This window comes from Tripterygium wilfordii, chromosome 20, assembly GCF_013401445.1.
Source record: "Tripterygium wilfordii isolate XIE 37 chromosome 20, ASM1340144v1, whole genome shotgun sequence".
NCBI lineage: Eukaryota > Viridiplantae > Streptophyta > Magnoliopsida > Celastrales > Celastraceae > Tripterygium > Tripterygium wilfordii.
Window position 1 is genome coordinate 7905453 of NC_052251.1, and position 71861 is coordinate 7977313.

General features: G+C 36.8%; 5 protein-coding genes across 8 annotated transcripts in view; 3 read left to right on the forward strand and 2 right to left on the reverse strand.

Moving 5' to 3' along the window:
- Positions 1-12809: 12809 nt before the first annotated feature.
- LOC119987110 (thioredoxin reductase 1, mitochondrial-like) lies at positions 12810-17058 on the forward strand. Of its 3 annotated transcripts, XM_038831860.1 has the most exons (4): positions 12830-12962; positions 13259-13385; positions 13896-14932; positions 16666-17058. In XM_038831860.1, the coding sequence occupies exons 2-4, from the start codon at positions 13357-13359 to the stop codon at positions 16734-16736; spliced, it is 1137 nt and encodes a 378-aa protein (XP_038687788.1). In that variant the 5' UTR covers positions 12830-12962; positions 13259-13356; the 3' UTR covers positions 16737-17058. The 3 variants fall into 3 exon arrangements, with proteins under 3 accessions (XP_038687789.1, XP_038687788.1, XP_038687790.1); XM_038831861.1 differs by lacking the exon at positions 13259-13385 and having other exon boundaries at positions 12810-12962; XM_038831862.1 differs by lacking the exon at positions 12830-12962 and having other exon boundaries at positions 13385-13409.
- A 333-nt stretch (positions 17059-17391) lies between these two features.
- LOC119987109 (probable polygalacturonase) lies at positions 17392-22138 on the reverse strand. Of its 2 annotated transcripts, XM_038831858.1 has the most exons (6): positions 21948-22138; positions 21353-21867; positions 19570-19690; positions 19044-19218; positions 18781-18851; positions 17392-18192 (listed from the first exon to the last, which is right to left on the reverse strand). In XM_038831858.1, the coding sequence occupies exons 2-6, from the start codon at positions 21686-21688 to the stop codon at positions 17552-17554; spliced, it is 1344 nt and encodes a 447-aa protein (XP_038687786.1). In that variant the 5' UTR covers positions 21689-21867; positions 21948-22138; the 3' UTR covers positions 17392-17551. The 2 variants fall into 2 exon arrangements, with proteins under 2 accessions (XP_038687786.1, XP_038687787.1); XM_038831859.1 differs by having other exon boundaries at positions 21353-22138.
- A 6541-nt stretch (positions 22139-28679) lies between these two features.
- LOC119986520 (DNA primase small subunit-like) lies at positions 28680-36017 on the forward strand. The gene is made up of 17 exons (XM_038831107.1): positions 28680-28822; positions 28987-29122; positions 29499-29549; positions 29661-29836; positions 30160-30237; positions 30347-30458; positions 31082-31166; positions 31252-31303; positions 31398-31456; positions 31538-31653; positions 31752-31873; positions 32343-32411; positions 32574-32631; positions 33902-33975; positions 34876-34924; positions 35283-35362; positions 35740-36017. Exons 2-17 carry the CDS (start codon positions 29002-29004, stop codon positions 35800-35802), a joined length of 1365 nt encoding a protein of 454 aa, XP_038687035.1. The 5' UTR covers positions 28680-28822; positions 28987-29001; the 3' UTR covers positions 35803-36017.
- A 432-nt stretch (positions 36018-36449) lies between these two features.
- On the reverse strand, positions 36450-37905 carry LOC119986521 (ethylene-responsive transcription factor ERF061). Its single transcript, XM_038831108.1, has one exon. It carries the CDS (start codon positions 37716-37718, stop codon positions 36783-36785), a length of 936 nt encoding a protein of 311 aa, XP_038687036.1. The 5' UTR covers positions 37719-37905; the 3' UTR covers positions 36450-36782.
- Positions 37906-71576: 33671 nt separating this feature from the next.
- The window catches only part of LOC119987421 (endoglucanase 6-like), a 3837-nt gene continuing 3552 nt past the window's right edge, over positions 71577-71861 (forward strand). The window contains exon 1 of the mRNA XM_038832334.1: positions 71577-71861. This exon is cut by the window's right edge and continues 77 nt beyond it. Within this exon, the coding sequence (XP_038688262.1) occupies positions 71735-71861 (127 nt within the window). The 5' untranslated portion in view covers positions 71577-71734.

Below are 71861 nucleotides of genomic sequence, written 5' to 3' on the forward strand. Positions count from 1 at the left end.
CAACAAAGCTGAAATTATTCCTGAATGTAGAATCGACGAAACGGTACAGCGAGAAGCACTCAACAAATGGGCGATGCGCTACTTGAGGGAGCATTCCTTGCTGTTTCTAGTAGACCCAGATCCAGAAAATGACTTACTGGTGTATCCTCAGATCGTTCGCTCCTTCTATCACACTCTCATCGAGCTACCACGAAGTGAGCGGACTAGGAATCAACTGGTTTATCAGGTCATTCTAGGTGGTATAAAAGTTCAATTCACGACAGCAGATCTGTGTTGCTGCTTGGGATATCCACCAGTAGATGATAAGCCCACTGGATCTCGACAACCGATCTGTGCGTCAAAGCAGAAAATTGTTGATGATATGTGTGGAGGAAAAAAGAATAGGCACAGCAACGCTACACGTCGTGCTTACTTGCCTTCAAAGATGTGGTTGCTGGATGATGCTGTCAGGAAAAATCTGTGCCCTATTAGCCATGAGCAAGAACGACGAGGAACATTCTTGTCAGTCTTATACTCTATGTATAAAGGGCAGTGGTTTGATATTGGGAAGATCTATCTGGCCATTATCTTCAAAGCCAAGGATTTTGTCGAGACGAAGCCAACAAAGGCGGGGAAGTTATTTTTCCCACGGCTTATCACAAGGTTGCTTTTGTTCAAAAGCATTCGACCTCCTCGGCCTCAAGCATCTTTGGGATATCAGGTCACCATGCTAGAAAGAAGGACATGGCTTCAGAGCATCAACCATTTGAAAACAACTTCTGCTGGAAAGAAGCAGACCCAAGAGGGTCCCTCAGCATCACCACCTGGTGATTCCTCATCAGTAATTGCAGCATCTCCACAATCAGATCGCATGCGTGCAGCGATAGCCCGGCTAGAGATGGGGCTACAAACACTAGAAGATGGACAGCACAGGCTGGAGCACATGTTGGTAGCAGTCATGGATATGATACGGAAGTGAAAACATAGCAATCCAACAGTCAGAAATTTTGGGGAGTTATGTGAGCAGTTTGAGGAATTCCATGTTGCTATTTTGGGGAATGATCAAAACTTTGCTGTTAAGCCTTGCCATGTCCTTCAGGTTTTAAGCTCAACAACTGGACCAGTTTTGAATTGCCAGTCTCTATCAACAGCCTTCAAGAGTAATATCCATGTGCACTATGATCTGTGACCCAGCTCATGGCCACTGATTGGGTTTTTGTAATGAGCATGTCTTTACTTTATCTTTTGATGAATTCGCATAGTAAGGCCTTTGCATGTTCTCATGTTTCTGATGATTCTGATATGCTTATCATACACAAAAATCGTTGCTCATAATTCTCACATCTATTCATTTCATTTCACACATCACTTCTAAAAAATCCAAATCTCACACATTCCATTTTAGCAGGACAGAAATTGATGATAATAAAAAAGATGAACCGAATGAACCAGATTTTGGGGCACCCATTAACAATGTTGAATCTGATTCCGACACTGAAGATGAATTTGAGATATCGCCAGAAATGTTGAGACAAGTTAATCAAGAAGAAAAGATAATTCAGCCACACCAAGAAATTACTGAGGTTGTTAACTTGGGAACTGAAGATCAGAAAAAGGAGGTTAGGATTGGTGCAGCTTTGGAAGGAGGAGATAGAGACAAATTGATAGGTTTGCTACATGAATATCAGGGTGTTTTTGCATGGTCATATCAGGATATGCCAGGACTTGATACAAACATAGTGGTCCATAAATTGCCATTAAAACCCGATTGTCTGCCAGTGAAGCAAAAGTTGAGAAGATTGAAGCCGGAGATGCTTTTGAAGATTAGAGATGAAGTAAAAAAGCAGTTTGATGCAGGATTCCTTGCTGTAGCAAAATACCCCAAATGGGTCGCAAATATCGTACCAGTCCCGAAAAAGGATGGTAAAGTTCGGATGTGTGTGGATTACAGGGATCTTAATCGGGCGAGCCCGAAAGATAACTTTCCTTTACCCCAAATTGATATACTAGTAGACAACACTGCTAGACATTTTGCGTTCTCCTTCATGGATGGATTCTCAGGATATAACCAGATCAAGATGGCACCGGAAGATCAGGAGAAAACTACTTTCATCACTTTATGGGGTACCTTTTGTTACAAAGTCATGCCATTTGGTCTCAAAAATGCGGGAGCTACTTATCAGCGAGCAATGGTTACTCTGTTTCATGATATGATGCATAAAGAGATTGAGGTGTATGTGGATGACATGATTGCTAAGTCAAAGGAGGATGAAGATCACGTGACTAACCTGGAGAAGCTGTTCAAGAGGTTGAGAAGGCACCAATTGAAGTTGAACCCCTCGAAATGCACATTTGGTGCAACCTCGGGGAAGTTGTTGGGTTTCATTGTCAGTAGAAGAGGTATTGAAGTGGATCTTGAGAAAGTGAAGGCGATCATGGAAATGCCTCATCCTCGCACTGAGAAAGAAGTCAGAGGTTTCTTGGGCAGACTCAATTATATTGCAAGGTTCATTTCACAGTTGACAACTACGTGTGAGCCAATTTTTAAGTTACTTCGAAAGAATAACCCATCAGAATGGAATGATGAATGTCAAAGTGCCTTTGAGAGAATTAAACAGTATTTACAAAATCCACCGGTCTTGATGCCTCCGATTGCTGGGAGCCCGCTTATTCTCTACTTGACTGTGTCGGACAATTCGATGGGGTGTATGTTAGGGCAACATGATTCATCCGGGAGGATAGAGCATGCAATCTACTACTTGAGCAAGAAATTCACTAGTTGTGAGACAAACTACTCCATGTTGGAGAAGACTTGTTGTTCATTGGCATGGGTTGCGCATAGGCTCAGGCAATATATGTTGTATCACACTACTTGGTTGATCTCGAGGATGGATCCGATCAAGTATATTTTTGAAAAACCATCTCTTTCAGGGAGGATTGCAAAATGACAGATGTTGTTGTCAGAATATGATATTTTGTATGTTGCCCAGAAGGCAGTGAAGGGAAGTGCAATAGTAGATTACTTAGCAGAGCAGGCGATTGATGACTCTCAGCCTATGAATCCAAGGTTCCCAGATGGAGAAATCTTGTCCTTAGAAATGGAGAGTCGGAAAGATATGGACGGATGGGTTATGTTGTTTGATGGCGCTTCTAATATCGTTGGTAATGGGATTGGGGCTGTGCTTATTTCTCCAGAGGGAAAAGTTACCCCGTTTACTGCTAAGCTTTATTTCAACGGTACCAATAATGTGTCTGAGTATGAGGCCTGTGACATGGGAATTCAAGCTGCTATTGATGTTGGGATTAAAAAGCTTCAGGTTTATGGTGACTCTCAATTGGTGATCAGGCAATTGTGTGACAAATGGGAAACCAGGGATGCCAAGTTAGTCCCGTATTATCAACACATCAAAAAGTTAATCAAATTTTTTTGACTGTGTGGAATTTGATCATATTCCAAGAGAAGAAAACCAGATGGTAGATGCTTTGGCCACTTTGGCAGCCATGTTTGGTTTGGACCCTCGAGGAGAAGTGGAGGTTATCAAGATTGAGAAACGTGAAATTCAGGCGCACTGTTTGAATGTAGTAGCAGAACCTGATGGCAAACCCTGGTATTATGATGTAAAACAGTATTTGGAGAAAGGAGAATACCCTCCAGAGGCCTCAGATAATGACAAACGCACCATCCGAAGACTCTCAAGCTCTTTTTTCTTGGATAAAAATGTATTGTATAAGAGAAGCTCGGGATTTGTGCTTCTTCGATGCGTGGATATTGATGAAGCCAAATAGATTATGGAAGAGATTCATGAAGGAATATGTGGTACTCATTCGAGTGGATATTCAATGGCAAGGAAGATATTGCGAGCCGGTTACTATTGGCTTACCATGGAAAGAGATTGTATTAGATATGCAATCAGATGCCATAAGTGCCAGATTTATGCTGATAAAACTCATGTCCCAGTGAACCCTCTGCGGGTATGAGCAGCACCTTGGCCTTTTTCAATGTGGGGTATCGATGTTATTGGCCCTATCGAGCCCAAAGCTTCCAACGGACATCGTTTCATCCTGGTTGCAATTGATTATTTTACAAAGTGGGTGGAAGCAAATTCTTATGCTAAAGTAACAAGTAACGTTATCGCCCGATTCTTGAGAAAAGATATTGTATGTCGCTATGGGGTTCCCGAAAGGATCATTACTGACAATGGCACGAATTTCAACAGCAAGATAGTAAATGATTTATGCGAGCAGTTCAAGATCAAGCATCATAATTCATCTCCTTATCGTCCCAAGATGAACGGGGCTGTTGAGGCGGCTAACAAAAATATCAAGAAAATCATCCAGAAGATGACAGAGAATTACAAAGATTGGCATGAAAAGCTTCCTTTCGCTTTATATGGGTACCGAACTTCGGTGCGTACATCCACTGGTGAAAGTCCTTTTGCTTTAGTATATGGGACAGAGGCGGTCCTTCCCATTGAAGTAGAAATCCCTTCGCTAAGAGTAGTGATGGAGGCCAACTTGGAGGAGACGGAGTGGGTCCGAGCCCGGTACGAACATCTAAATTTTATTGAGGGAAGAAGATTGGGAGCACTTTGTAGAGGACAACTTTATCAAAGACGAATGATAAGAGCACATCACAAGAGAGTGCGTCCTCGTTGTTTCAGAGGAGGGGATTTAGTACTAAAGATGATTCAGCCACCTCAAAGAGATCACCGTGGAAAATGGACTCCTACCTACGAGGGACCATATATGGTGAAGAAAGCATTCTCCGGTGGAGCGGTAATTTTGACAAAGATGGACGGAGATAATTTGCCTCACCCAGTAAATGCCGATGTTCTCAGGCGGTATTATGCGTAAAAAAAAATCCCGCTAGAGTGAAAACCCGAAAAGGCGCTCTAGGCAAAAATTAGGGACAAAAAAAAAAAAAAAAAAAAAAAAAAAAAAAAAAAAGCTAGAGTGAAAACCCGAAAAGGGCGCTCTAGGCAAAAAAATCCCGCTAGAGTGAAAACTTGAAAGGGCGCTCTAGGCAAAAATTAGGGACAATAAGAAATTTTATTGAAGTGAAAACCCTTACGGGTACTTTAATTATGGCTGCAAATTTCGGTTGAAGATTGTTTGAAGAAAGGAGGTTGAGACATGAGTCTGTTGGTTGTTAACTTGTCTTGCATTGACATTGGTGCGGAGTACAAAATCGGCTTCGTAGTTGCCTGATCAGATGACAGTTATTTGAGCACGCACCCAAAACTGGGGCAGTTTTTGGGATGCTCTTTATGCTATCATTGGTTTGTTCATTAAACAGAATGAGAAGTTTGTTGGCAGAAATGGAGGACTCAGAGACAATCTCAGACGAGTCAGATTTGATCATTGTTAATTGGGTGCACACCAAAACTGGGGCAGTTTTGGTGGAATCTTTGAATTATTACATATTTCATCTTGGCATTTACATGGTTTGTCCTCTCTTCCTTTGATTTCACTACATTCTTGTACATATCTTTGTCAATTGGCACCCATCCTTTTCAATAAAAATGGTGAAGAAACTCATTTCTGTAGCCTGGCCACTTGTGACATCTTTTTCCATACCCAATTCCATTCTCAATCCATATTCCAAAAGGTTTATCATTTGCATTCAGTAATTGACATGCATGGCTATACTATTGAATTTATCACTGACAAAGTTTTGACAGAAAATATGAAGAATGCATTAGGACATTACTTTTGACAGGAATTTGATTAGATTTTGGCATCCTAAGCTGGAAAGGGTTTGAATAAAAGACTTGAAGCCGAGGTAAGCATTAGCAGGAAAGGGAAGATCATAATCATATGATGCGCACAACCAAATGAAAAAATAAACCCAGATGAAATGGCAACATTGAACTCAAAAGTGGGCACACGTGCAAATAAGCAAAGAAAAGGAAGAAAGATAGCTGAAGAGTTGGGTTTGGGAATGAGCGAAGGCTTTTGCTAATCAGTATAGAGAAGATGCATCGAAAATCCAGAATCAGAAGGTCAAACCCTACAAAGAAGCAGATTTGTTCTAGCAATTCGCAACTGTACGCGTGACTAAGGACGGCAAAGCCTTGAGAGAGCATGCATTCACTCATTAATGAGACATTCATATTTGAGCAAAATAGGTCATTACATGCATCATTTTTGCATATGGTTTGTCCTCTTTGTATTATGGCAGGTTTATGCAGAAGGTACAGCTTGGACGTAGTCATTCTCCTCAAATCAAAGCATATCATCTGCTCGAAACATCTTTCTGTCAAGGTGAGATTACAAAAACTCCCAAATACCTTTTCTCAAAAAAAAAAAAAAAAAAAAAAACAAAAATAGAAGATCCTTTTTCAGCCAAGCCGGGAATGGCTACAGTGATCCCGAGCACTTTTTCTCAAACAAAAAGAAAATTTTTGGCCAAGCCGGGAATGGCCCCAATGATCCCGTGCACACTGTTTTTTCAATTTACAAAACCCACTCCAAGTGGGATTTCATTCAAGCATTGGCCAAGCCGGGAATGGCCCCAATGATCCCGAGCACACTGTTTTTTCAATTTACAACACCCACTCCAAGTGGGATTTCATTCAAGCATTGGCCAAGCCGGGAATGGCCCCAATGATCCCGAGCACACTGTTTTTTCAATTTACAAAACCCACTCCAAGTGGGATTTCATTCAAGCATTGGCCAAGCCGGGAATGGCCCCAATGATCCCGAGCACACTGTTTTTTCAATTTACAAAACCCACTCCAAGTGGGATTTCATTCAAGCATTGGCCAAGCCGGGAATGGCCCCAATGATCCCGAGCACATTGTTTTTTCAATTTACAACACCCACTCCAAGTGGGATTTCATTCAAGCATCGGCCAAGCCGGGAATGGCCCCAATGATCCCGAGCACACTGTTTTTTCAATTTACAAAACCCACTCCAAGTGGGATTTCATTCAAGCATTGGCCAAGCCGGGGATGGCCCTATGATCCCGTGCACACTGTTTTTTTCAATTTACAAAACCCACTCCAAGTGGGATTTCATTCAAGCATCGGCCAAGCCGGGAATGGCCCCAATGATCCCGAGCACTTTTTCAGTCAAGCCGGGAATGGCTACAGTGATCCCGAGCATCTTTCCTTATCCTTTCCGTACGAAATTCGGTTAACTACACCTTTGTCTGCCTTTTATTTCATAAAAGACATACAAAGGGGGGCAGCTGTAGTAACCGGTTTTCGTCCGGCCAAAAAAAAAATACAAAAATAAAAAAAAATAAAAAATATATAAAATATATTAAAAAATAACAAAAAAAATAACAAAAAAAATAATAATAAAAAAAGAAAAGTGGCCGAAAGTGGAAAAGAAAAAGGAGAAGAAAGGAGAGAAAAGGTAGGGGAGAAAGAGAGAAAAAGTAGGGGGAAATTGGGTAAATAAAAAAGAAAAAAAGAAGAAAAGGAGGAGGAGGAGAGAAAAAGGTAGGGGAGAAAGAGAGAAAAAGTAGGGGGAAATTGGGTAAATAAAAAAGAAAAAAGAAGAAAAGGAGGAGGAGGAGAGAAAAGGTAGGGGAGAAAGAGAGAAAAAGTAGGGGGAAATTGGGTAAATAAAAAAGAGAAAAAGAAGAAAAGGAGGAGGAGGAGAGAAAAGGGGGGGAGATCGGGAGAGAAGAAGGGGAAGGAGGAGGAAAAAAAAAGGAAGAAGAGGGAAGCAGCCGAGGGGAAAAAAAAGGAAAAAAAAAGACTGGAAGGGGAACTGAACTTAAAGAAGAAGGGACCGTTGGGAGAAGGGGGGGACGAAAGGAGCTAAGACGTAAATCGGGATTCATCCTCCTAAGAAGGTAGTTATCCATCCCTCTGAATCTGATTTCATTTTTTTTGTAGGTGCCTTGATTCTAGTTTATATTGGTTGGCTTCCATGACTGTGACAGTAAAAAAGCTTGCCCATATGTTCATCCTTCCTCAAACTCTATGTTTCTGATGATACCGTTTCTGAAGATACTTGTGAATCCATTTCTGCAAGTTTTTGAAAATATGTTTGTTATGCCCATGTGTGTGTAGTTCTATGTCATTATGCTTAGTTCAGGTTCATAGTGTGAGTACGTGCGTATGTGTTTATCATCTGGTGATGATGAATGATCGAAACTCTGTCTCCTGTATGTGATATACTAATTTGAGTTTGATTTTAACTTGTCCGTGCGTTGCTAGAACATCTATGGTTGATCTTGAATGAAATATGGCCTTTGTTATTTTTTGATCTGAGCATGTATCTGTGAATGTATATATATATATGGGTTTGTGTCCGTGTGTATGTATATATATATATATGGTGGGGGATGTATGAATTTGTTTGTTTGTGTATATATTATATGCCGTGTGTGGTGTATATATATATATTGTGTTTGAGTGTATATATTATATTTATGGTGTCTGTGTGTGTATATATATGTTGTATGTGTATATATGCATTTGTCAGTGTATGTATATGTGTAGATACCGTGGGTCTGTGTGTGCATATTAAATGTGTTATATATGTATGTATGAGCGTGTATGTATATACTGTATATATGTTTATATGTATATAAATCTTCAAAAAGAGCTTGGTTTGATATTATATTTGGATACTTATTGACCCATTTTTGTGTTTACTTGTTGGGCTTGGATCGGGCTTGTGACCGCATGGGCCGAAGGGCAACTTAGAGGATTTGGGCCGGATTTGAGCAATGGGTCTCGTGGGCAACATCCCAATTGTTGTATAATATTTTATATTTGTCTTGTGTACATAATTGTAAAGAGTAAGCCTTGTAATTGGATAAAAAATAGTAGATGTAAAAATAGAAATGCATACATAAATATGTTAGGGTGTTAGAAGCATATAGATATTAGGAGATGATTGTGTGAATGATGATTGCATTAGAATGCATGCTTAGGATTTTGATTTTTCACGCCATGCCATGATGTTTAGACGTATGCTAGGATTATTTGAATGTCATGAAAATAAATGCAACACGTTAGTCATTGGATTAATCCAAGCCGTCTCACATTAATAAAACACATCAAGATTAAATTATGGAATCCTTATGTTTTGATTAAATACCAAAGAGCCTTCAAGATATTGGGGTTCCATGGGCATTCATTGAAAACATTTGGATTTCGTGGATCCGGAAAGCAAATGTGTTTTTAGGGATTAGGAGAATTTATTTACGGACTCAACGGTGGGTTTAAAGATATTTGACCCATTCAATGAGCCATAAATGGATTCTTTCTTTTCTCATGAAGAACATAATTGTGAGTAAGACTTAAATTAAATATTTCTTGATTGTGGGCCCTTTTGGTACATCAACCAAGTCCTCAAAAAATCCTTCTTCAAAAATATCCAAACCCACTCCAAGTGGTGCTTTATCCAATCTTTGGCCAAGCCGGGAATGGCCCCAATGATCCCGTGCAGCCCTTTTTTCCAAATATCCAAACCCACTCCAAGTGGTGTTTTCTCCAATCCTTGGCCAAGCCGGGAATGGCCCCAATGATCCCGTGCACCTTGTCCTCTAAACCACTCCAAGTGGATTTTTCATTTACATTCCAATAAGACCCATCAAAATGGGATTTTCAAAAACAAATTAGAGCCAAATAGGAAAACATTTAAAGGTAACCGATTTCGGGAGTTGTGGGGTGCCTAACACCTTCCCCATGCTCAATAGACCCCCTTGCCCATTTTTCTCGTAGACCAGAATGGATGTCCAATTGCATCCTAAAAATCAATTGGTGGCGACTTCATTGTTTTTCAAGCCGGTTGCTTCACTTACTCATACTTATCCATATAGAAAGAGTGGGTTACCTGGTGGTTTACTAGCAAGCCTAGTAAAGAACATTGGTTTGCCATTAAGCGTGTTATGAGATATTTGTCTGGCACAAAAGATTATGGCTTGTTGTATAAAAAAATATCCTGCTGTGCTTGAAGGTTTTTATGATGCTGATTGGAATATCTTTTCTGGTGATTCTCTCTACCACTGGTTATGTTTTTACCTTAGGTGGTGGTGTTGTATGTTGGAAATCTGAAAAACAAACCATTATAGCTAACTCTACTATGGAAGCTGAGCTTATAGCTTTAAGCTCTGCTAGTGAGGAAGCTAGCTAGTTGGTTAAGGGATTTCTTACAAGAAATTCCTATGTGGGAGAAACTGGTTCCACCGATTCTTATACATTGTGATAGCACAGCTGCTATTGGGAGAGTATAGAGTCGTTATTACAACGGAAAGTCCATACCTATTAGAAGAAAACACAATACTGTAAGATCTTATATATGTGATGGTGTTATAAATGGGGATTATGTGAAATCATGCAATAACCTTGCAAATCCACTAACAAAGGCCTTGACAAGAGATAGGGTCTCGAGTACATCGAGGGGGATGGGTTTAAAGCCAATTGAGTGATGAGCCTCATATGAGGATACCCAACCCAGGGACCAAAGATCTTGTAATTGGGTTCAATGGGGAGAACGAATCATAAGGTGGTTGACAATGCACTATTATTTCTTTCATCCCTATGATGTGTGTGAATTGTCCTGTACTGTTTGGAGGTTGAGTTTTCTAAAACTCTTAATGAATATTTGTAGCTCGTATGAGTGGGGTGTATGATGTGCAGGAACACTCTTGACAGAATTCACCTATATAAGTGGAGGAGTGGGGCTCCTAAGGAGAATTTGGGCAAAATTCTCAAATAGCACTTATGAATACTGGGATCTGTACATGGTCGTACCGTGTTGACTATGGAAGCCTATGTCTACACCTGGACTGTCATGTGTGGTCAGTGACACTCTATTTTCCCAAAGCAGTCATAGTTCAAGTTCGAGACTACTATTGACTCTGGAGTAAAGGTTGTTGGCTCACCAAGTGGAGATTCAATGCATAACACACCTTCATGATGCATTATGGTCCTCTCTGCTCAGGTATATTTCTTTTTTCTCTTCTTTTAAAATAGGTGGGGGAATGTTGGTGTATTTTAAAAGATAAATAATAATAAATCATATTTTTAATTTGGATTGACCCGTTGTGTGTTCCTGTGGATCTGGGTCGTGCGTATGCGTTATGCACGCAAGTGGGTAGTTAATGACATGACCCGTTATGACTGTTTCTTACTAGTCATTAAGTGTAATTGTCTGTTACATGTAACTTATGTATATTTATTGGGCGTAATTAATGTGCATTTATTGGGACGTTACAACTGTTAAAGTCCGTAATTGCTAATTCCATTAAATGTCATTAAATGCAGCCCAGCTAATATAAAGTCATCTACCTCAACTCTTTCAAAACACACACTTCTCACTAGCTCTCTTCTCTCTAAGAAAATACTTTCTCTAATATTCTCTGGGCAGAGATCAAAAGGTGTTCTTGTGGGGCTTCGAGCTAACCAACTGAGTGCAGGTCCGAGTTAGCCATACGATGGAGTCGGGCTATTGTATCCCAGAGGAGTCGAGTCAAGAGAATTCTGGTACACCTGTTCTAAATCAAAGAACTGTAGAGGGCTCGAATCTCCTTCAAGAGAGCGAGATACCCGTGCCTTAGTCCACTACGATTGAAGTTATATTTGTGTATTTTTTCTATTATTTTGTACTCCACATTGTTATGTTAAATATGTACCAAAAAATTTAATGCAATAGGATTACCATTATCATCGCAATACAATGCAAACCAAATGGTCCCTAAGTGAATAAGAAGGCTTTATTATTTGTGGGTTTAATATGCGTGGGTCAATTTAGGGAAAACTTTAGTCACACCCATTGTTAAGTATAACCCATGAAATTTAATTTTTTTATAATACACCTAAAGCACCAAAAAACTAAGACATTTTAGAAATGCACCCCAAGATTAAAAACAGAGCAAAAACAAGGGTTAGATCAGTCAATTTTGTTTGCAAATTATGTAAGCCAATCAGATGTAGTGGTGTTTTCTTCCTAGTGAATTCCCACTCAGATGCAGCTCTCTCAATCTGGGCATCTAGGATAAGAACAGAGGAACTTCATAATTGTCAAAATGGTTATAACTTAAGTCTAGGAACTCCATGTTTTGCAGATTTACCAATCCATTAGGGATTTCACCAGAAAATGCATTTGAACACAAATCCAGCTTGAACAGTCATGTTAGATTACCTATTGAACCAGGGACATTTCCATTGAACTCATTTTGACTCAAATTAAGAATCCATACCTTCTCCACTTTTGAAAAACTCATCAAAACGGCACTGAATAGAGCACCAAACCCAGTATAAGTAGTCGTACAAACCGAGTAAATTTTATTCTTCGCCTCTTCCTCACTGACACACTCACAGGATCAAAGGAAATCAAAATCGCCCAAATAAAATGCGACTTACGAAAACAAAATTGAAACCAGCACGTCAAGGCCCAAGGGTACCTGCTCAAGAAGGATCGTCTCCATCGTCTCCCTGGGAGGCCGGTTGCTCCAATTCAGAGAAGGGTCATTGAGGGGCGAGTATCCAGACCAGGAAGTCTTGGGTCGAACGGGGTTTGGGAGGAGGTGGGGCAGTGGGTTTTGTCGATGACAGCAAAAGCGAAACGAGAAGGGGAGGAAACAGAAGTTGGATTCGGTAAAGAAGTCGCAAATCACTTTCTGACTTTCATCATTTGGGTGGAAGAATGAAAGAAGTCACGACTCTGTTTTTGAAAGAAATGGGGGTGGGGTGTTATGAGTTATAAAAAAAAAAGTCACAGAAAAGTAAATGAGAGTCAGGGTGTCCTTAAAAAATAATTGGGTGTGATTAAAGTTTTCTTAATTTTAGTGGGTTTTGTTATATTGGGCCAATTTCAGCCTCTTTTGGTTTTAGGGCTTAGATAAAAAAAACAAAATTTAACCTCGGAATCAACCCATTGCCGTGTTACGTGTAGATAGTGAAGATCATCTTCCGTGAACACCGAAGATCCCTTCTCTCCTCCCCTTGTCTCTTCCTTCTCTCCCTCCCCTTTGCCTTCCCTGTCTCTCCCAGCGCCGTGAAGGATTTAACTAGGTACAGTTTAAATGTTATTTAATTTGGAATTATTTTTATTTTTTAATTTTGCGCCTTGTTTCGCTGTTGCGCTTTAAGTGCCTTGCGCATAGGTGATAGAAGATCCTTTGCGTCTCAGACGTGCGCTTTTATGCCTTGCGCCTAGGATTATCACTTTGGTTGTCATGGGATATTGCTGGAATTTGTGTTTAAGACTGAGTTGTAGCTGTGAACCTTGCATTTATGTATTGCATTCGCCTTGAACAATATTGCACGAAAGGTGTTTGTTTATTTGCCTCACTTTGTATAAGATGCAGGCCAGTAGACCTTGAATCCAAGGATCCTGCAGGCTTAAGGCTTTAGTAGTCGGCATTCAGCGACACAAAGTTATTACAGCACAGTGAATCTTGCAACCATGTCTGGACTTGCTTGGCATTCAACCATGTATGTCTGCACCCTTGGTGATTGGTGCACTGGTGCTTAAACAAAGTCTCTTTACAATTAAAAAATCGTAGATCATATAGAAGTTTGTTTTTTGCTGTTAATTTTTATATGGTAAACTTTTTTACAATTCTGGTCCTTCCACTGTTAAGTGCTGAGAGAAAGCGTATCTTTAATAATACTAATTTGGTACATCATAATCATAGTATTATAATCTTTCTTTTACCAATGAGAGGTGGTTTGATTAATAATCGATTAGGTCAAACATATATATGTCCAACTCTCGTTATTTTGGTTGACAATCGGTTCGGTTAAATGTATGTATGCCAAGGACTCTTATTGGTTCAATTGACAATCAATTAGGTTATGCATATAAATGATCAAGATTCGATTTCAACTACAAACCTATTTTTATGTGGTATTTAAAATATATATATAATCTTGTTTATCATGTTATGATTTAACGTATAATGCCTCATAACTAATTCTAATTTGTGAGTGTTGGATGTGTAGGCTCAAATTTATGCTTAGGAAAGTTCGCAGCTTTTTTGGAATCCTCACCACCTCCTCCGTTGCTGTTGCGTCTCTCTCTACCACCTCTTCTACTCCCAAAGTTGCTGCTTCTGCCATGGAAGACCTCAGGACCAAAGTCTGCATCATCGGCAGTGGCCCCGCAGCTCATACTGCTGCCATTTACGCAGCCCGTGCCGAGCTGAAGCCAATTCTTTTTGAGGGATGGATGGCTAATGACATCGCCCCTGGAGGCCAGCTCACCACTACCTCTGATGTTGAAAACTTCCCTGGATTTCCTAATGGGATCCTCGGGATAGAGCTCACGGACCTCTTCCGCAAGCAGTCTCTCAATTTTGGCACGCAGATCCTCACCGAGACAGTCGACAAGGTTGACTTCTCCACCACACCGTTCAAGGTATTTACTGACTCCAAGATCGTTCTTGCTGATGCTGTTGTCGTTGCCACAGGCGCTGTTGCCAAGCGCCTCCAATTCCCTGGCTCCGGTGAAGGTTCAGAAGGGTTTTGGAACCGTGGGATCTCAGCCTGTGCCGTATGCGATGGCGCTGCCCCCATTTTTAGGGGCAAGCCGCTGGCAGTGATTGGTGGAGGGGATTCTGCCATGGAAGAGGCAACTTTTCTGACCAAATATGGATCCAAGGTGTACCTCATCCACAGGAGGGATACATTTAGGGCATCAAAGATCATGCAGAACAGAGTGCTCTCTAACCCTAAGATTGAGGTTGTATGGAACTCTGTGGTGGATGAAGCTTATGGGGATGGGCAGAAGGGGGTACTTGGTGGATTGAAGGTAAAGAATGTGGTGAGTGGAGAGGTTTCTAATTTGGAGGTGTCAGGGCTCTTCTTTGCCATAGGGCATGAGCCTGCCACCAAGTTCTTGGATGGGCAGCTGAAATTGGACTCTGATGGTTACGTTGTCACCAAACCTGGCACAACCCAGACCAGTATCCATGGCGTTTTTGCTGCTGGAGATGTTCAGGACAAGAAGTACAGGCAAGCTGTCACCGCTGCTGGCACTGGTTAGTCTATCTACTTATCTTATTGAGCAATTCCTTCTAAATGATGTTATGAGGCCTTGTTAATTATCTCCCTTAGGCTAAAAAAGAGGTAACCACACTGGTTAGATAGTTTGGAATTACTTAATTTAGGAGTTTAGTGTAATGGAAGTTCAAATGCTTATATGAGCTACGTTTCTGCATATTTTGACTAGTGAGAGAGGGAATCCTCAGCAATAGGTGTGCGTATGTTATCCTCTTCTTTTCATACATGTGCAGTATATTCTTTGTTTTCTTCTTATTATAAAGCAAAATAGAGGATGCTTATTTCAAATTTATTTCATCTACGGAGAAATAAACTCCCTCTCTCTTTAGTCTACATTTTGTTCTTAGTGAGGGTTGCTTTTAATGATCAACTTATCTGGCCAACAGGCAACGACAGTTGGTCTTTCGACTGTTTGTTGGGGATTCTTTGGTTTGTGCCTCTAAGTACCCAACTCTTTTGATGTTTTTTTTCTAATCCCCTCTAAGTACCCCAACTCTTGGGGTGTTTTTTTTCCAAAGTACTTGCACATACATTTGTCTTTTGCATGTGTGTGGATTGGATACAAACACTATTCTGTTTCTTCATCTATCAAGACTATTTTCATTGGCATTTCCTTTTTTTGTCACATGTAGTGTTCTGTCTATTGTAATTTTTTTCCTTCAAAGTTAGACCTCCTGATGCACCACAAGCTTCTGGTTGAACAGAAGCTGCCCAGGACACCTGGGTTTAGGCTAAATTTAGGGGTTTTTTTCCCCCAAAGAACTTGCACATGCATTCCACGTTTGTGTGGATTGGATACAAATACTACTCCGTTTCTTCATCTATCAAGACAATTTTCATGGGCCTTTCCTTTTTTGTCACATGTAGTGTTCTGTCTATTATAATATTTTTCTTCAAAGTTAGACCTCCTGATGCAGCACAAGCTTCTGGTTCAACAAAAGCTGTTGAGGAAACCTGGGTTTAGGCTAAATTATGGTTTAAGATGGATTGAAGAGTGTCAGAATGATGGAGTGAGGGTGTGGGCCTGTGGGGGGAGTCCGCCTCCTTGGACAGACCTGGAAATCAGAGTCTGGTCCTAAACTGAGAAGGGATTACCTTCAAAGTTAAAGAAAACAAGGAACTTTCACAAGCAAACACTTTTATTGGTTCTTTCCTGTCATCACCGGTATTCACATTTCACAGGACATGTCCGTTTCAGTTTTCTTCAGGACTTTTTTAAAAGTATTTGCATCCCATGCCTTGCCAATTAATCATCTTACCATTTTTAACAATAAGACGTAGCTCCACTTTGGATGACAACATGCTTACTGAAATAATCTATTAGGAGGTTCTGCCTGTTTAGTACACATATCATGATTGACATTGTTCTTCGAAAATGGTTGAGAGTGAATTATGCCGCAAAGCGGGGGAATCCTTACGGTTCAAACTTGTCTAATCACTCAAAGGCCAGGTAGCTGTCAAATGTGGTCTACTTGTTTTCTTTTCTTGGGTTCGTCTAATTGTAGACCAGAGCATCTACTTTCATTGCAATTTTCTTGCTCTTTTGAACCATAACTCATGCTGATATGACTGGAGACAACCTTTTTCTGAATTGGCAAAACCATGTTCCAAATGAAAAGCATAGAATGCATTCTGCTGTAATTGTTTGTTTCCCATGGTTATACTTTGATCATTGTGGTTGTCTCATTTTCTTTGTTTTGTGCTGATGCAGGTTGCATGGCAGCCTTGGACGCTGAACATTACTTGCAGGAGATTGGTTCCCAGGAGGGTAAGAGTGATTGACTATCTGGGATTCCCCAAGCATTGAAAAGCCATTTATAATCAGCACAAGGAAAAAAGAACTCTCAGGAGATTCATTTAATGTTCTCTATGATTATCGTTGTCGAATGCAAACACGCTCAGAGTGCAGAATTTAGTATTACTTGGAATTTGCCCCTTTATTGATACACATTAGATTACAATTACTTATTGCTGTCGATTTTTATGCTTCAACTGAATGTTACTACATTTTTATCGTATCGAATGTTTTAGAGTCTATAATTGTCTTGGATTTGAGTTTAATCTTGAAAATGAGTATGAATGAGAAAACTTGTTTTGGGCCTCATCTGTGGTGGTGACCTATACATGTGAGTCTTCTTGTCTTTGTTTCACGGAGAGTGAAAGAAAAACATTCAACCAGTGCCATGACCAGAGAAGTGGAACCAGAAGTTCAGTGCAAGACTCTGTCCTCTGCACTGGAGGAAGTTCATCAGAAAGGCATGCTAATGGATCGATTAGCCATGCCTGAGAAGCGAGTATTTGAGGTTACTTAACCGATCCTTGAGAACAATTTATAAACCATTCGTCTTCTATTATGAAATTCCAGTCACCATATTTGGTAGTTATGCATGTTGTTTTACTCATTAAGTTGAGCCTTGAGATCAATGGAGGCAATACATCAAGGTCAAGCTCTTACACATTAAATTCCTTACTAAGGGGAAAAAAAAGTGGGACTGACTTAGTTGCCCTTGATTGAGGACAAGTTCACTGCGCAAATTGAAAACTCAAGCTTTAATAGTATATCATAAATAAATATAAAGTTACATGAATCTCAGAATTTATGAGAATTGGGAACATACACTCTCCTGAGAGGCGGACGTTAATTCTGAGCATGGCCACGGACTCACTTGGAGCGCAGCTCCACTGACGGCTGAGCACTGCCATGGAGTATATTTTGATCCGGATACACCATGAAGGTGGATGTTAGAGAGGCATATCCCAATAAAAGGGGAATCCTTCAGACCTTGTATTGAACCCGGCTGTTGAATGTTCAATCCCCAAATACTCTTCAATGTAATGTCTTTAACAACAGGGAGAGCATTTGGGTTGAAGTTGTCGTCGGCGTGGTCACCGACATCACCTGCAATTTTGATCCCCTTCCCCACATTTTCCATATACACATTAGAGAAAGTGATGTTTCTTATGAATCCTCCTCTACCAATGTTTGTCTTAACATGAATGCCAATACCCATGTTGTAAAGGTTGATATTTTCTGCCAAGATATTCTGTACCCCACCAGAAGTTTCACTTCCAATTGCAATTCCAGCATATGGGGATGAACCTGTTATTCGCCGGATGGTGATGCTGGAGCTAGGGAGACCATAAGCAATCCCATATTCGTCCCATCCACTCTTCACTGCTACCAGATCATCTCCCGTAGAAATATATGAGTCCTCTATGCAGACATTCGAGCTTGAATCTGCATAAAGAGTAGCATGCCATATGTCATTAGAATCTCTCGCCAAACAAATGTCCTGTGATACTTACAAGTGAGTGGCATGTATCTGAATATCTCCAAGAACTTTTTTTTCCAACCAAGGTCATAAACCATCAGAAAGGTGAAAGTTTATTGTGTCATATCAAGCAAAACACCAACCTAACTGAATTTACCATAACCTGTTTGTAAAAGCTGACAGGTCTAACCTTCCGTACATCTCTATCCTATATACATTAACCATTGTATTCATTTAATCACTTTAGCCAAAACGGGAAGAAAAACATAATTGGAGTGCCAGTGTGTGCTGAAATCATGGTGAAATTCCAAGATTACTTTCTCTTCATTGCACAGTTTGTAGTCATTGCTAGGAAGGGTTGTTAACCAACGTTAATAGCTCATATTGGATTTAAATGTCAAAGCGTGAGAACAAATATCTCATCAGCCTTAACAAGAATGTCCAAGATGGCTTTCACAAATATACAAGTGGATGCACATATGTCAAAAGTCGAAACTTAAATACCAAGGGAGAGAAAAAATTAACTGTACTGTTGATTGACTACTAATATATACCTGGATCAATTCCATCGGTATTGGGAGAGTCCGCAGGGGCCAAAATGGTTACGTATCGGATAACAACGTTGCTGTTAAGAAGGAAAAAAAAAGATTAAATCCATTGATGTTGGTGCACTTGCAATTCCTACACAGATTGAATGAGATCAGTAGTGAGCATCCACATTTGCGACTCATCGAGAAACATGATGTGGGCCAGAAAATATTGAATCACATATGAAAAAGCCAAGTGTGTTAGATGTGAAATATATGTTAAATAATACCTGCAGTAAACAGGGTGAATGTTCCAGAAAGGAGAATTTTGGAAAATGACATTGTTGATTATTATGCTCTTTGAATTCTTCAATTCAATGAGATTTGGCCTTGTATATAGGAGAGTTCTCTGTTTCCACATGTTCCACCATACATCTCCTTGGCCATCAATTGTCCCATTCTCACCTGTGAAAGTCAATCGTTCTAGTGATCGCATAAACAGAAAGCAGGCTTATAATATTTGCTGATATCATATTCATTAAGGTTAAATTTAAAAATAAAAAAAAAAAAAAAAAACCACAACCTACTCCCTTGCCATATATACCAGTGCAGACCTAGTATTGTATATCTACAATGCAGTACCTTCACCAAACACCGTAGAGCAGATATTACGCTGCTATATTTTTCTAGTATACAGTACGTTGTAACTAGAAACCGGTTCTTGTCATGTGTAGTGATAGTACGTGCTTAAGGTGAACAGAAGACATCAACTAAGATATATAGCACGAGAAGAACATGTTATTGGTAGAAACTCACCGGTGATGATGACATCACGAAGTCCATCTCCATGAATAAAGCTCATGTACCTTCCGCCTGGGCGCTCTCTACCCCTCCCATAAGATGGTAATGGGGCAATTAGAGGCCAAGTTTGAGTGTCCTAAAGCATCAAGAGGAATGGTAAGAAATTAGTTAATGCAGAGGGCACAGAGTAAACACAAATTTGTCTAAGGCTTTCAATTTATCAATTCCCCGCGTAAGACTGGTAAATATTGATTTTTTATGACATTTTCAGCATTTATAACAAATCAGTTTATATCCAAGCACACACTAGTGAGACAACACCTAGAGAAAAATTTATACAAGCGGGAGTCCAAATGGACACTTTAGAAGTTTAGATCACTAAACCCCGAGTTCAGAAGAGAATAACTTTAGAAGAAAGCTGAAAATTTTAATGTAAATCTTATTTTCCAGAGGTCAACATCATACAAAATCGGAGTTGTCCAGAGAGAAGCTCATTCATAACCCTAATATGATATGGCCTAAAAGGGTGAAAATATATGCAGTGATTTTAATATAACATAAAGCTTTGTCTTATTCTCTTAGGATCCAATGCTTGAATCCCATGACAAATCTGTTGCAATTGCACCGGAGCAACTAAAAAACCAAGTTTCTAGCGCACCCAGCAGACCAAAGTCTAGTTAAATACAACTATTGTGATGATCTCTTGTCAATTCTAAAAAACCAATAGATATCCAATGTGCAGGTAGTATGTTATGGCATCATAAATCATCAGAAACAAGGACCATCCAGTGAACTAGAATGTATCCACGGTACACCTCATTTAATTAGATTCCTGTGCATAAGACATATGACAATATGAGTGACTAGGATCCCCAGCTAGAGTTATATGAGGTTAGCTGCCACAAGTTCTTAAACTTGAGGGTTGAATTGTTTCTCAGATATAAAAAAAGGGGGGGTAATTTAGAATAATTAATTTTCGCAATACTTTATTCTGTTGTGCAGTACTTGCAATATAAAAGAAGTATTTCCTCATCAGTCTGTCTGTAAAGTAACATTATTAATAGAAAGGAGTATGGTTTTATTAATTCAAGTTCTTGTTTTTTTTACAGCAAACAATGAATTGCCACATTCCAAACACATTCAATGGTAATGGAGTCAGCATTATATCTAATGGGACAGCCTCAAAGACTGCCCCACCACTAACCATAGATCCAGCTGTTCAACAATCTTATTAGATAAATTCTTCACATGTCATGCACATGCAACCATTCTAATCAGATCCCCAATGTCTCTAACTTATTCTTTGCTGGTCCCACCTACCTATCTCTCATGGTGACATATTTATTCAACGCCAAAATTTCCGGGCCAGAACTACAAAAACATTTTGATCAAGCCAACAATGGCCACCATGGATTTGACATTTCAACTACATTGCCAGATCTAATGCAGCAAGCAAACCCAAATTTTCTTTTCCTATAAGAGCAAAATCATCTAATAAGCTGCATTGCAATCATATGTATATTCTATTAGCCCACACCCAGATTCAAAAATCAGTAGTTTAGAGTTTAGACATCATGGCGCATCCATTCAGGTCCAAAACATAAGAAGTAAGAATGAAATCTTACTATAACAGCTAAGATAGACAAACCATAAATTTTGTACAGCCAGGAATGCACAGATCTGGACAAAAATCAACTCACATTGTGCTCAAAATTCCCATCATGGACTCATTTTGAGTTAAGAAAATAATAAGTAAGCATTTGAAAGATAAAAACATCAAGATAAGAGAGAGAATCACCTGAGTGGCTCTGATGACAGCACCTCTAGCCAAATAGAGAGTCATGTGACTGGTCAAGTTAAAGCTCTCCGTTAAGTACACCCCTGGAGGTATGTAAAGAAGCGTTCCACCTCTCCTCCTCATGTGCTGAATCCTGTATATCGCTGCCCTGAAAGCCTTCGTGTTCAGCGTCTTCCCGTCACCGACACCGCCAAAGTCAGTAATCGATATACGGTCCCACCTATACCTCATCGGAACTATTCCCGAGCACGTTATCGGTTCCCCAAAACCAGTACGGCATGAAACCAACACTGTGAGGGAGAAGCAGAGAAAAACAGAAGGCAAGAACCGACGCATTTTGGTAATTAAAAATCCTATTCAAGGGCAATTAACGAGATCAATGGGTTGGGAGAGTGACAAAGAGAAAGGCGCAATCAGCACTTTTCTAGATCATTAAACTAAGAAGAAGAAGATGGAGACAAAATGCAGGAGTTAGATCTGGAAATGAAACAAAGAGAAAGCTCCAAGCGATAAATCTGCATAAATGTATTAAAATAGAAAATGAGAGAATGAGATAGAAAGTTAAAGAAATCAAGTAGACTGAGTGAGAGAGAACCTGTGGATTCGAGCTTTGACGAGGGATTATTGAATGGATGAGATGGGGATTAGGGTGCTAATGAGAAAGCCATGAAAGTGGAGCTTTGTCGAGAAGTAAGTGTCTTTAATAGGCAAGAAAGGGGAGAGAGATGACAATGCAGTATTGCAGTATGCACAGGGACGGTGGAGTTGGCTACCGATAGTCACATGGAAAAGGGAAAATGTACCGTTAAAAATTAAAAGATTGTTCTTTGTTGCATTTACCGTTGTGTCCCTCTTCTAGACAAGTTAGGGGTAGTAAAACTCTATCCGGTCGAGATGACCGAATTTAATTTATCCGACTCGGATTTGAAATCCGAATTCAAACACAAAATTTTTTTCTTATTTAAAATCGAGTCCTAATACAGAAATCTTGTCTGATTTACTTGTCCGAACCCTAACCCGAATTAGATTATTGTCCGGATTTCAATCAATCCTTGTTTGACAATTAAATATGTCCGAAATGCAATCCGAGTTAGAGTCCGGACATATAAATATTTCATAACTATGTGATATTATCCGACCCATAACACCACCCCTATTTACCCTCTCTCCATCTATTTTTTATATAAGCATAATTTATCTATTTCTTTGTTTAGCATTGTTCATTCATATAATTATATGGATTAGAATGTTGGAGTTTAAGCCAAATCAGAGGAAAAAGAAATTCTAAGCCAAATGAAAGAAAAAAAATTAACGAGCTTATTCATGAGCTCTTAATTAGTTTATTAATAACACGATTTTTGAGCAAAGAGAGGTGGCTCGGTTGACAATCTACTGGGTTAGGCATATGTGTACCCAAAGTTCAATTCCAATGAGAAACAAATTTCTTAAGGGTATTTTAAAAAATAACGCGATTCTTGAACTAATTAAACAAGAAAATTGTATAGTTTATTCCATTACTTTTATGCTCGCAAGTAAGATCATTTAATTAAATTTTGTAAAGATTGAATGCAAATTTTATTCGGTGCTACTAGGTATCCATAATGAATACATCCCTAACCATCCATAACAGACGTGGCAGTACAAATAAGCCTAGTGACATGAAAAACAAAGACAGTTAGAATAATTTGAAACAAGTGGACACAGTTTTATTTTTCTTAAACGAAACCTTAAAACATTTTGTATCTCAAAATATATGTTAGATTTAAAAAAAACATTATTCGAATTCAGCATGTAAAACTCTTTCTATCAAGATCCATGATTGATATATTTTACATGATCGACCATTCTTAATTACATTATTTTTGAGACTTGTATATAAAACTGCAACACTTTAAACAATGTTTTATGGAAAATGATAATGTGTGCCTTTATGGCACAAGATAATGATGAAAAATGTGCATTGGAATCTGAAAAAATATATATTGTAAGTCTAAAAAATTAGGTGAGAGGATGTTCATCACACATGGCATATCGTGGTTTGTTGTAGTGAATCCTTAACAAGTGTTCTTAGGGCACACATTATCAATACCCATGTTTTATTATATTGTGGCAATCCTTTGATTTTTACAATGTAATAACCTCCTAATTACATTGATTTTTAAGAAAATATGTGTTAATTACACTGTTAACCGGAAAAAATAGTTTATAATTACATTGACTTTTCTTAGAACATGTGTTAATTATATGGTTTACCAGCAAAGCACGTTATTATTACATTGATTTTTCTTAGAACAAGTGTTAATTAGTGTTTTAAAATATTGGTTGAACCGGCCGATTGAACTGGAAACCGGATGGGTCACTGGTACCATTTAATAAAATGTCGATAAAATACCGGTTCAACCAGCCGATTTTCAATATAAATACCAGTTGTCCTGTTTGAAAAAATTCAAAATTGAGAACTTTTTGATAAAAAAATTCAAAATAAGTAAAAATAAAAAATAAAATAGTAAAAGTTGAACCTAATTGAGATTTAAATGGTTATGTTGGACTTGGACTTTTGTAATTTATATAATTATGTTGTACTTTCTTATAAGAATGTTTGTTAATTGAAAATTAAATTTGGTAATATTATGTTTAATTTGAAATTGAGAGTGTTATTATTGTAGTTATTACTTTATTTGGATGGAATTTAATTATTATTAATTATCAAAAATTTTAATTAATCAAATCAAACCGACCGACCGATCAAACCGGTTGAACCGGTTAAATAGGTTGTCAAAGGTCTACCAGCCGATTCAAAATCCGATTTTTAAAACATTGGTGTTAATTACACTTTTATCAAAAAAACATGTTCTTATCGCCATGATTTATGTACATGAAATATGCATATCTTGCTTTTGCACATTGTAATTATATTGTGTTTGCTTATAAGGAATGTAATAAAAATACGTTTTGTTCATAGATAATTAAAGTCTGAGTAGAACAAAAACAATGTAGTTTTGAATTCGTGGTGTTAATTACACTGTTAACTTGTTTAACAAGTTCTTATTATATTGATTTTTTTGTTAATCACACTGTTCACCAGAAAAACAAGTTAAAATTACATTGATTTTTCTGGAAACAGGTGTTAGTTACATTATTTACCAGCAAAGTAATTTCTTATTACAATGAGTTTTATGAGAATGTGTTAATTACACTGTTTATCAGCAAAGCATGTCCTTATTACATTGATTTCTCTTAGAATATGTGTTAATTACACTATTTATCATAAAATATGTCCTTATTGCATTGAGATGAAGAACAAAAAGTAGAATTACTTAACCTTAGAAGACAAAGCCCCCAGCACCCAAAAGAAAACTAAGAAGGGCATACCAAAAACACACCCAGCACAAAGAAGACGAGAATCCAACCAAAAAAACCTAAGAACCCAAACAAAGGAAACAAAAAACATCCAATTTGAAACAAAATCAATTGTCAAACATGAAGAACTCGAGATGTACACCTTGAAACGAAAGCACAAAAGGAAAGCGAAGCAACATCGTCGGTGACAGAACATGGGTCGTTGGTCAATTATGGTTGTTTCGATTGGCAATTGGCACGAGATGGAAGTACTCTAGGCGTTGATCACTTTGGTGGTGTCAGTGTGTCGAAACATGTCCGGAGATGACCGGATCGGGAGAGAGAAAGATGAGAGTTGGGGGAGAGTATACAGAGAGAGAATAAAAGGAGAGGTAGAGAGGATGATGAGAGATAGAGAGAAGTGAAAGATGATGAGGAGGGAGTAATTCAAATATTGGGTTTCAACTTTTGATTTTCAAAATTGTCATGGTAGACAACTGATGTGGCGGACATTTATGGCTTATATTATTCTTACGAATATAAGTCATATGGTTATGCTATTCACATTCCCTTTTTTACTTTATAAACTCCCCCAATCAAATTAAATCACTTGTCATTCATCTCTCACTTTTTAAAAACATCAAATAAGCATACATTATTTTCATACGTATGTGTCAAATTGTGATGAAAGTCCATTTCAGAGATTTGTCAAATTACTATTACTTCATTGTACTTTTGGCATTATTATTGTCTCTGTCTTTCCCTGCTATCTACTCCATATTAATATTATGCTAGTCTATGTGACGTCCTTTTTTGACATGGGCCATGCACCAATGATTAGTCTTTTTCAATATTAAAAATAAATAAAAAACAAAATGAAACGAAATGAAATACACACAAGATTCTGATTTTCAAAATTTAGGGTTTTTTATTTTAATTATTTGATTGCATTGTATGATTCTGATTTTTCTCAAATATCATTATGTTAATTTTTGTAGTTTTTTTCCCCTTTTATCATCAATCAATGTAATTAAATATTTTCTTGTCTATATAGTCAGCAAATAATATTTAATTTTACATAGTAGTTATTTTTTATTTTACACAGTAGTTATTTTTTACACAGTAGCACTTGGACTTTGATTCCCTAATCGTCTCAACTTCACCTCAACCTCAGCCAATATGTTGAAACGCCTCTCCTGATAAGATTTTTTTGCCGAAAGCGAGTATTTCGTCTCTCACCCACATTCAACAAACTCCCTCATCATACAAATTTTGAATCAATCTCGAGTCGCACTCTCATCTCATTAATCACCTCATAAATTTTCTTGAAACACATGTCTATCTCGTTAGTATTAATAAACCACAATGTTAGTTTTCCTTTTGACAACAAAAAATTTTAAGAATTGCTTTACACACACTTCTGGTGCAAACCTTCCTGTAATGTAAGCTTAATTAAAGGGAACAATAAGCTTAATTAAAAGGGAAAATTGCAAGAAATTTTGTTTATCTAGTTATAGATGTTTGAAAAATGAGTTATTGAGTTGACCTGTGTCAAATTATTTAATTATTTTGTTTTTGGGTAATAATTTTAGAAGAAGCTAATCATATTATATGATTTTTCATGAGGTGTAAATGTTTCTCTGTCACAAATATTACAATTCAATCTAATTGTTTTGGGATAATCGAGTTAATTGGGGATAAATATTTTGAATTAGAAAATCCACCCAAAATTACAAAAGTATTCAAAGAAAATAGGATGATCCATTTGCATAGTACCGTTGTTGTCATAAAAAAGAAGAAATTTTAAAGCAATTAAGGAAATTTAAATAGTTTCAATAATATCAGCATTTAATTTATATTATTAAAAATATTTGAGAATTAAAGTACCAATACATACACACACTGAAAACCTAAAAAAACCTAAAAATGCATACACTAGACATGAAATGACAGCACAACAGACATGACACACTAGAAACCTAAAACATCGTTCCTATTTGCAAGTGTGAACAACATAACCCAACCTAAAAGCAATGCATACAGTAGACATGAAAGAACAACACAACAGACATGAAAGGCTGTCATGTCTGACAAGGGGGTGAGAAAAGTAAAAATAGTGGTGCAAATAGGAACGCTGAAGCCATATTCGAATTTAATTTCCTTACAACCATATTATATAAATATATTTATGAAAATGGAGAAAAATTTATCGTTGGTAATATGTCCACAAAATAATATAAAATATGAAAACTTCACCCATCATGTAATTATATTAGATTGAGTTTTTAATTGAGTTTGGGGTTTCATTGATATTAGAGTTGGTGGAGGCTATTTGTACTCCAAGGATGCCCATTCGCACCCCAACGCACACAAAAAACCCTAGGCTGTAAAACACCCCAACGCATCAAATTGATGCTCATTCCCTCCTTCCCCTCTTTTCTTCCCTCTCCTTCTCTATTTCGTCTCTCACGTCTCCCTCTCTATTTTGTCAACTCTAATGGGCGACGATGATTACCACGTCGATTTAGACTTCGGAGACTTCACCGACGGGGACATCTTCGACGATGAGGCAAGCTCCGATGACGAAGATGTAGAGTACCCAGAAGACCTAGTAATCTTTGACACCAATCGTGTGTCGTGCCGGAACTTAAGTACATTACTCTACATGCAGGCAACAAAGTAACAAATTGGAGAGATGAACACCTGAATGCACTGATTATCCTTGTATTTGTTCAGCTGAAGATTTGGCAAGTTGTGAAAAACTAACATGAAGCATCTGAAAGTGTTTGACAACCTTCAACAAAAATGTGTGTTTGACCACCTTATGATGATAATTGATGTAGGTGTCTATGATAACCAACATGAAGCATCTGAAGTTTCTTGAGTTTTGGAATTAATCAGCTTGACAAATTAGCGAGAATTCATCCAATGATTCCATAAGGCTCAAGAGCAAGAACACAAATGCAATCACCATACCAATGTGGAAATGAAGCTCATGCACTTTTGGGGTGTGTTTGTTTTTTTCTAAAAAAAAACATAAAAAAAGAAGGGGTGTATTCAAACCAAGTTAAATTTTAATGGGGTTTCTTAATTTTAAGGTGTGAATGAGAATCCGTGGAGTGCAAATAGTCTCCACCATTAGAGTTTGAGTTCAAAACCTACCTACTTCGTACTCCCGAATAAAAGGAATATAATTATAATGTTGTAAATGTTAGTGAACCTTCAACAGAAACTGAAATTTCAGCATTATCTCAACAAACACTGGAAGCATCAACAATCTTATCTCCAAATTCAAGAGCTTTCAGTAACAGCAACCACAACAAACTCTATCTCCTCTAGTTTATCTTCATAACAGCAAGATAGAATTTGTTACATGTATTTAACCTTATATGTTTACAGTCTTTTATATATATATATATATATATATATATCTTGTAACACATACGAATTAATACAATTGGAACACATTTAATCCTTTAGCTTTGTTAGTAAAATGTTAGATCTCCCCGGCCCACTGACTCACTGTGTGTTAGGACAATAAATGCTCCTGCTATGCCATTTTATTACTGATGCTCCACTCCATGCTGCAGTGTCCATAATTAAGGCCACACACAAGGACCATGATGGGGTTAACTTATAAATTCCCGTTTTCAATTTGGATCAGAAGTCCAAAACTGCATTGTAAATCTCTCTTCTTTTTGTAAAGTTTTATTCCATGAAAGAAGAGCACAATCATGGAGGCCCAAGTTGTAAATTGAAATTAATCTTGAAATAACACTGCTTCTCATTGTCTCATTGAAATTAAATATTGGACACACATATATCTAACCCAATCAATTGTCAATCGAGTCATCTCAATGTAAATTGACATTAATCTAAGAACTAAGAAGTATAAGGGAAAGAAAGCCCAGCTGACCAAGTCAATAAGGAGGGCTGGGCTGAGGCCTCTTTTAAAGGCCTGTTCGAAGCCCACTTTAAGTCTTTAACAGCCCAATTTCCTTCGTTTGAGCGCCAAAAATGACAAAATCCCTCGCGTTGGATTGATGTTCCCGCCATCTTGAAACGCCATCCATCCAAGTTTCCTACCCAACGCCATCGAAATCCTTGATTTTGAAGAGCAAACAGATTCTGGTAAGCCTCGGTCAACAAACAACATCTTCTCCATTAATGCTCCATATTCAATCAATTTACGACCTGTTCGTTTTTGGGCTTTTAGGGTTAGGGTTAGGGTTCTTATCCCATTTAACTACGCTGTTCTGATTTTGAAATTCCATTTTTTTTAACTCGAAAATTAGGTTCAGACTCAAAACATGACCAAAGAGGAAGTTGAGGACGGAAGAGATGACATGTTGATCGATGGCTGTGAGGCAGAGGTTCCTATCCAGCGACTTCCTCCTGGATTCAACGCTAATTATCTCAGGGTCTACTACGGTAAACGGTTCTACATTTTTCCTTTTATTTTCCGTCTTTTGTTCAGTCTCCGTTCCTTCATAGTTAAAGACGTTTAAGGTCTTTGCGAGATGATCTTTTCTTTGTTCAATTTTCATTTGAGGGGTATTGTTGCTCTTGTGAATTGAGGTCTTACAGTGCTTCACCTATTTTTAAGGCCCTGTGGTGACAGTGATGAAATCTTATGAATTTCAGGATGTATGAATTTATGCTCTTCCCTATGTATAAAAATGTAATTTTTATTTTTCTGAATGCAACACTTGTCTGATTCTTCCACCATGGTTGAATTATGTTTCTCTGTTGACAAATGGGGCTGTTGGGTATTCTGGGGCTAACATTTAGTTAAATAAAATTGCAGGGAAGCTCTTTCCTTATGCAGATATATTCAAGTGGATGTCCTATGGAAATGGTAATCCATGTTCCTCTATTGAGCCTGTTTGTATATGTGTATACGGATTGAGGTTATTTTCTTGTGTAATTATGCCATTTGATATGATTTGATCTTTTTTTTTTTGGATAGATGGGAAGCATCCTGCTTGTGACAAATCTTACTTTGGCAGAAGAGAATTTTCTTTCACGCTTGATAATGACATTTACTTACGGTTCCAGTCCTTTAACAATGCATCTGAACTGGAAAATGCAATAAGAGAAAAGTGTCCATTCAAAATTGATATTGGGCCTGTGTACAGTGTTGATGTAAGATTTCTTATCATTCTTATACCTTGGGAGTTATATATTTTTAGGTGTTAACTTGTATGCCCTTTGAATTTCAAAGAAGGTTGTCCCAAATTCAAATATGATAACTATTTTATTCTGTTTTGGATAAAATTTTTACTGCATACCAGATGAAGTTTGGAGTTTAATTGATGTGGTTGATTTAAAGCATACAAGTCCATCAACTACATTTTATGATTGTTATCTAAAACAAATTTCTTGTTGCCAACATGTATTAAAAAAATTCTTGTGGCCCCTTACAAGTTCTCATTTCTCAATTTTATCTAAACTTTTGTATGTTGCAGCCTGCAAAGAGGCATGCCTATGCACAAAGTGGTGATAATGTGTTCACTCCAGTTGAGAGAGAGCTAGTTTTTGATATTGTAAGTTATTGGAAATTTGGAACTACTACTAACTTAGAGCACAGTATGACTTAGCATTTAATTTAAAAGGTTGGATAGCTGACATATTTGAGCAATGTTTTTCAACCAGGATATAACAGATTATGATGATGTTAGATACTGCTGCTCAGGAGCTGATGTTTGCTTGGAATGCTGGCCATTAATGACTGTTGCTATTAAAGTTATTGATAGTGCCCTTAGAGGTAAGGGTACTATGCTCTAGCCATTTATGCTACTAATACAACGCCAGCAAAAAAGCTTCATAACAGTTACTAGTAGTTTAGTTTACAGCACTCCATCGTTGATTTGAGAGTGCCACATGTCAACTGCTGCAGTAAAACTAAAGACTCTTGAATCTCATCACTCAATTAATAGCAAGTTTGAAATTGATATTTTTAAGTTGAGATAAATTTGTACTTAATATGCAATATAGTATGGAAGGCACCAGAGTATGAGTACCATAAGTTGTTCTCAGTATCCCTGGTTTATTTATCAGCGCACGTGCTTCATATGCTAACTAAACGTGTGTTGATAGTGCTTGCACTATATGAAGCATGTTTATAGATCCAAGCACACAAATACACAAAAACATCAGGCATTGTTTTCTTGGCTAGGCATATACCATTAATCTAATATTTTATGGTGCAAACAAGCATTGAATCGAGTTAGCTATTGTGGTTTTCACGCAATTATCTTTAACCATTATGTCCATGCTGGCCTATGTGCATATGGCATTAGCAGATGCATTAAAATATAGTTACCTAATTTTTGATTATCATGTGATTGTGTCTTGATTTGATATCGTCTCTTAACTCCAATAATGCAGATGACTTTGGTTTTAATCACATTCTTTGGGCTTATAGTGGCCGCCGTGGTGTCCATTGTTGGGTTTGTGATCGAAAAGCTAGAAGGTTGAAAACTGTTATAGTGTCTTTGGATTTTTTTACCTGTGGCATGACACGAATGCATAAAATGTATTCCAATCATTGTTTACAGGTTGACGAATGAACAGAGGGGAGCTATTGCAGACTATTTCCGTGTGTATAAGGTGTGCATGTAGCTGAAAACATAAATTATGGGTTGTGACCATTCTTTTATTGCATGATGCCTGATGCAAATTGCTACTTCTGTATGTTTTTCAGGGCAATGAAAATAGTCATAAAAAGGTTTCATTGACTACTGTTCTTCATCCTTTCCTTGTGTAAGTATTTATTAATAAACGTAGGTTTTCAGATTTTGGAGCCTTTATTTCCTCTGCTAATGTATGGATCTATCTACACAGGAGATCTTATACAGAAGTTCTCAGGGACTTTTTTGAGACCAAATTGCTTTCAAGTCAGAAAATATTCTCAACAGAGGAGAAATATGAGAAGATCTTACAGTTGATTCCTGATGAATGTATAAGAACTTATGATCTTTTCACTTTTCCATTACTAGTTAGCCCCATGTCATATCATGCAATAATGAATAAGCAGAGTACATGTTGTCTTTTGCAGCTGTTACTTCTGATCTTCGCAGAAAATGGCAGGAGAGTAAGCGATCCTCCAGTTCGAAAGATGACATTAATGTCATTCGATGGGAGCAACTGAAGCAAGTGCTGCAATCAGGAAGACAAAAGGTATGGAGGCGAAGGTGTAAGAAAAATATTTTTATTGAACTGAATCACCTTAAAATGTAGTATAAATGCTCTTGTTGAGCACCAGTTTGCATTAACAATAGTACATATATGTTGATGTGGACTTAGATTTGCTAAATTGTAGGCTATCCTTACGGATTGGACTGCATTGGGAATTTCCTGTCTTAATATTAGTACACTAAATTTCATGCAGTATGTACCTAGGCCTGACATGATCTCATCTAGTTGTATCTAGCTATCCATTTATATTTCTATGGAAAAGCTAACAATGCCTTACAATTTAGCTCTGCTGCATCTGTTTTAAACCCCGATGTGTCAAATTGTAGAGTAGATTTATTCTGAACATGTCTGGTTTGTGCCGTGAACTTTTAGGCAGATATGGATTTTGATTTAAAAATCTATTTCACGTTTTGAGAACTTGACTTCCTATTCACCTCATTTCTTGGTTCAGTCACAAGGACTGCGCAGGTGTGTTGAAGAGATTGTTTTTTCTTTCACCTACCCTCGGCTTGATATGGAGGTTTGTACAATCCCTCACCTTCTCGACTTTCTCTTGGTGCTATGCCTTTCTTCAAGTATTTTTATGCGCACTCCTTTGTCATTGTGTTTGTAAATTTTATTACTTTTTTTGTTATGTATAATATTTATATTCACATTGACTGTATATCTTTATACTTGCTAGGTTTCAAAACACATGAACCATTTGCTGAAGGCACCGTTCTGTGTGCATCCCAAAACTGGTCAGTACCTAGAAGATTTTTTTTCTTATCGTGTGTGGGGGTGGGGATTTAAGTGAATTTTCTGTCAACCAGAGAACTAAAACAGCTGAGAACAGTTGCGAAATTTAGCAACAAACCTGAACAGCCAACCATAGTACATGCCAAAAGGAAATACAACATAACCAAATTAACTTGGAAGGCTAGGATACTATCATCATGCGGCCCCATACCTATTAAAAGGATCATTTCTTGTAGGACGTCTAATACCATATGTGATACTCGTTTTAGTAAGTTATTCCGATTATAGAGCATCTTTACGCTGACTTCTTGCTGCCTTGCAACCCACAGTGTGGAGATATGTGAAATCCTTGATAGCTACGCAATTGAACAAGAAAACACCCTGTTGCTAACATGATTAATCATCCATAAAAGCATCCCAAACCCTGGATGCTGTCCTGTTTTTTCTTTAGTTCCTACTTTGTCCTTGTTTGGGGACTATAATAGGGCGCAAGGACTGTAATGAGCAATAGTTATCATGCCATAAAAAAGTGCACCTGCCATTCTTGTTCTGATGCTTCATATATTCATTCCAGTATCCATTAAACTCAACCTTTTTCTAACTCCATATAATTGTCCAGAAACCTCTCCTTTAGGGGTAGCTTTCTGTACCAGCAACCAGAAGAGGCCCTGATGTTACAAAAAAACAACAGATATGCCTCAAGATAGATGCATTTTTTCAATCTGCCAGCCTTCTAAAACCCCCCATTACACCTCTCTCTGAGGATTGGAATTAGCAGCACAATAGAGATTAAGCTTAAGCTTCTTTCATGTTTTCTCTCTCAGTCTTATCCCTAAGGGCTTGCCCGTTTGAAGTGTTCAGGGGTGTTGGGTTGGGAGGTGTTCACGAACACCTCCCAACCCTTGACTGTTTCAGAAGTTCTAGACTGTTAAGACAAAACCTCTTTGTAAGGTTATATATAAAAATCCCAACACCCCCCAACACCTCCCAACCAACACCTCTGAACACCTCAAACAGGCAAGCCCTAAAAAGATTTGAACAATTGTCTATCTGCCGCATAACCTTTTAGGCAAAATTAGCCTTTCATACCAGGGCACTTGAGTTCCATACAAGATGAATTGAATGATATGGTATCAAACATATTTTTTTATTGTAAAGAAGCTTTACAGCTTTACAAGTTCAGTATGAGAAGAAAATAAGATATATTGTCCTGTAAAACCTTGAATGTGACATGTTTGTCCACTTTTCTGAACTATTATTCTTTGATTGCAGGTCATGTTTGTGTTCCAATCGACCCTAACCATTGCGATGAATTTGATCCTACCTCTGTGCCAACCCTTTCTCAGGTAATCTGTTCATGAGCCTGATTTCAATTCTCTGTGCAACTGTTTGTACTTTCCCATCCTAATATATGAAATTCTTAAAGGAGCTAAATGGTGTAAGAAAACTAGATTTTTTTGAGACATGAGTATGTTATAAGTGACGAGATGCAACAATGTCTACTGGTACCCCTTTGAACAAAGGTTCACCTGGAGCAATAGTTCATGGAAACTAAAAAGCTAAGCCCTGAAGAAGTTTGTCTAGAGCTCTTCCCATACTAGTAGCATCACTTGCATTTACTTGCAGTTAGTGACCACTTGCCCCTTCTACCTTGTTATAGGAATTTCCATTGTAGCTAACATTGCGCTGTTTATCCAAGGGCTTTTTTATTTTCAAGTCATTTATTTTTAGCACTTGTAGTTAAAAACCCATACCATTGATTAATAAACACTTTGCTGCTCAGTTGTTTATCAATTAATATGTGTAAGCTTTGCTTTTTGTGGGGAAGCAAAAGAGAGTAGAAGCCGAGTTTTTGTCTATCATTAGGATTATAATTTTGTTTATCGGAGTAGTTTTGCGCAATTGACTACTTAATCATGTAATTGTATGTGCAAACTGCAAAGATATGTGAATGTTCACCTTCATTTTGTGCTTGAGTTTGTGCATTCTCCCACGGCTGATTTCTGTGACACGTGCTTGATCAAGCTTCTCACTATTGTGCTTTCTCATAGGGCATAGACAATTGCATATTCTTCTTTCAAATGTACGAGTACTTTTATATCTCTTATGTGCTTTGTCAGTTGTTTTTCTTTTGGCTATGCCTTCTGGAAGGTGATCTTCCTGCACATGCTATTTGATACATTAGGATATTATGTTGGATTTTCTCATTTCCTACCAACTCTTATGTAAGTTCTTTAATTATGCAGCTCTTGGAAGAACTTAACAAGGGAGATATGAGAGATGATGCGGATAATGGTATGTGAATAGATAGCCAGGACAATATATTGTTAGTATTTTCTCTTGATCCTTGACAGTCCAGATCATCAGTGTTGGAAGTTCAATATATTTGGCAAATTCTATGGTTGTTTAGAAAGTAAATCTACCAATGAATAGAACTCCAATTATCCTAGAGCTGGATTTACTTTCAATCAACTTAGTTATTCAGTATATGATGAAAACATCTGATCTTAAGAATGGGCAATGAAGTACACAACTCACACAGCTTATATTGTTGCAAATTCTACTGGATGGGTCATGTTGACGTGAACACTTATACTTATGAGAACTTTGAATTCACTTTTACTGATGGCTTTTACATTTTGCTTGATGGCAGAACTGGCTGAAACATCACTTGGAAAATCAATTAGGTTTTTTAGATCATCGTTCTTGCAGCCCTTGTTAAGATCTTGCAAGGTATACCCAATTCCTTTTATTCACACTGCATACTAAAGTTAAATTTTCGGCGTCATTTTTTTTTGAAACTGGGCAACTCCTGGGGATTTGCCTTGCACCATTATGTTTGCGAACAGCCAACCATATGCACTACTTGCAAGCTGCTGGAAAATGAAAATTGTTTTAAGAACTATATCGTTTCTATTTTAACATGCTCATTGATTGAATTTCAATGGTCGCCCTTCACTCTCTTGTCTTCTATCCACTTTTAACTTTCTAACAAAATGTGGAATGCCCTTGCCATATTTTCTACTGGAGCAAATAACCTTTAAAAAACAATAGTTAAGTTACAGTCCCCCAAAAGTATTGTCATTTGACTCTGTTTCAATAACATGCAGGAGGAGCTGGAGAATTCTTACAATCTTAAAATGCAGCATTCAAAGAATTCCATGAGTTGGTAATGTTTACAAAACATTTCCTTTTTGTCTGGAGCTTAACCTGTGGTGACGCCTGTTGTAATGTTCTATGGTGTAGTTACTAGTATTGTAGAAAAATGTTGAGGAGTGAACTTCAGAAACAATTGTATAATTAGTTTTCAGTTTTTTATTATATGTTTTACAAACAGAATTACTACAAAAGAATACTATTGCACGGAACAGCATTCATTGCCTTGTCATATTCCAATCCATTATTGCTAATCTGGGGAGGCACTCTGTTCACTTCTCCATTTCTCATGCTTTTACAGACTAGACAAGCAGCAGGACCACAAAGTCCACAACTCACTTTAGTTAAGTTGCATAACGTGTCAATTTTTGTGATCACTTGTCGAGTTTTGACTTAACTTATCCTATCTTCAGGTGTGAAACTTCTGTGTGTATCGGCTTGACGACTAGTGTTGACTCTCGTACCGGATATCTGAAGGATTAACTTGTATAGCATCATTCTCGGTTATTAAAAGAAATTGTCTCCTCTTTTTCATTATGATAAGGATAGATCGTCATGACCTTTTGGTAGGGTTTAAATTATCTCTCGTCAAAGTAAGTTTTGCCTAATGATGCACCATAAAAAGTTCACAAAACCAAATCTTTTAGTAAGTTCTTGGCAATCATCAGTGAAATCTAAACATGTGAAATTATAAGCAAAAAGCTGAATTTTATTACATGGACTAAACAGTAGAACAATTAACTGCTCAACACAAATGTCCCACTGGCTTCCATCATAACACCCATTTGTGTAGAAAGGAAGCAAATCACAAAAACATCCTTAATTGCCTTCCATGTAAAAACCCAAGGTCATACTTAACCCTAATTAACCTTAATGAGGATTCTACAACAAACAGTTATAGCATGTACTTAACTAGACTGCCCTCAACAACACTAACATTTACACTAAAAACAGAGACAAGTTGATGTCTGTCTGAATCTTTCAAATTCTTGATGGATCAATTGGCAAGAATCTCCCAAATCACATCGGGATCGAAAGATGGCATTTTTGCGAGCGAGCACCCTTCGAATTCAGTCCCCTCTGGCACCAGAATAGGGTAATTTGTGGAAACAGAGGGTGGTGAATTCTCACAATTCCAAAACATTTCTTCAGAGACAGTGGGTGAAACCCACTCACTCCCCAAGTTTTCACCAAAACCCAGAGTTGAAACAGACGACGAAGACGAACAAGAATCAACCTTTCCCACTCTCTTATTGCTCCCAGTGGTGGTGACATTGTGATCAGAATTACTCTTCTTTGCGAGCTTTTTAGCCCTCTCTCTTCTCACCTTCTGACAGATTGTTTGGATCTTGTCATCCACTGAATTCTTCAGAGCATTCAATCTAGCACTATCTGTAAAACCCAATAACATGGGATCCTTAATGTTTGGAAAGTTCAATCTTGCATACTCACCTCGTAATTTATACGCGGCACGATCGTATGCATAAGCAGCAGCCTCTGCACTCTCATAAGTGCCCAACCAGACTCTCATTCTGTTCTGTGGCAGTCTAATCTCTGCAACCCATTTGCCCCAGTGCCTCTGCCTCACTCCCCTGTATAGCTTCTTCTTTGGAGGAGCCATGTAATCGGTCCTCGTCCTCGACGGGTAATTTAGGATTGAACTTGTTGTTGAAGAAGTGGTGGGTAGAATTGTGTTTGAGTAGTCGTTTTCTTTGCAGAATTTTGTTAACAGATCTCTCTGGCGGAGATAAACAGAGGAGCCTAAAGGTTCAAAAACAGAGCTAGTAATGGTGGCTGTGGTTGTAGTAGTTGTTGATGATGGTGGAGAATCAGAGAAAATTAAGTCCAAAGTGTTGGTGCCTCCTCCTGCTAGTATGAGCTGTGATAAGGAGTACCCAATACTTGCATTGGTGAATTCTTGCATTGTTTCCATGACTTTCTTAAGGAATGTTTGTTTTACAAGAAAAAGGGAAACAATAATAAGTGAAAGGAAACAGGGCACTGATATAAAAGAGTCCCCTCTCCCTTACAGAAGGAAAAATTGAAGAAGAAGAAGAAGAAGAAGAGTTGAAAAGAAAAGAATAGCAAAGAGAAGCTTAATTTGAATTATTAATGACAAGTCTTGGTGTTGTTATTGGTTCCAAGTTAGTTGTATTACTATTTATAGAGGCAGAGTATGTTGTTGCATTTACAGCTAATACTTTTCTTAAATGACTAAATTGCCCATGAAGTGAGTGGTTACTTAGCAGAAGAAAAGAGGGGCTTAATTGGAAGTTCAAAGATGTTTGACTGTAAAGAATATGACAAAACACAAAGAAGAAAGTTGTGGTTTCATATTGATATGAGGAGAGTCATTGTGGTCCATTTTTATTAGAGAGATCAGATAAGCCGTACAATCCCCATCGATGCAGCTAAAAAGCTACTTTTTATATTTATTGTACATTAGTCAGACTAGACTGGGTCTTCATCAATTGCCAAACACACGCGTCTTTTTCTTTTCCACTTCAATATTTTCACCTTATCATTTCATACTTCTTTTTTTTTTTTTAACCGACAATCACACCATACAAATATGAATTTACCCCTTCGAATAATTATATACTCACTTGTACATGCGTCTCTTTCTTTTCCCCTTCAAAATTTTGACATTTTCACTTCCCACTCTTTTTTTTAATCGAGAACGATACCATACAAATATGATGATACAAATGAAAATATTTATGAAAAATATTTTATTTTGTTATTTTAGGAAATCAATTGTTTTTCAGTTAATTAGTATTATTTTTTTAGGAGTATAGTATTTTTTTAAGTATTTATTTTCGGTTAGAAGTGTTTAGGGTTTGACTAGGGTTTCGTTTAGTTTACTATTTAAGGTTGTAACTCTCATTGAGGAAGGGAAGTTTTGAGATGAATAAAAATTAAGAGACGATAGTCTTTTTTCCAATTCTTTGGTATTCATACGAATCAACAAAGTATTGAAGGCTTAAATCTGGTATTCGTGTGTCGAATCAACATATTTAAGTAGACTTGTTCCTGATATTCGTGTGTCGAATCAACAGATCCAAGTGGGTGTTCTTTCCACCACGTCGCGCTACATCAGTTGGTATCGGAGCTTTGCACGTTCCTAGTCATGCCGCCAAGGAGAAAAGTTGCCGAAAATCAGGCAACTTTGAAGAAGGTGTATGCAAGGGATGATGCATATTTGGTTCAACGCTTCGAGCAGTTGGAAGGTCGATTTATGAGAGAGTTGGAGTTGTTTGCGCAACGGCTAGAGGCCGCGCTGCATCTCTACCAACAAACCCGCCATCGAATCTGCAAGAGGCAGATGAGGCCGAATATGATGAAGTCTTCGCTAACCCTTTTTGGGGACAAGGGTGCAAGAGAAAGGAGACAAGTCAAAAATTATGATCCAAGGTGGTGGGAGGCTGGAGATCAAGGAAGAATTGGATGCACCATCAACAACAATCTTTAATGAAGAGAAACAAGAAGTGATAGGTTTATCCAATCCCTTCTTGAAGTTCATAGATGAACAAGGTGAGCCAATTTTTGATGTTTATCCAGATGAATCAGATTTTTTGGTACAAAAAGATATTAAAGAAGAATTAATGGAGGATAAATCGGACATCATTGAAGTAGTAAATCCTGATAATCTTTTGGTGGTTGTTGAATTCGTTGATTTTGTTATTCCAGAAATACTTGAAAACCCACATGGAGAAAACTTTTTGTTTATGTTGTTTCTAAACTTATTCAAGAGTTCAAAGTGGTTTCGTATGTTAGGTACAAGGATAGTGATCAAAAAATCAGGAGATTTTCTATTACAAGTCTTCAAAACTCGAGGTCGAGTTTTCTCCAACAAAGGGAGAATGATGCAGATGGAAATATTTATGAGAAATATTTTATTTTGGTATTTTAGGAAATCAATTGTTTGTAAGTCAATTAGTAGGGGTGTCCACTCGGTTTTCGGTTCGGTTTTTAACCATAATCGAAATGTCTAAATCGATTCAGTTATGATATTTTAGAATCCATAACCAAACCATATAGTTCGGATAACCAAACCGAAATAACCATATTTTTCGGATCGTATCGGTTTTCGGTTTTTGAAGAAATGAAAAGGCATGAATAAATCTCAAATAGAGTGAGAAAATAACCATGATCGACTCCAACTCCCCAAAGTTTGATAAAAATTCATGATAATGATAATAAATATATTATTTCATCACAATTAAAGAAAAATAAATTTACAAGACCAAGAGAAATAATATGATCAAGAAAAAAAGAAAAGAAAACATACATGAAAATGTCTCCTCATTTTCACTTTAACAATAATCAATCTTAATTTATATGAATTTTAAAATGATAAAGTCACCATGAGTTTCAACTAATCAATCTTAATTTATAATTTGTGTAATGATTAGATTAATCGGTATCTAAATTTATAATTTGTTATGACGATATAATCAGAGTTTTAATCTAAATATGTAATATATATATATATATATATATATATAATGTATATATGTTTGGACATTTATATAATATATATTAATATTTTTTGGTTTTCGGTTATAACCGTAACCGTAACTGAAATAACCGTAATAGAAAAAAATATCTGAAATTTTAGTAAAATCATAACCATATCTGAAATCGTAACCGAAAATTGAATAACCACTGTTATGGATCGGTTCTCGGTTTACGGGTCGATTGTGGACACCCCTATCAATTAGTATTATTTTTTTAGGAGTCTAGTATCTTTTTAAGTATTTGTTTCCTGTTAGAAGTGTTTAGGATTTGACTAGGGTTTCCTTTAATTTACTATTTAAGGTTGTAACCCTCATTAAGGAAGGGGAGTTTTGAGTTGAATAAAAATCAAGAGACGATAGTTTTTTTTTCCAATTCTTTGGTATTCATTCGAATCAACAAAGTATTGAAGTCTTAAATCTGGTATTCGTGTGTCGAATCAACAGATTTAAGTAGACTTGTTCTTGATATTCCTGTGTCGAATCAACAGATCTAAGTGGGTGTTCTTTCCACCACGTCACCCTGCATCATATGGGCCTAAACTCGGATACTCATACTCGCGTGCACAAAAAATTTTCACCTAACGACATAATAAGTTGGGCAGAAATTCAGCATTTTTCACCTTACAACAAGATAAATTACGTCAAAATCCAACAAATGACACCCAAGGGTGTGAGAATCAAACTCAGGATAACCCGAGTTCGTACGATTTGATTATAAAAAGATTTACTAATTAAGCTATCGTTGGAGTGGTTAAACACTTCTCACCCACAACAATAATTATTGTGTGATTTTAGCCACACATACCGATACCATTCAACCTTCTTCCTCATATGACATTTCACCAAAAATGGTCTCCCAAAAGAACAAATATTGCATTGTAGAAGAGAGAGGCAGCAATATTCACAGCAAAATGGGACCCATTTTTCTGTGCATTAAAGTAGTAAAGGTAAGCATTGAAAAAGGTTTGATATTATTTGTAGACAAAGCTCGTGAATGAAGACACCTATCCCTACTCCTTCAATTGCTTTATTATGTGTGTCCATGTGAACAAACCTAACCATGCATCGCTTTTCCATAAGTCAATGTTCAATAGTCCTCTCTCCATCTTCATGTTACTCTCTCTCTCTCTTACCGAGTCTTCGCATTCTCTTCTTCCTCTTTGATTTTTTTAGTTAAAATTAGGATGGCTGGGATTTTCTATAGATTTCATCTCTTGTTGTTGAAGGCAAAGTCAACATTCTTCCTATAGATTCAAGTGGTAATCTATATCTTATGTTTTTTGTTTAATCTTTATTATCTGACACAAATCGGTGGAGTACGAAATTATTGATGGTCATCCGAGAGTGTCTGGTCATGACTATTTTGAGTTTTTATTTTTTAAGCCCTTTTGATTGTACTCTTTTTTTATCATAACTCGAGTGTCTATGGACCCCAAAAACCTAATTTATTAGGTAAATTTAATATAAGCAGGTGATGAGTTTTTTTTCAAAAGAAAAAAGGAACAAAACTCAAAGGTGATTGAATGATATGATGATTAAGTTTAGTTTAACAAAAAACCAGCAGCTTTTGTTGACCTAAAAGCCTTATGGAAGGGCATAAACGTACTCTTACATTGGTAACTTCATTTTCAATCGTCATCACTCATCAGTACTCATGTGAATTGAAAAGCTATTAAATGTAAAACTGTGGAAATTGGAGACGACCTTGTGGGTGGCAGAGCGTAATTAAATATTAACTGAGGGGGCTTTTTGAAAAAACTTTATTGCCAAAAAGTTGTGTTTTGGAAGTATACGGAATTGGTCGCGCTAGGACGACCCACAGTCGCCGACTTCTCAAGTGGTCCTGTCTCCTGAGTCCGACACGTCAGTGCGTCACCGCCATTGTCTCTTCAACCCCTCATCTCATTGCATTGGCATCACAGACACGTGTCAGTTTGTTACTGCCTACCATGCCCAAAAAGCAGGGATTCTCATCTCTTCACCTCTCGACTCGTGTTGTACATCTCTTCGTACACGCAATGCAAACTTCATACGACGTCGCTTTAGACCTTTTACACTAACATAACACGTCAAGTAAAAGATTAGGTCATGTCATGATGACCTCATAATGAGCTCAAGCCTTGTGATTGAATTTAGTACTACATTGATATGCTATTTGAAAAATATTTTAAATTTTATTTAGAGCAAAAATAAGTTTTTTTTGATAATCGATACTGATGTCATATAAATTTATTCTTTAAACATCTTATATGAGTATAAATTCAAATAATCAAACACACACGCACATAAATTTTACGTCACACCTTACGGATGTACACTAATCGATGAAAGGTCAAAAGGATTGGGCACAAGCTGGGCCTCACATTTCACGGAGTCAAGTATGGCGGTGATGTTTACTTGACACAACAAATAGGATGTGAAACCTTCAAGTTCAAGGGAGAGTTCACCACGAATTATATATATATATATATATATATATATATATATATTTATATATATAAGAATTCTCACATAAATGTCTAATATAAGGGTATAAAATAAGGTTTTATATATACACCATTGATTTGAAACATATGATAGCCAAAACAGTAGACCCTACTTGTCATCTCATTCATCCACACATTAAAAAATAATCCTTATTTTACACCCTTATATTAGACCCTTATATGAGAAATAAGACAAACAAGTTCAATTAGTGGAGACACAACACAATGTGCGTTCACCATCTTAACCTTAAAAGTATCTAATTTGCATAAGAAAGCATATACACACACAACCCTTCTCATATGCACAGACCCGCATATGAGAAATCGTGCTGGCTTTTAATGTAAGCCGTTAGATCAATCTAACGATTGGTGTTTTAGATTTAATAAAAAAACCCACAAATTCCAATTTTCTTCCGTCTCCAAGATAGAGACTCTCAAGATATGAATTTCACCTTCCCATATCAACAATCAAGTAACAACAATAGATTTCGTCAAGATTACAATCAAGAATTGCCTAAAAATCTCATATATGAAGCAGGGTACACAAACCCTAAACGGAAAACTCTATGGTGCAGTGACCCCTTCGTTGGTGTTGGAGGCTAAAATCGTGAAGATCTGAGTTCCGAAAGTGGGAGAAGGGAGTTCAATGCTGATTTGGAGTTTTTGTGTATATTGATATTCATATTAATCCCAGTCGTTAGATTGATTTAACGGCTTGCATTTAAAGCCCGCACGATTTCTCATATGTGTGTCTGCGCATATGAGAAGGGTTGTGTGTGTATATATATATGTAATGGAATTCTCCTATGCGCACTTAAAATACGCACTTATGTTTTCATCGTTGATTTGAAACATGTGGGACCCAAAGTAATGGACCTCACTTGTTATTTCACTTATCTACACCCTTAAAAGTGATGCGTATTTTAAGTGCGTAAATTAAATGCGCATAGAAGAATTCATCTATATATGTATATGTATATATGTATACATATATGAACGAATGTATGTATGTGTATACCATCCAATATTATTTGTGTGGAGTTGAGTGCACACGCATCTGGTGAAAGTATACTGAATTTTTCTTGACTAGTTGTAATCCTTATGACTTGACACTTCTTTCTAATTAAGGAATTGATTAAGGCCAAAATTAATCATACTTTACTATCATATACCTACTCTAGCATTGTAGTCTCCATAAAACTGGAATTCCTAGTTACTGAAAATGTCAAACTAAAAAATCCATACTAACTCAACAATATATATATATATATATATATATATATATATATATATATATATATATATATATATATATATATGTATGTATGCATGTATGTATATTAAATAATTAATACATATGTTGTGTGGAGGCCATGTAATGTGATCATGGCCACTTTGATGAGTGGTTGGTCCACGTGTCTGGTTTCTAGATGAAACCCTCATCTGTATCGGGGAACCATACAAAAGAGAGAATAATAGTTGATGGAAACAGAAGCTATATATAATATTTGATTATACAGGAATTCTCCTATGTGAACCAAAAAGTATGGACAAGTTTGTGGACCAAAATCTAATGGTTGTAATCAATCACAACATAAGTGGGGGCCACACATTTATTATGGGACCCACCACATCTATGGTTGAAAAACAAGTCCACAAACTTAGTCCACACTTTTGGTCCACATAGGAGAATTTTTGTTTGATTATATATGTATATGTGGAAACTTGGTCACTTTCAAGCTACATAGAAATGGTCTAGTCTTATCTCAGTTTTTATGTTATTTTATTTGATAAGGCAAAGCCTTTGGGCCTACCACATCATGTCCTGACTCCACAACAAAAATTATTATAATACTTACAAAAAAAAAACCAAATTATTATAATTTGGCTTAATCCAATCTAATTTGAGATATTGTCGGCTATAAAAGATCATAACCATTATATACTTCTTAAAAGGTGTCTCATGTGTTTAAACTTGGACTCAAGCAAATCATATGGTTACTTACCAAACCAATTTTTTTTATTATTTCGAATTCTCTCCAACACTTATGGATTCGGCATGTGAAATCCATCAAATGGTTCAAATGGATTAGAGTCCTCAAAACATTATCAAGTCCATTCATAGGATGTTCGAGGCATCCTTCACCTATGGGTTGATAAGACCCATTAAGTGAAAGTGACTCTTGATGAGAATCACAGGAGTGAGAAAGTTAAAGGAAGAAATCTAGGTCAGATTATGAATCTTTATTAAGTCAATTAGAGTTTGTAGATATGTAGGTTAGTATAAGAATTCTTATTTAAGTCAACTAATTATAGTTGGTTTCTGATCTATAAACACTAAGTTTATAAATCTGTTTAATTATGCATTGAAGAAATAAAAGACACGTGACAACGTTCAATTGGGTTGTTGGATCGTGACTGACGCATTCAACAAACTTGAACAAGATTGAGAAGGTCCTTAGGATTGAAAATTACTCCGATATCATTCATAATTTGGTGCAATCCACTTGAGGTATTGTCTACTATGGACCAAAACCTACACGATTTTATTTTTATTAAAAGACGCCTGAAGTGTTTGGAGTTGAGATCAAACTTATAAAATACATGGTTGGTACTTACTAAACCAATGTGAGATTTCTAACAAAACTCTTAATAATGATCCACATTAATTGCAACAAATACTTCACAATTCTAATCTCCAATAATTTTTTCGTTCTCCTTGGTCAAAATTTTGAAGTAATCAATTTATTTTTCTCAAAAGATATATCTTGTAACTTGAGTCCTAAATTTAAATTGTTTGAAGAACCCTGTAAGTTCGTAACAAATATGTAGTCTTGAAAAATCATACGCTTTTCAATTCGTAATGAGTTGATCCATGTGGATAAATATAAAAAAAATCTCATGCATAGTCAGCATGACATGTGGTAAGGGGAAGAGGGAAGACCATATACAAAAACTCTTAACGTGAACTCAGGAAGGATTCAAATTCAAATAAGACTTCATATGAGGATGAATCGTCATAGCCCAACAACTTAACCATCTCAACGTCAAGATCAAATCACATCTTATCTCAACAGACCTAACAATCAGGGATATAAAAATCACAACAAACAACTCAGAGCGTCCATAAAAGGAATGATGAAACTCAGATTGGGTACGCACTACTAATTGCGACATTAGATACTTGATTGATTATCGAAAAAAATACTGACTTGAGCGTCAGAGTGTCCTCGAGTCATGAAAGGTCGTCCATTCTTATTCTTGCAAGTACCAAGGTTTATCATCCACGACACTCCTCGACATCAGGTATCAACGTGTATGGTTGTGTAGAAAATTACATCAACAATTTGGCGTCGTATGTGAGAAATGAGTACTTTCCTAGTGAAATCTCTGAGTTGTATCATGATGGGGACAAAATTGAAGCTAGAGAGAGGCAGGAAAGTCCGTTGGGGAAAGAAGATAACACAATTCATTGGAGAAAGAATAGAATATGATTTCTTTAGAAATACAAATAGAGGAGGTTGTATGTAACAACCCACCCCCTCAAGTTCAGTAACACTTTGTCCGCTTTGGGCCCAACTAGCTCTCACGGCTTTGTCTTCCTAGGAGATCACCCATCCCAATATTTCTCTCGCCCAAGCACATTTAACTATGGAGTTTTTATGGGATTTGATGTCACCACTCCAAGGAAAACCGATTGTTACTAGTTTGAGAGTTTGACCCATTATATTCTATACTTCTCCTCAAGCATTGTCCGATGTGGGATAGTAGACAAGCCTATTGTGCCACAAGCTGTACCCCCCTCAGGAGTCGTACACACACGTGCCGACACACAGAGCCCACACTGCAAGCAAGAGGAGCTCAACGAGATTCGAGCATAAGGCCCCAAGCGACTCCAGGACCATGAGAGCAAGAGTATAACACGACGAGATCTCGTAGAGGAGAGGAGCCTCACCCTGAAGAGAAGGCGGAGGCGTCCCCCTACTATCAAGAGGGTGCGATGCCACTCCTCATCTTTAAGTCTGTGGAGATCACGTGATGAAAGATCATGGACTCGGTGTAGGTCTAGATCTTAGAGCCAAGAGAAGCCTCAGAACCCAAGGAATACTAGTGAGATGAGGTGGGGGCAAGAGCATTCCCCTGTCACAAGAAGGATGGGATGTCGATTTGGGTCCTCGAGTCCAGAGAAACCACGAGACGATAAGTCTTAGATGTAGCGTCACTCCATATCATGAACTACAGGAAAGGATCAAGAAGTATATCAAGTTGATAGAAGACAACAAAACGACTAATAACTAAAGCAATGACAAAGAGTCACCTAAAGGATTACAGTATACTCATAAAGCCATCCATACGGCCTTCAATGAACCAATCACTAAGATAAGATCCTCCAAAGAATCAAGGATCATTAGTATTCACTTTTTTAGGTGCTCTTTGAGAATGAAGGGCGATCTAGTCAAAAGAGACTAGAATTGCTTTTTTGCCTATTACAACGACAAAGGAGATCTTATAGAAGAACGTAACGATTTGAAGTAGTACTTAGAACACTTGGTTGAGTAAGGATATATAGAGGAATTCATTAGTAGTAGAAAGAAACAACAAGATGTAACTTCAAAGAAAAATGAGTCTTCATTTAGCTTAAGCAATTGAGGAGTTCGTTTTTAATTTATTAAAATAGGCTAATATTTGCTATGTCAATTAATGATATAATGTTTTCTTTATGTCAATGAATAATTTATATCATTGTTAAATTCAATGACTGTTGAACTGAGGAGGTATTGACTATATAAAAAAAATGCCAAACAAACATCATTCGAAATCGAGGATAACCTTGCATAAGATTTGTCAAAGAGGTATTAGTCAAAGCCGAGGACCAACCTCGCATAGAAATGCCAAAGAGGTATAAACCAAAGACAAAGTCCAACCTTGCATAGACTGGCTGAAAAGGCACCACGAAGTCTTACCTAGCACAAGACTACCAAGGAGGCATTAGAAAAGCCGAGGGACCAAACTCACATAGATTTATTTCCAAAGAGGTATCATTCCAAGCCGAGATTCAACCTCGCATAAACTTGCCAAAGAGGTATCAAACAAGGCGAGGTCTTACCTCGCATAAAAAGGCCAAAGAGGCATTATACAAGATGAGGTCCAACCTCGCTTAGAATTGTCAAAAAGGCATCTCGCATAGATTTTCCAAAAAGGCTTCAATCAAAGCCGATGACCAACCTCACATAGAATTTGCCAAAAATGCATTACTGAATCACACAAAGACGAGGCCCAACATCGCAGCCAGAGAGGCAACACGAGGTCATACCTTACATGAAATGAAAATGGCAATGGCAAAGAGGCATCATTCCAATTTGAGGTCTTACCTCGCAAGAAACTTCCAAAGAGACATAAATGAAAGACGAGGCTCAACCATACATGAAAATGATACATCACCACGATTACCAGGTGGTGGTCTTACCTCGATGATATGCCCAAGAAGCATCACCATGATGAGGTATAAACTTCATATAGATTCACCAATGAAACATCCTTTCAAGACGAGGTCCAACCTCGCATAGATTAGCCAAAGAAGGACGCATCAATCTGAATTGAAGTCTAACCTCACAGAGATATGTTGAAAAGGCATTTGTCTTACCTTATATGATATTGATTTGCCAAAGAGGCATCACTACAACGAGATCTTACTTCGCGTAAGAATGATATGCCAAATAGGCATCATCGAAATGAGGTCTTAACTCGCATGAAAATGATCTGCTAAAGGGTATTACCATGTCGAGGCATCAATCCAAACTGAGGTCTAACCTCACATAGATTTTCCAATGATGCATCATTCCAAGATGAGGCCCAATCTCACATAGATTGGCCAAGTATGCACCAATCCAAATCGAGGTATAACCTCACATACACTTGCATCTTTCAATTCGATGTCATAGCTTAAGAGATACACCACAGTAACTAAAGAAGAGGCACGTAAAGAAGAACACAAAGCTCAAGAATACAACACAGTAGTGTGGTCTGTAGCAAACCATGCTAGTTCTAGGTGCCACGCTCCACTGGCATCTCTACTCAAGAAACCTTAGACGAGTTAAGTAGGCGTCTAGACGATTGTCGGGATTGTAATTTTTTTTTATAAATAAGAGACTTGTTTTCTAGGGTTGTAACCTAATTCCTATGGTTACAGAGACGGCTAGACCTAATGAGAGAGAGCAAGGTAGGGAAAGCTTTGTGATATATCTCTTGATGTAATTGGGTTCTAGGGGTGAGAGATTCCAAGAAGTAGTCTTAGAGAGTATGAACATGAGTGAAGCTTATAATAATCTCTTGGGTTTTTGGGTACTATTCAGTTTTTTGGATAGAGATGTCACTGAAAATATGATTATATAAATTTGTCATATTTTTCGGTTTTGGAGTTTTACACGTAAACTTCTTTTGTGTTGTGATTGTATTGTTAGTTTCTATTTCAAATTATGTTTTGTTTTTGATATTTGGGTATTTCTGAAGGAGAATCCTGTAAAACTCCCAACATATTCAAACTGATTTTGTTAAAATTTTCAAATAAACACATAAGAGTTTTTTTTTAATCAAACTACAAGGATCACGGTTAGTTTACCCTACAAATTAGAACCATAGATGCTTTCTAAATGATGAGGTGTCTTTTATTCAGAACATTCTCTTGGAATAATTATAAGCAAACTAATTAAAAGGCAGATATATACATTATGAAGGAAGGAAGGAAGGAAAAGGTAGGTCAAATACATTGGTAGGGGTTGAGGGATGTGACCTGTATGTCTTATCGGGACCCCACATTGAGTGTAGTCGGTTTGAAATTTTTTTCCTGAAATCAACAATTCCAATCTGGACTTCTGGAAACCACGACAATGGTCTTCAGAGCTACCTGGCTACTAGCTGGCCTTTTTTAAAAACAAAAAAGAGACCAATTATTGTCAATCTTCATTTCTAATCAACTTTAATGGTATTCCCGGACTTGTTATCTGCTCTTTATTACTCATTAAACCCTCAAATTAGGGTAAGTTGACTTAGGCATCCATGCAACCGACGTGCAACGCCGACTTGCTACGTGGAACCTATTGTTGATCGAGAGAGGTGTATATATATACATATACATTAATACATATGCATATATATACATCACTATTACAAGCTTTCAATTATTGAATGAAATTAGTGTATGATTTTGCCATCCACGTATACTGATAGAAGTCAAACGTACTGGTTTGATACTACAAAATTAAATGACATGATATCATTTGAAGATGGCCAACCATATTCTTCAATTATTATTTTATTTTCTGAAATACTGTTCAGAAATATGATTTCCATTAAAATTGAATGTTGGAAACACATATGCATAACTCAATCGATTGTGGATCGAGACACCTTTCGTTGATGTACATGTTCTTTCAATTAAGTGCAACTCATAAGTGATAAGACATAAGTCATAAACTATTAAAAAGAAAAAGAGGAGCTTGTAAGTCATAAGTTGGTGTTGGGCTATTTGAGGCAGGAATAATATTACACAGGCCAGAACTGATTGGGTCTCAAGCATTTTGACATTTAAACAGACCCATTGTCCAAAAACACCGGGTATGGCCAAAGCCGATCTGATAACTCGGAAACCGGCCCGGTGGACACCCCTAGTTGTGCTGTTAAAGAGTATTCCACTCTTGGGCCACAAAATGAGCATTTTTTGGTTCTATTCCATGGTGTGTTTAAGAGGAATTTGAGCACGGAAGTCCAATGAGAGTACTCACTACTCACACATATATTTATCGCAACCTCGTTGACTCTGAAAACTTATAAGTACAACTTGTTGAGATATTGTTTGTCTTGGAACTCAAGACCCGCACAATTTTATCTTTAAAAGGGCACTCTACAATTGAGAGGAGTTGGATCTTAACTTATAAAGCACTTTGTTTTTCTTTTAACTTTCCGATGTGAGAGATTTTATATTAACAGATGCCCCTTTGCTTTCCTTCACTTTTCCGATGTGAGAAGTAGTTCTACTCCATATGTGATGCGGGGTGGGGTATTGAGTCAGGAATATTATACAGGGCCAGAACTGATTGGGTCGCAAGCATTTTTTTGGGTTGTTCAGTAGAAGGCTGATTCTCTAGGCCCAAAAAGTAGAAACCCAAAATTATTTAAGCAGACTAAGCCCAATGATATGTGAATCTTATTCAGGCCCATTTATGATTTTACCACCATCACGTTACCAACGTGACCAAGTCTAGTCTAGCTCTTGGGTCTTGGCCAGCTTTATTTTAGCTCCTTGTGTTGTTAAAAGCGGATTCGGGAACCATTTCTACAAGACTACAACCATTGCACAAAAGAATTTTTAAAAATCTTTAAAAAATCATAAATGTATATGTTGGCGTTATTTTAAATAAATAATTAGAAATAAAAAATATTTAATGTAATCAATTATATTATCCATTACCATATTTAAACTTGTCTTTTGTAACCTATCTATTTGAATGGGAAACAATAAATCTCACATTGGAAAAATATGAGAGTGAACATCAATTAATAAGTGGGAAAAAGAAAATGGGTAAAATGAGATGGGTTTGGTTATGGATCCAATCCATGGGCGCAAGGGAGTGAGGAAAGAAGGTCACAGTTAGCTGTACGACTAAGTCGGGCTCTTGTATCCCAGAGGGGTCGAACCAAGTGAATACTAGGGCACCGGCTCAAGAATTTTGGTGCACCGGTTTTGAAGAAAAAATGAACTGCAGAGAGCTCGAATCTCCTTGAAGAGCACGAGTTATCCGTGCCTCAGTCCACTACGATCGATTTCCATTTCTGTATTTTTCTATTATTTCATACTCCTACACTAATAGTATATTTAGCATGACGTTTTGAATGCTATTTTTTGTTCAAAATAAAATTTTATTTCTTCTCAATCGAAGATCGAATATTTTGAGTTTATATCTAATGCTTTAAAATTGTCATGTATTTTTCATATTAAATTTGATTTTTATTTCGAATAAAAAGATATATCGTTGAATTTGTCATGCTTAAATGTTATACATTTATTATTTTTGCAAAATTTTCAAATTTGTTTGATGCACGGTTTGGATGACCAGTGCACCTACCTCGGATCCTGTTAAAGCATTTTTTTGTGCATGTCTATATATATATGTTTACGTATAAATATATTATTGGTTATTGATGATTTTATGCAAGTTCTATCCAATAACGATTTTTTATTTAAATGAAAAAAATATTTGACGCAAAGGGTCTTGTAGCAAACACATATGGGTGGGGCCTACGTATAGTGTGTCGTGCGCACATGATCAAGATTACTGCCGCCCGACGTGTCTCTATCTCGCTAGATTTGTTGGAAATTGGCATGGATTGTGATTAGAGGGCGTGGCGTTAGGGAGGGATCCACATATCTACATGACACTCTTTATTTTGTTTTCATGTGTACGATAAAGTTTATGGGCCCGTTTGAGAGTGCGTTAAAAGAGGTGAGGCGAGGTGAGGCGAGATGTAACATTATGATGAGATGAGGTGAGATAAGATGTGATGTCAAAAAAGTGTTTGGCGTGTCTCTTAAAAATTGTGTTGATATGGTTTATGTGCAGTTTAGAGTGTGTTTGGGGATAATCCTTTTTTAGTTTCCAAAAAGCATTTTGAAAACAAATTTTGGTTTTAATTTTTGGTCCAATTTGTTGTGACCAAGACCCATTATTATTACCTAAGGCCCGTTCTCAAAAGACACATTTTTGTTGAAATCATAAGATTCAAATACAGAAATATGAGTCATTTTGATCCGGTTCAAGTCAATGTTGGATCTCCGGCCTCTGGTGGTCGTTCTGGCCGATCTACTATTGATTTTTGACTTATTGACCAAAATTTGATTTAGTTGTTTTGGTTTTTTGTTTCTGAAAACTAAAAGTAGTTTTCAATTTTTTGAAAACAAGATGATAAAAATATGTGCAAAAAAAATTTTCATGCACATTTTTATTTTTAAAAATAAAAAACTGTTTTCAAAACTACAACTAAACACACTCTTAGCATTTGGATGAATAAAATTACGGTGAGGTGAGGTGACCTAATAAAATCTCCAAATTTAATGGTAAATTCTAATAAATTATTTTATGAAATTTATTTATTTTGTGGTGAATTAATTTTTTTAAAAGGCAAATTATTAATGTCAAAAATGTAATCTGATTCTTTTGGATATCAAAAATCTTGCAGAAAATCTCATTACTTAACCTAATATCTAATATCAACATTCAATGAGTGATAATAAAACTATTGAAATTCCTCCATGTGGCAATTTCATTCTCCTCCCCTCCATCAATAGCTGCAGTCATTCTCTGTCTCTCGTTTCTAAACCTTCCCTCTTTACTTTGCAGCTTCATTTCCATCTCTAACAAGTAATTCTCTCTCTAAATTCCGATTGGGTCTGATGTTCGATTCAAGGAAGCTCATGGTTAGTCCAGGTTTATATAGGCGAGGGATCTACTAGGGTTGTTACCATTGGGATTACTATCAGGGCCAAATTTGATACAAGACCCAAATCCAGCTCTACAACTTTGTTGGTAGACCAAGTATAAACAAACACGTAGGCCTCAAAAGGCTCCACAGACCCAAAGGCTTGGCCCAGAGCCAAAGCCCACTATCTCAAACAAATACCTAAGTACACCATTATACCACCGCAAAACCCCCTCTGCCTATGCTCTATGATCGTATGATATTTTACCTATTTATATACCTCACTTCAAACTTATTATTTGTCTATTTTTATTGAAGGTTGGCTTGAATTTTCAGGATTATTTTTGTAACATGTTGAGAATGACCCAAACTAATGAAGTTCATAAGAAAGAACAAGAGTACTCATTGAATGCTCAATTACCTCTCTACCCCTCTATCATTCCTTCTCCCACAAATCTATTTCTTCTTCATCCTTTCTTCTCCGTCTCTTTCTTCTTGTTCTCTTTCTTCTTCGTCTATTATTTATCTATTTCTCCTTCTCTCTCCTCTTTCTTCTTTGCCTATTTCTTCTCTTCTTCATCTGTTATTTCTCTATTTCTCATTCTCTCTCTCTCTTCTCTTTCTTCTTCATATATTTTTTTCTCCTCTTTGTCTATTGTTTCTCTTTCTTCTCTTCCCTCTATCTCTAGATATGTTCTTTTGTTTAGGTCTAGCTCTAGAAATGGTTGATTTTCGTTATAAACTCTTAAAGTCTTATACATGTTGGATTTGAAAAATTATCTGCATAAGTGATTTTCTCTCCCCCCCCCCTCTCTCTAGATATGTTTTTTCATAATTGAAAGCTTAAAAATTGTTAGATATGTTATTTCTATTATTCGTTACTTTCATTTAGGTATAGATGTTGAGTACATGATTTTCGTTCAGGATTTCTTGAGTCTTATAAGTGTTGAATCTGGAAAAAAATCTACCAAGTTCTTTCAAAACATTCAGACTTGTTCATGTTACTATTGCAACAGTAACATATTAAACAATACACTTACCATATTTCTTACTGGAGCAAATATCCTTAAAAAATACTCGATCAATAGTACATGTTTCTGCATTACAACGCCAACACATTAATATGATCATGTAGGCAAATATTAGTCTAATATTAATTTTTGCAACAGTAACATGATGATGTTACTGTTTGAAACAGTAACATGAAAAGGGAGACCCGAAAGTGACCTGTTTTGCTTACAGAATGTTACTGTCAGTAACATTGAAACAGTTCATATGATCTCATAGTTGTAGTAACATTGAAACCATAACATACAATCTTATATCTGTATGATATCAGATATGAACTCAGATTACGATCTAATATCTCATATTAGATCTCAGATCTAACAAGATGAGGACGAACACTAATAAAAATAAGAACAAGAAGAAGAAAATGAAGATGATTGTGGAGCTACGGTTGTGGTGGAGGAGCGACGGTGCAGGTGGTGATAGTGGAAATGAAGGCAAACGTGGCAATGGTGGAGATGGAGAGTACGCGTCTTAGATCGAGGAATTTTTTAGATTCATGCATATTGAAGAAGAATGTCAAATGTGAGATTATGTAATTATTAATTTATAAAATAGATACTTACGTGGAAAAATATACTTATATGGGCAAGTATTTTTTTTTTCTTTGACTTAAGTGTCCAACTTTCATAAAGTGGGCACTAATATGTCATTTTCCGCAGAAGAAATCCATAGCTTTCTTAAGCCCATCAAAGGAGGAGGCCTAAAGTAAAAAAAGTGAAATACCAAACAAAGTGACGCTACAAACTTCAAGAAAGAAAAGGAAAGGTATCGAAAGTGAAGGGCAATTGAATAAAGAGGACTCTCGAATTCTGCTGAATTTGAGGTGTTTGCGAGACCAGAACAAGGTTGTCGAATGTCGATATATATGCTAGAGCCGCTTAATGTCTTTACACTTAGAATTGATGCTATGCACAAATCCGTATGAAAATCGTATGACTTGAGAATTTGAATAGGAGAGGAATTCCTTGCAAAAGAAAGAGCTTCAACGGTTGGACACGTCTATCGATTGATTAGATTAACGGTTCAAATTTGAGAATTTGAGACTCTCAAATTACCTCCGAATTTGAGAGCCCCCAAATCCGTTAAAAGGAAAAGACCAAAAAGAAAACGAAATTAAATAGATTGTGTCGACTGAAGAAGGAAACACGTCCATTAGGGAGAATGAAACCGAGTTGTACAAGGAGATCAATTTTTCTTGTTTTTTTAAAAAAAGTCATAGACCATGATAATATTCAAGAACCCTAGTTGGAGGGCAAACGAAATGGAGGCCAAAAACAGGCACTCGTGCCACCAAAACTGGTGGAATAGTCTAGCTACAAGATGAGCAAGACTGTACTAAACTACAATAAAAATTTAAGGAATAAACAAACAACGCTAAGATAAGCTTGAAAAAAGACTTCAGTAAAGAAAATAACTAAAGCCTTCAAAATCAAATGATCTGATCACGTGAATCTCGTTGATATTGCTCCCACTTCTGTTCATCCTTATGTATTACCTGCATAACAACGTAAGGACCTTCCTCAATCCATACTCGCAATCCTTGAGTTTGAAAAGAATACTTGGCCAATGTATGAGCTGCAGAGTTGGCATTGCGACGAATGTGACACACCAACCAACTAGGGAAGAACATAAGCAGTCTTCGTATTTCCAGGATGACTGATCGCCAAGCTGTAAAGTTCAGTTTTCCACCGCTAATTGCCGCTACTATGATTGATGAATCCCCTTCTAAAATAATATGATTGAAGCCCAAATCACAAGCCAATTTAACAGCATACGTGTAGAGCAGCCAAAGCTTCAGCTACAGTTGCGTGCAACATAGATTGCTCTTCCAATGTACTACAAGCCATGACATCCCCCACAAACGTCTCTAAAAACAACTCCGAAACAAGTGCGCAAAGATTGCTTATGAATTGTAGCAACCCAATTAACCTTGATGTAATTCAAAGGAGGACCCTTCCATATCTGTACTATTGATGGAACATTCGGGTACGCCTCCGATGATAAGACACAATACACTCCCACCTTAGCTGATGCAAATTCCTCCGCTAAAAGGTTAACATTCCTAGCCACCTGTGTAGGATGCTGAAAGACACCCTCATGTACATATTTGTTCCACCGCAGCCAAATCATTCGCATGGAGATAGCTAAAATCGCTTACTCGAAAGGAGAAAGAATAAGAGAATTGTCTAGCCATCAAATTTGAAGGAAGCATTGGGCTATTATAAAAAGGGGGAGACGGGGCACAGTTAAGTTGGAGTTGGAGAGCCGTATTCTCTCTATCTTTTGTGTTTATTCTTCTCTCTAATTTTTATTCTTGTACTTGTTTCATGGATTTCTCATATTTAGTTTTCTTGTCTGCTTGTAACACGAGTAGCTAAATTTCTTTGTTAGGGTGTGATGTAACCTAGTATGACAATTACAAGTTGATTCAATTTTACAAGTATACAATTTTGATTCATTAATTCTTGTTTTTGATCTCAACGCTTAAAAGTTTATTGTATGTTTGACTGCTTGATCACCATTTAAATTTGCATATAGACTAATCTAGCTAAAACTAAGGAACGAACATAATTCACATCTCTTAGTGGAATTGAGATTGGAAAGATTAATTGTCGAAGGCCAAGACAACATGATGATGTTCGAAATAGGACCAATCTATCAGACGGATCAACCAAGTCAGACCGAACTAGAGTAGTTGAATTCCTTCCTTACTGGTGAGTATTTCATTTCCTTTCTTCTTGCACAAGGAGCAAACGTAAGTTGCAGTAGGGCCCTGAGAGTGTGCTCGGGGATACCTCTCTAATGCTCAAGTCAGTGTTAAACTTAACTAGGGAGGATGACTCACAACTTGGAGCTTTGTCTCTTGCTCAATAAGTTATTTAGAATGCAAGAGTTAGAATGTTTACCTAATGTTTGAGATCCCTTTTTTATATGAGATTAAGTGTTCTTGTTATAGTAGGAGTCAGACTATCTCTCATTGGTTCTCATGAGGATTTCTCAGAGGGCAAAATCCATATGTGTTCCTCTCCAAAGAAGAATAACAACCAAGTAAATAACCTAACACCTACGTAAACTTAACAACCAATTAAACTTAGCCACCAAGTTACTTTTGAAAACTAGATAGGCTTAAATTAATAGGCCTTCTTATTCTTCTTTTGGTGATCAAATTACTCCATAAAAAGTTTAGCAACTTGTCCTACATCAGTCTCCTCCACTTGAAAAATTATTTGCCCTCGAGTTACAATTTGGATGGAAAGAACTGTCTCGAAAGAGAAACTCATGTAGAACTAATCCTTCGAAGTCTTTGAGCCCATTTGCTGAAATTGTAGTCTTCCACTCCAAAGAAATATATATTTTGAATAAAGTAGAGGCCACTTTGATATGCTCGCAAGAAAGAGCTCTATGAATTGCAAAGTCTCAATCTTTTTCTTGTTCGACAGCGACTCACTGATAATTTATAATATTTAAGAACTCGCAATTTGTTTGTAAAACCATGTAGTCATCTCCATGATCTCCAACAAAGCTGTCAAATTCTTCATTCGCAGGAATATGATTTTCGAGGATATTATCAACAGTCTCAGCCTCATTATGATGTTGGATAATTTATTCATGAATTTGGACTTCACTCACATAATTATTTTTCTCCGAATCTGAATCTTCCTAGCACTGAAGGTTGATGAGGACGAACAGGAACATGGTGACTAGGATTCGGTCTATCATGACCTCTACCACAGATAAAGTTGGACGCATGTTTCTCTGGAGCTATCTCCTCAGTAGGAAGTTGACGTTTAGTCTATCATGGTTGCATATGGATCATGAACTGAGTAAGCATGTTGCGTAACTCGTCCAGCCACTGACTCTAGGAATCAAGCGCTTCCCAAAGATCTTTAAGCTCACGACCATCATCGCGGATTTGGTTTCTTTCTTCATTGTTAGTCATTGAACCAAGGTCAACTCCTTGCTCCAACACCAACTGACATGGCGCGGAAGTAAGAATCGATTGACTAGTTCATGATTAAACCAACATAACTTGGAATCCACCAAAAAAATTGAGAGAAATCTCAAAAAACTATATTAATTCATCAATCGTCTTTCTTTTTTTTGCTGAAATGGTTACAGCTCTATACTAAAAACTAAGAAACCCTAATAAAATTAAAAAATACTAATTTGACTAAAATTTCTATTATATAATTAAAATCCTAATAATCCTATTTGAAAAATACTTCTAATAAGGAAAGTAAATAATTAAACTAACACTCCTAGTTACTAAAGAAAAACCTAAAATTTTGTCTTACATCACCAAGACCTCAATCGAAGCTGAATATACATTTATGCGTCCACTACAAGTGAACTAGCTTGGATAGGGTTAATATCACTTTTGGTCATCGAAAGATGTTGGATTTTTCAATTTGGTCATCTAAAGATCAAATGTTTCATATTGGTAACCTAAAGTTTAAATTTGTTTCAATTCAGTAACTCGGGCAGATTTATCCATATTCGAGCAGTCCAGTAGCTGACGTGTCATACAAAAGTAAAAAAAAAATCTTTTTATAAAACGTGAATTATGTGGAATCATATAGGAAAAAATTAAATTTTAAAAAAATTATGCAAAGTCCACCTCATCATCTTCTCCTTCATCCCAAAAAACCCTAAACTCTCTAATTCACCCATTCAATACCCAACGCCTCCTACCCAGCAACAACTCCTTCTTTAGCAGGCAGAGATCTAACTAGGAACTCAAATTTCGGTCTAGAGACATTTGATTTTCAAAATTGCCTCCTGCTTCTGCTAGGCCTTTTTCTCTACCTTTTCCGACCGTCAACCACTCACCCTCTTTGGTCGCACCTTTAGCAGAGGAGTTTTGGGTGGTTGAAGATTTGAGAGTCCAAGCACTTTGTCCATGAAAGTGATCTTTTTTAGTGACGAAAGTCGTTTCTTCTCTTCAATAGGAGATTGTCATTTGGAACAAAAACCAAAACTAGACTCTATAAGTGAAATATCCTTACCAAGCTGCCATGGAAGCGAAATCACTTGCGGTATTGTGATTCGATATGTTGTGGGGATGATCGGATTTTTGTGGAGGTGAGGCAAGCAAGTGTTTTGGGTGGTCGATCGTTAGAAATAATGGCCGTACAGTGATTTTGGGCATCGGGGGAGTCAGTAGTGGGTGAAGAAGAAGAATTCAATTTCTTAAAATTTGTTTTTTTAAAATATTTTTTCATTTTCCACGTTTGCAAGCCAGAACAGCAAAAAAATAGTTGAAATTGATTTTTTAATGACATTTAGATGTGTTGTGTACCGACCCATCCCACACACCCACCCCGCAGTAATGGGCTGTGCGTACAAGACGGGCTCCATGGGCCGCTACCCCCAACCCCTCTCGCCTCATGGCTTAGTTGGTGACATAGGTTGGCAAAGCCCCTATGTTAAAGGGAGGTTAGGAGTTCGATTCCCACCTTCAACAACTCGTGTCCTTGCGAGGCGAGAGGGGTTGGGGGTAGCGGCCCATGGAGCCCGGCTTGTACGCACAGCCCATTACTGCGGGGTGGGTGTGTGGGATGGGTCGTTACATAAAAACTGTCTTTTTACAAGTTTCCCCACCCACCTCCCTGGACCTCAGCCCAGTAGGCATGCCGTAGGTACTTCCCTGGGCCATGGCCCAGACAGCCCAACCCCTCACCCCCTCGCAAGGCAGGTAGGTTGTTGAAGGTAGAAATCGAACTCACCTCCCTTTAACATAGTGGCTTTGCCAACCTATGCCACCAACTAAGCCATGGCTTAGTTGGTGACATAGGTTGGCAAAGCCCCTATGTTAAAGGGAGGTTGGGAGTTCGATTCCCACCTTCGACAACCCGTGTCCTTGCTAGGCCAGAGGGGTTGGGGGTAGCGGCCCATGGAGCCCGGCTTGTACGCACAGCCCATTACTGCGAGGTGGGTGTGTGGGATGGGTCGTTACATGTTGACTGCCCGAGATGGTCAAAATCTACCCGAGTTACCAATTTGGAACAAATACGAATATTCGGTTACTAAGTTGTAACATTTGAACTTTGGGTGATCAAATTGGAAAATCCAAAATCTTTCGGTGACCAAAAGTGGTATTAACCCAGCTTGGATACATGGGCTATTCAAAGAATTACAAATTCATGCCATCTATCCCATGATTCTACATTGTGATAATCTGGTGCAATGTAGATAGCCACAAATCTTAGTTTTTCATGAAAGAACAAAGCACATAGAACTTGATCTACACTATATAAGAGATAAATTAAGGCAAGGAATGGATAAATTAACTCACCAACAATTGTCAGAACAACCAGATGCTAATCTGTTGACCAAGCCTTTGGCCGTTCACAAAATACACCATATATCTTCTGTCCAAACTGAACATGACAAACTACCATGTTCAGCTTGTTAGGGGAGTGATAAGCTTCTCTTCCTCACTGGATCTCCGTCGTCGATCATTCCTCAGGTGGCGATCAGCTTCGACGAAGATTATCTTCTCTGCGCAATGTAACCATGTTTGACCTAGTTTGAGAATTGAGATTGTCTACTGGTTTGTTTAATCTTGGTGAACAATTAGTGGAGGTGAAAGTTAGCTGCAACAAGTCAATGCCCTCGTTTCAATGAAGACGAAGTGTTTTACTGTTACAGAGGGTTTGAATTGTATGAAATAAAATGTTTATTCTTTTTATTTTATTGGTCATATCATCATGACCGTTGGTGCACTACACCGTGTATGTATATATGTAGTTTGTATAGTGTCGATGCTAGATTTACACCGAGGTATAAAATATGTATAAAGTAAGAAAATGACAACACAGAATTTATGTGGTTCGACAACTTGCTTATGTCCATGGAGTGTGATATTTTATTAGAGTTGAGTGTCAACGATGCCTTACAAATGTGAAATGAAATGTATTTATAGGCTTGGGGTTTATCAGTTGATGCGGTTAACTGAATTGTCGAATAAACTACTTTCAGATAAGGTTCTTTTGTCTGGGAGAACCGTATATACTGAGTGTATTTATTTACTCCACATATAGATTACATCTTTGTAAGTAATTCGAACATTGTTTTGAATACAACCTATCTTCTCTCTATCTTGTTTCTCTCCTTTCTCCTTCTGGTCTATCTCTTTTTCATGCCGACATGCAAAATACAGTTAATTGAATCAGCAAAATATTACAGCCACTGGTCATATTATATATCATATTAGGATTGCAATAAAGAAATAAAATGATATAAGAGTCCCACATAATGAATGACCCAAGTATGAGGCCCAGAAATCCATTGCAGTTAGTAAGGTTGGATTTTGATGTCGGCTCCTAAATCCTTTATGCTAAAGCAGTTTTTGATTTTTCTTTTAATACCAAACAAATAAATAAATTAAAAAAGAAAAGCATTTGAAAAGAAAAGCAAATACCCCTTAAAGATAAGAAATACTTTAGTTTCCAACTACCGGTAGGCTAGCATTTGAATCCGACATCCTAGATTACAAAAGAAAATACGGGACAACGCGCTTTATTGTGGGGCTCTATGAATGATTTGACTGCTGCGTTTTTTTAATAGAAAATGTGTTCTTCTCCAATTTTCGATTGAAAATGTTAATCATCTCAGCAGTTGGTATCTCAATTATCTCAGCTGCTGAGTTAGACGCACATGATTTAAGTGAATTTGTGAGTTCCGTATATCTTACATAATATACATGAAATTCTATGCGTATAATTCCACAGCTAGGATAACTGAGATATCAACTGTTGGGATCCTTATCATAAATGATTTTCAATTCTTATTTTAAACCAGATTCAACTCGCCTGTTAGATATTTAGGGGTTCTATATATGTGTTTATAATCAATAAATATTCCACGAGCCATATAAATTGGGGGTTAAAATGAAAGTCAATATTGGGATGTTGTATAGCATTACTTAAAAATTCGGATAAATAATTACATTTCTGATTATATGTATTTTAATTTAGGTAGTTTCTCCCATTTTTCTCTTAATTTTTCTCCTTCACTTTCCTCACTTCTCCATTTTCGCATTCTCTTTTCATTCCACCACCGCTTAAAACTATGTTAATAATACAATTTTAATTGATTAATCCTACTCATTTTTATTTTATACGGAGTGCTTAGAATAATAGAGAGCATAACAAATGATAACAAAAAAAAACCCTCAATCTCCTACAAGATTCATTCAACGACTAATTAAAATTTCTTTAAGAGTGATTTTCTTTCTGGTGGATTCTAGTTTATTTTTATTCTTGGCTTAAATGTTGGTATAGCCTCAACTTTGTGTTTTCGACTGCGTCAGTTGGTATCGGAGTAGGATTTCGTCTCCCAAGATGACCAACAAAGAAGGAGAAAGAAATCTTATAGTTGTTAGACGAGGGGTCAACTAGTTGTTAGACGAGGGGTCAACCAATCAACGTGTACAATATTCATGATGTTGCATGAAACCAAGCTGTTAATCCATATGTGTTGAAGCAAAAAGGTACAAGATTCATGTTCGTAATTACAACAATACTTCTTACTCAAAGACTCAAAATTTGAGATTATTTGAATTGGTTGTTTGATTTGAAAAAGTATTGTCATTTTATGAAAATTATGGAAGAGAAGAGGGTCAAACTTGCATCAAATCAATTCAGTGACCATGCAACAAGGTAGTGGAAGAAAATAAAACTTAACCAAATTCAACATCGCAAGGATAAAATTCATTCTTGACCTATAATGAAAAGGATGTTTACTGTTGAATTTTTTTCATGATCAATATGAAGATTTTTTTATGAATTAATTTTTCAACAATTAATTTTCAAAATTTTATGAGGAAGGTAAATTTTTTGAAATAAATAAAGAAATTATCGTTGATCCAATTTTATAGGCATCTGAGGAGAATTCAATTCATGATGACAATCTTAAAAATTAAGAGTACGATAATTCTGTTGAGAACAAATCACAACACGTTGAGAATTTGGAGGATAAAGGAATAATTTCACTGTACTTCAAGAGTAAATTATTGAACTTGATAATAGGGTTGTCAAGGTTATTGATACCATTGCTTTTGAAAGTCATACTTTGTCTAAGGAAGATTCAAGTTCAATTGAATATTATGTGGTTCAAAAATGTCATGATCAGATTATCAAGTGATAGGGACTTAGGTTTTTTTTTCTTATAAATTCATATCACTTGAGTTTTTCATGCCATGTAGGATTTGAGAAGTCTTGACACTCACCCTTAATTATGAGTTGAGTTATGTCAGATCTAACAAATGAACCGATAGAGCCACCATCCACGTTATTCAAAAGCAGCACTCAACTCCATATCACTTACACCAAGAGCTCCTACATTTGTTGATTATTATTATTTTTTATGGGTGGATTGTCTACAAAAAAAAGTTGAGATTAGATTAGTTAAAGTTGGTGGAGGCAAACTTTATAGAGATTGGGTTTCATGAAAATCGGGAGTGGGTGAAGGAGTGAGGCGGCATTACATTAATTTGGTGGTCAATACATATACCTTGAGAAATGAAATTCACTAATGATGGTGATAACCCTGTAAATTATCGCAAAAAAATCTCAATTATTAATTAAAGTGCACACTTCTTTTTAACTTTTACAACCAATTTATTTATTTTTCTTTAATTAATTGTTACTTTTGAATAATGGGAACAAGCTTGTCCGATCAATAAGACATTTCTCTACATCATTGTCTCACCGCTAGCTTCTATCAATCAAAATGAGAATCTGCCTTGATTTGCTCTTCAATCAATCATGGGAATACTTTTTTTATTTCCCTTCACCATCTAATTAATTAATTAATTTGCCCTTTCACACACGACATGATCAATGGATTCCTACGTTTAAACCAGTGTTTTCAAAAACCGTTAATACCGGCCGGTCGAACCAGAAATAGGAGGTTTCAACAATTCAATTAAATATCATCGATATACAAATACCGATTCGAACGATAGTATACCGGTTTACATACTGATTGACCAGTATAATTACCTCAAATTAGAAATTACCTATGTTAAATTGTTAATTATTAATGTATCAATATAACATGTTATTAATTTTATTTCCTTATTAATTATTATTAACTAGTTAAGTAGTTAACATGTAAAACACTAAAACAATAATGTAAAAAATACTAAAAAAACTATAAAATAATTAATTAAATCTGCCGGCCGATCAAACCGTTTGTCAATAGTCTCACCGGTATGATTCAAAATACGACATTTTAAAATATTGGTTTAAACTTGTAGCTAAATTAACATCTTTTTAAAAATTAATATTTTTTGAAAAGTGAAACATTAAAATGTAAATTAGGGCACGTAAATTAATGGTTTTGTTGGTTAAATTTACCAACGGCAATGGTGCGCATGCACTTCATCATCTTTTTTTTTTCACTTTTCTTGTGTTTAAATTTATGCTATAAATACTTGTCTACTTGCAGTAAAAAGGGTTGGGTGTCTGATGAATACCCGCCACACGGGATGGGGGCCCAAGTCTAGCATCACAAGTTTGGTCCTAACTCTCTATTGAAAACTCAGGTTGACAATAGGAGGTTTGTCCTCCCTTATAAGCTAGACTCCAAACCCACCATCTTCCGATGTGGGATTCTCATCAATCCTCCCCCTTGGGAGCATGCACGTCCTCGTGCATGGCCTTGACTGTACCATTTCGGCATACGGCCCACTTACCGCCCCAAGCCTTGCGAGCCAGGGTCACATAGCCTTGCCAGCTCCAGTGAATCTAGGGCTTTCCCAGTTACTTTTAACGGCATTTTTCTCTCTTTTTTTTTTTACGACCTTTTTCTATTTTCCAACCCGCCCACAATGGACACGGCCCACTGTCTGCTAACCCAATTCCACAAAGGAATGGGCTCTGGGATAGGCCCGCCTACGATAGTGCCAGCCCATTGGCCTGCACACAGGCGCGTGCGCTCTCAATGAAAGCACCAATGATGAATACCCGCCACACGGGATGGGGGCCCAAGTCTAGCATCACAAGTTTGGGCCTGACTCTCTATTGAAAACCCAGGTTGACAATAGGAGGTTTGTCCTCCCTTATAAGCTAGACTCCAAACCCACCATCTTCCGATGTGGGATTCCCGCCACACGGGATGGGGGCCCAAGTCTAGCATCACAAGTTTGGGCCTGACTCTCTATTGAAAACCCAGGTTGACAATAGGAGGTTTGTCCTCCCTTATAAGCTAGACTCCAAACCCACCATCTTCCGATGTGGGATTCTCATCAATTCTCCCCCCTTGGGAGCATGCACGTCCTCGTGCATGGCCTTGACTGTACCATTTCGGCATACGGCCCACTTACCGCCCCAAGCCTTGCGAGCCAGGGTCACATAGCCTTGCCAGGTCCAGTGGATCTAGGGCTTTCCCAGTTACTTATAACGGCCTTTTTTTCTTTCTCTTTTTTTTTACAGTCTTTTTCTCTTTTCCAACCCGCCCACAATGGACACGGCCCACTGTCTGCTAACCCAACTCCACAAAGGAATGGGCTCTGGGGTAGGCCCGCCTACGATAATGCCAATCCACGGGCCTACACGCAGGCTCGTGCACTCTCAATGAAAGCACCAATGATGAATACCCGCCACACGGGATGGGGCCCCAAGTCTAGCATCACAAGTTTGGGCCTAACTCTCTATTGAAAACCCAGGTTGACAATAGGAGGTTTGTCCTCCCTTATAAGCTAGACTCCAAACCCACCATCTTCCGATGTGGGATTCTCATCAGTGTCCCATTGCACGCAGAGTAGATAGCTAGGAACCACAATGCATTTTCTATGCAAACTTGTAAAGAATAATCATAATTTACTTCCTTGACTTGTTTATTGTAGACGACGCTAACTTTGAGGATATTTTAGTCATTGTCCGTAGATCCTAAACTCAATATAAATATTTTTATTGTGAAAATCCTAACAGTTAAGAGAACGAATCATTGTATTCAGAGAAAATTCGTGTGAGAGAGTTCATCAATAAAATTTATCATAGCCGTCAGATGATGTTTGCAAAATTGGTTGAACCACGTAAGTCGTTTGTCTAGTGTATGTGATCACTCTCGTTTTTTTATTTTTTTTATTTTTTTTATTTCTCTATTTTTCGCATTGAGTATGAATATCTTGGGTTGTTTACGCATAATATTATTCATCGTTTATTGTTTATATTATTTATATAATTCATTCAATTTTAATAAAAGCTATCTCGATTAGTAAAATGATAATGTGAATTTTAACTAATCACAGATGGGGATACATAGCTAGTATTTTTATGTCTATTTTTACGAAAAACTAACTACAAAAACAAAAAACACCCAAACTAACACAATAGTAGATGCCAAAGGTCATGACAATATAGACTAATAATCTCAATCGGAGCTCAAACGAGTAAGTTATGACTATCCGATCACACTGACGTCAGAAAAGATATTTGATTGTTGAAATTTTGAAGTAAAACAAGGGTTGAGGATAGTATGATCAATAAAAAAAGATATTTTAAATAATTTTTACTTAATAGAATAAATCTTATCATCTTATCTACTTAAAGATTTTATGGATTGAAAAAAAATTAATAGTGTATCTATTGGAATAACAATTTATTTTGAGTGACCTATTACTAATTAACCCATTAATTAACAACCCATGTCCATGTGTTTTCCTTCGGTTATAGTGTTTGAATACATGTTAGGGCTAAGCACACTACCGAGGGTAGTTTCTGTGGCCAAAAGTAGTGGGGATGTGATGAAATTTTTCCACCATACAAAAGAAACAAGAATAAAAATTAGAGACCTTCCCCTTCCCCCACTAGAGTGAGGGATGAATGCCCTTCCATACATGTACATACACCTTTAATTATAAAATATAAACCCAACATTGGACCATCTCTTGATTCCCAAAGTTTTCCGTCTTAAATTAGCACCCGGTGAGCGATGTTGGGAATGGCCGCCCGGTCTTCCGTGACAAAACCGGTGTCAGCCGGTAATTGCGGAGGATTGCCTCTTTGACTTTGGGCTACGGTGTCAACAGCTGCTGTTTTCACTTTCATGTCTCCATTAGTCCCGATTAAAGTGACAGATTCTAAAAATAGAAAAACGAGATAGAAGAAAGAGAGAGATTTGATATCTTTTGTCCGGCGGAGACCGTTGATTGCGGTTAGGAATAAAGAGCGTTCTGACACTCTCGGCACCATAACTTTTTGACCCCTTCTCCACTTTGTCGTTTCTCTCTTTTTGTTTTTTTATTTTTTATTTTTTATTTCAGGTCTGTATAAATTTTTTACTGGGCATGTCGGTGGGAAATGGAGGGTGTGGGTTTGTCGTACGGATGACAACGAGTCGGATATTCTTTCAATTAGGGAATATCAAAATCGTTTTTATTTAAGGTACTTTATATCAAAATCATTCTAAAACCGTTAAAAGTCATTTTAATTTCCAAAACTGAAACGTTTCATAACCATTTATCATTGGGTATCCGTTTACCATTTAACTTTTAAATTTTTTTTTTTTAAATTTTCATTAATGGTCGGATAACTGTTTCTAAACCCGCAAATTCAAACCCTAAGCCACCGCAAACTCAAATTCGAAATCCAAATCATGCACTAAAAATAGAATGAAATAACAAAACCAATAATTAGTTAATACTAAGAATGATTTATCTTGTAATGATATATCATTTGAGCAATTCAAATTAGTGTATTTTATAGTTTTATTAGTATGTTTCTATAAATATATATGTTTTAATATGCTTTATCATGTTATAATTTAGTATCCTAATAATATACCTTTACATAGATGATATAATATTGTTACTATAATTTACTTATTTATTAAAAGGTTTGGGTATCTTAAACCTGACACCAAAAACCAAACCCGACCCTAAACCGTGGTTAGTTTGAAAATTAAATCAAAACCGCTTCCAAACCCTATAGAATCGGTTTTTGGGTTTTAAATGGATCAGGTACCCTACGAATAGTGCTCGGATCGGTTTTTTTGTCATCCCTAATTTGTCGAGTCCACGATCCTCTGCTGCGCTATAGGATCGGTTTTTGGGTTTTGAATGTTGCATATTTGTTGTTGCGAGCGTATTTGTCACATCCGTAACTAAAAAAAATTTTGTGTTAGTAGTGAGAAAACTCAAGGGTAAATAATATCAAACAAAATCATTCCAATGGGGGGGAGGGGTGCCATCTGCCATGCCAATATGTGATTATAATGTAACTCAATTATTTTTAATTCAAAAAAGTGCGACGCTTTTCGTGTTTGAACAACTTGCAGTATGTTAATATCCAGCCTATCAAAATTATTATTTTAATTTTCATTTGTTAATATTATTTTTTAAAAATGCCTATCAAAATTAGTATTTTCTTTTTATAAAAATGTTAATAGATATATATAAAAATTATTCTATGCAAGCTTAAAATGCGTACAACTTTTTAAGAGTGTGGATGAATGAAATGAAAAGCGGGACCCACTACTTTGAATCCCACATATTCCAAATCAATGGTAAATCAATTGAGAATTCTCCTTCAAGATCCTAAATTGAGGTTTTAAAATGAGGTTATAACTTTTAGGATTCATTTGCAGGGTTCAAAAGAAATATATATATATATATATATATATATATATATCTTAATTTGGAAAAAAATATATTTGAATCTTGTTCGATTTTAAAGAACCCAACGATATATTTTTTGTTTGAAATAAAAATCAAGTGCAACCTGAAAAGTATATGAAATGTCTTTTACATTACATTCAATGATCTATAATTATCATGCACTTTTCATGTTAAATTTGATTTTTGTTTTGAACAAAAATTATATCGTCGGATTCATAAAATTGATCAAATACAAATATATTTTTTTTTAATTTTAACAAAATATTTTAAGAATATATATATATATATATAATATATATATATAGAGAGAGAGAGAGAGGTTTCTAACACGTGGTTGGAAATGAAGACTGAGGGAAGCATAAAGGTCATTTGAAATCCAAGAGTCAGTTATTGTAATCAAAGTAGTTCTGCTAGGATTGCAAAGAAATCAATGCAGCACGCAGTACAACAATGAAAATTAATATTTATTTATTTATCCATTTTACAATTCCAACTAATTTTCGCTTATAAATTTATGTCACAGACTAGATGATGATTCACCCCAAAGTCCAAAAGAGTTGTTGATGTAGGACTAGTGGCACCATATTTATAAACAAACAATTTAGTATGATTGAAACGTCACGTTGTCAGAATAATAAAAAATTCGCCCGGGAAACTCGATTTCGGGCCTTAAATGAGTCGTTTTACGTTTTAAGAGTATTCTAGTAGTTTGATGTTTTTGTATTTTTTTTATCCTTTAAGGTTGTAACCGATTTTGGTGATCATATTGCAAAAACCTTTGAGAGTTTCCCTCAAATTTGATGGATTATAGTATTATTTGCTTTCATTTTATTTTGAAATACCACAGAGAATTACACTGTTGAAATCGAACCTTGAGTACACATATACCTAATCCAGTTAATTGCCAACCAAACCAATTCTCATTGGTGTGTTATTTGCTTTCATTAAGAGTGTGTTTGGATTGAGGGATTTGGAGGGGAGGGAAGAGAAGGGAAAGGGAGTTTCCTTCCAATTCTCTTGTTTGGATAGTTTATAAAAAATTGTGGGGAGGGATTTGAGGGGATTTGGGAGGAAGATTTCTTTAAATTTTTGTCAAAATTCTTTCCTCCCAAAATAGAGTCATTTGGAGGGAAGAGATTACTAATTAAGTTACTTATAAATTAAAAACCTATTTTACCCTTGGACATAACACTTAAACATAAAAAATAAGGATAAACTAGTAAATTAAACTACTTTTCTTTCCTTTCTTTTTTTATCTATCCAAACATGAGAGAGGGAAATATATTTTCCCTTCCATTCTCTTCCTTCCCTTTCCCTTCTCTTCCCTTCCCCCCAAATCCCTCAATCCAAACACACTCTAAGAGTGTGTTTGGATTGAGGGATTTGGAGGGAAGGGAAAGGAAGAGAAATAGAGTTTCCTTCCAATTCCCTTGTTTGGATAGTTTATTAAAAATTAAGGGGAGGGATTTGAGGGGATTGGGGAGGAAGATTTCTTTAAATTTTTGTTAAAATTCTTTCTCTCCAAAATGGAGTCATTTGGAGGGAATGGATTACTAATTAAGTTATTTGTAAGTTAAATATCTATTTTATCCTTGTACATAATATTTTAACATAAAAATAAGGATAAATTAGTAAATTAAACAAATTTTCTTTCTTTATTTTTTTTATCTATCTAAACATGGGAGAGGGAAAAATAGTTCCCCTTCCCCTCCCTTCCCTTCTCTCCCCCTCCCCTCCCTTCCCTTCCCTTCCCCCCAAATCCCTCAATCCAAACACACTCTGAACGTTGGTTTGATTTTTTTTATTATTTTCGCTGTCAATTGTATTGTTGTATATATATAATTATATATTCCAACAACATGTGAAAAGAATTGGTGACATTGCCCTAAATTTCCATTTAATTTGGATTTTTTGACTCATAATTTTTTCTTACATCGACGGAATTGGAATGTAACAAATCAGTCTTCCCCATTAGGGTCATTTCCACTTTTAATAAGAGAAAAAAAAATTTAATCCTCAATCAATTCAACCATCTTGGTTATATATGTGTATATGCGGACGAGGGTGAGACAGATTCCAAGCCTTTTTCCTTTTTTGCGATGCATCTTCCCCTTTCTTGGCTTCTTTGGTTACTCTCCAAACTTGGAGTTGTCTCTGTTAAGTCTTTCTTTTTTGATCTCTAGCGCACGAATCAAATACTGCACCTTTTTTTTTTTTAATAAAGAGGGGAGAGAATGGAGGAGGTTCGAACTCGAGACTTCTATTAGATATCACATACATAAATGTCATATGAACTATTCATAATTCTCAATAGTACACTTTAAAACAATATTCATTTTTTTTGTTTGTCTTAGTGTCGGTGTTTGTTCATGGGCTTTGTAAAAAGGTTAATAAGTACATTAAATCCACACCGACCCTTCAGGGCAGAGCCGAAGGACACCCACAGCCACATGCCTTTGTTCTTTTCTCAACCGTTTTCAATCCTCTTTAACAAATAAAAAATATTTCAAAAAAAAGAATCAATTAATGACCTCTGCCAATTTTTAGGCTCTTGGTAGTTTCCTTCCTTTCTCAATATATAGAGCCATAGCTCCTCCCCCTAAGCACTCACTCCCCTGCTCTCTGTCTCTGTCTCTGTCTCTGTCTCTGTCTCTGTTCTTGGTGGGTTTGCCAGAGCTTTTAACTGGTAAATCATACCGGCATTGCCATTGTTTTATAGCTTGTGTTTACAGATCAGGCTATTTCTCCATTTGGGTACATAATTTGGTGACTCATGGAGAAGTTTATGAGACTTATTTCAATGTCTCCTCTGCTTCTGCTTCTTTGCTTGCCTCTAGTACTTGCGGGTCATGACTATGGCCAAGCACTCAGTAAGAGCATTCTCTTCTTTGAAGCTCAGA

What these genes read in the sequence shown, in the direction of transcription:
- LOC119987110 (XM_038831860.1), top strand. Translation starts at nt 13,357, where the DNA reads ATGTCTGGACTTGCTTGGCATTCAACCAT. An exon ending in CTTGCTTGGCATTCAACCAT is followed by an intron (nt 13,386 to 13,895) that starts GTATGTCTGCAC and finishes TTGGATGTGTAG; the next exon opens with GCTCAAATTTATGCTTAGGA. An exon ending in TGTCACCGCTGCTGGCACTG is followed by an intron (nt 14,933 to 16,665) that starts GTTAGTCTATCT and finishes GTGCTGATGCAG; the next exon opens with GTTGCATGGCAGCCTTGGAC.
- LOC119987109 (XM_038831858.1), bottom strand. Translation starts at nt 21,688, where the DNA reads ATGCGTCGGTTCTTGCCTTCTGTTTTTCTCTGCTTCTCCCTCACAGTG. An exon ending in TCGTGATGTCATCATCACCG is followed by an intron (nt 19,219 to 19,569) that starts GTGAGTTTCTAC and finishes TGACTTTCACAG; the next exon opens with GTGAGAATGGGACAATTGAT. An exon ending in TACCGATGGAATTGATCCAG is followed by an intron (nt 18,193 to 18,780) that starts GTATATATTAGT and finishes CTCTTTATGCAG; the next exon opens with ATTCAAGCTCGAATGTCTGC.
- LOC119986520 (XM_038831107.1), top strand. Translation starts at nt 29,002, where the DNA reads ATGACCAAAGAGGAAGTTGAGGACGGAAGAGATGACATGTTGATCGAT. An exon ending in TGTGATCGAAAAGCTAGAAG is followed by an intron (nt 31,167 to 31,251) that starts GTTGAAAACTGT and finishes CATTGTTTACAG; the next exon opens with GTTGACGAATGAACAGAGGG. An exon ending in GAGAGATGATGCGGATAATG is followed by an intron (nt 34,925 to 35,282) that starts GTATGTGAATAG and finishes GCTTGATGGCAG; the next exon opens with AACTGGCTGAAACATCACTT.
- LOC119986521 (XM_038831108.1), bottom strand. Translation starts at nt 37,718, where the DNA reads ATGGAAACAATGCAAGAATTCACCAATGCAAGTATTGGGTACTCCTTA.